Below are 72,089 nucleotides of genomic sequence, written 5' to 3'. Positions count from 1 at the left end.
ATTATGTGGAAAACGAACTTTACAACTTTGGTGGGGGGGAAGGGATAGGAAGGGGAAACAAAGGAGGAGGCAACAATGCTTGATAAGAAATGTACTCATTATCTTTCCCATGTAATTTTAACTCCTCTGTAGGGTATTTTCACAATAAAAAAAGAACTCTTTAAATAAAAAACTAATAATAATATTTGTAAAGGCTCTTCAGGGTCTCCTTTAGCAAGTTTCCACAAAGTTTTCCCATGCCAAGCTCTGTAACTGCTCACCCTCTTGCTCCCTTATGCTGCAGGACAGTCACATTATTGCTTCCTCTCCATCCCTCTCCGAAGGCACGATGGTATGGAATTTCCCTCGGGAGTTTTGCCCACACCTTAGTAAACAGTCTATTCAATTTCCTTGCCTCAAATTACCCAACTGGAGAGTACCATCTGTTTCCTACTGGGAACCTGACAAACTACAGTCCTTATCTGATTTGTTCTCCAACATCTGATACCAATGTCCAACACATTCTTATCTCTGACTACAACTCCTTAGTCTCCTTAATGAGCCTGTCTTAGAATGGTCAAGAAAAAGTGACAGGCATTCATCTTCCCTATAAATGTGTGGTCTGATCCAGGAAAAGCTCTGCTTCACAGCTTCTAGGCAAATTCCCTGCACAGCACCTTTCTTGCTGTAAACAAATATACAAGTGCATATGCACATGTTTTGGCCAATACTCAGCTAAATCCTCAAGAAAAGTTCTCTGCAATCTGGGTGTTTCTCTCTATGGGAAGTTCTCGTATCTTTAGCATTCTTGACTATAAATTCTAATGGCCTTTGTCTCCAGACTCCTACATCAGTATTCTCAACTCAGGGCATCTTCTAGGCTCCACCTAGATTTTCTTGTCCTGTCCAGTGGCGAGAAGGGACCACAAACTGGAACTGTCACATGTTTTCTCACTTGTTTTCCATGTCAGGACTCTGTCCTCCACTGCCTTACTCCCAGTGTGTTGAGAATCATAAATATTGCTCAGTTTTTGTTTGGTTTGGTTTAGGAGAGTTGGTTTTTCGTTTCTTCTTTGTTTTTCTTTCTTTAAATAGTTGTACATGCTTGGTAAGAAATGTACACATTATCCTGCCCATGTAATTGTAACCACTCTGTTCACAAATAAAATAAAATAAAATAATAAAATAATAACAATAAATAAATAGTTGTACAAAGGAGCTGCCACTTAGCAGAGCAGTTTATGAATACAATGCATCTTTATCAATGTCATCCCTTTCAACATTCTCACCCATCCCTCACAACCTATGCATCCCCTCACTTTTCTTAAATTTGCAGGCTATACATTGAGTTGTGACTGCAAATCATTTGATTTCTGTTTTGATTTTCTGTGGAGGAGGACTGCTTGGGTTTTCATTTTTTTAATATTGGATGGTTTGTTTTTTGTTTGTTTTTGTCAGTCAGCTAGCCTTATTTTGTCAAGGCTGGCTCTCTATCACTTGAGCTACAAAGCCCACTTCTGACTTTTCATGGTTAATTGGAGATAAGAGTCTCGTGGATTTTTATGCCTGGCCTAGCTTCAAACCATGATTCCCAGATTTCAGACTTATGAGTCATTAAGATTTCAGGCACAAGCCACTGGACCCAGTTTAGAGATTTCTTAATGCAGGTAGGATGGTAAATTCCTCAACTATTATTTCACTTTGGTCATAAATGAGTGTCTATAACCTTATCTGACCATTTTTGAGAGTTTTTAATATTACTTATGTCTATTATTACTATGGCTTAACTTTTTGGTATGCTCCTTTTCTGTTTATCCTATTTGAATTTTCAATGGCTAGATAACATTGTTATATATACTTCCTTATAAATGGGAAAACTGAATGAATTTAAGGAAATTTTTTTATTACTCAACTATTTATCCTGGGAGCCATATTTCAAACATGTCCAATTTGATTTTTAAGATAATATTAAATATACCACCATATATTATAAAACTAACCACAAAATATAAGATTTTTAATCATCCTATTGTGATTAAAAACATAAACCTAGTTTACACTACCATTCAATGCATATGTGCATGTACACATTCACACTCTCTCCTCTCTCTCTCTTTCACACACACACACACACACACACACACACACACACACACACACACAAAACACATACACACATATATAAGTAAACTAAAACCAAAATTTCATAGCAAAATATTTACTGTTGCTATAGATTCTTGGTGGGGGTAGGGTAGTCCTGGGGCTTGAACTGTCCTTGACCTTCTTTTGTTCACAGTTAGCACTCTACCACTTGAGCTTGAACTCTACTTCTGGCTTTTCCAGTGCTTAAATGGAGATAAGAGTCTCACAGACTTTCTTACGCAGGCTGGCTTCAAACCACAATCCTCAGAGCTCAGCTTCCTGACTATCTGGAACTACAAGGCATGAGCCAGCGGAATCTGGCTGTTGTTATAGATTCTTTTTTTATTTTATTTTTTAATAATTTTTGAGATTAAGTGATTACATAAATTTGACAAACTTCACAGTATTGTGGGGTAGTGATACTTAAAGTAACAAATACATTTTAATCTTCACAAGGCAAATTGTCATTATCATGGTCTATAAAGTTCATGAATTCTATAATCTTTGACAATACAACTATTTCTTCCAAATAGAATGATATGTACATTTCTTTCTTTTTGCTTAGTGTAAGCTGTTCCCTCTTTCCCTCTTATACCCTCCCTCCCATTGCTGCCCTTGAATTACTACTTAGTTCATTTTCATCATGTCCAATGCAGCTGATGGACCCCTCTGTTGTATTTTGCCCATTTTCTTCTGATTCTATGCCCTCCTCCTAGTTTCCCTCCAATGTGCATGTGTATATACCATATATGAAGTCAAGAACATGGAGTTGGGCTGGGATAGTAGCTCAGTGGTAGAGTGCTTGCTCGCATGAATGAGAACCTGAGTTCGATTCCTCAGCACCACATAAACATAAAAGGCTGGAAGTGGCGCTGTGGCTCAAGTGGTAGAGTGCTAGCCTTGAACTGAAGAGCTGAGGGACAGCACCCAGGCCCAGAGTTCAAGCCCCACAACTGACAAAAAAAAAAAAAAAGAACATGGAATCATCTAGAAATGATACAACAAATTAAGTAGAGGTCCTTTGTTTCTTGAGTCCTATTTACTTCGTCATATCCCCTTGCATTTTGAATTTAACATCCACATATCAGGGAGACCATAGGCTGTTTGTCTCTCAGATCTTGGCTTACCTCACCCAACATGATTTGTTCTAGTTCCATTCATTTCCCTTCAAATGTCATTATTTTGTCTTTTCTAATGGCTGCATAATATTCCATTGTATACAGGTACCACGATTTTTGGATCCATTCATCTATAGTAGGTATCTGGGTTATTTCTATATCTTGGCTATTGGGAACAGTGCAGCAATAAACATGGTGGTGCATGTGTCCTTGTGTCCTGGTTCCTGTTGGTCAAGGTAGATGCCTAAGAATGGTATGGCTTGGGTCATAGGCAACATTATAGATTCTTATGTCTGATCTTTCTCTGCTGTATTGTCAATACACATGTGAGTGAAATTAATTTTATTATCCATTAATCAGTTTGATTTTTTTTCCATTAGGAAAACAAAGTGTTGTTATGTTTCTTTGGGTCCATTTATTCTTAGACCTTCCTCTGAGATTGCTATTATTTATCCTTACTTTTGCTTTGACTTTATATGACTGAAATTTTACAGTAGTCAGGAAGATCCAATGGTTAGTTATGGGTTTGTCATATTGGTGCCAAGCCTTGATATTTTGTCTTTTTAGCATTACTATTTATTATTATTGTTATTACCATTTTTATTATCTGCTTAATTTCCTGAGTTTTATGATAAATACACATCCAATAGGGGTTATGAATTCACTTGCAATGTTCACTATCCTAGGAATACTCCCCATGCCAATGCTTAAGTCAGTTTCCTAGAAGCTTCATGTGATATTTCATAAACCAATTTCATCCTTCACAAAACAGATCCTTCTTCATATTGTTATTCATTTACCTAATTATAAGTATATGCAATGAAACTTACAAATATACTTTTTATTATTTTATTTTTCTATTTCTATAACAGAGTTAGATTTTATTGTTTCTCATTGCCTGGTATATCATTATCCTTATTTTGATAAATTGGTTTTTAGTAACCATCAACATTTAATTGAGATCCATTGATTGTTACAGCTATTTAGTTATCAACAAAGCAAAGAAAAATCGTTATTTAAAATTAATAAATAAAAAATATTATGAGTGGCAGGAAAATTAACTTTACAAATAAATAATATGCAATTTGATTTTTATTGATAAACTGTTTTCTGTGTAATAGTTTTCCACTTAATGGGCTATTTGTAGAAAGATTGGTATTAATTAATATATTAAATACTACCACTTTCAGAAGTGACCTCCCCTAATTATCTTGCTGTAGGCTGTCTTGATAAATGTGAATGAAATATCTAGCATCTGCACATTTATTATATAGTTAATATACCAAGACTTAAATTAGGCATTCCTTGCTTATGTAATTTTCATCTAATTATATACCCATAAGATATATCCCTCAAATATTCAATAATTTTTTTTACAATCAAGTGATGCTTAATTAAAAATCACTGACAAACTTGCAAACTCTGCATTAACTACTCAGTTGTTATATAAATTTAACAGCAGGTCTAAACTATTTTAGGTGATTTAAAGATTTCCAATATAATCTCTCAGTTTCTAAGTTGTTTGATTCAAACAAGCAGAAAGTAAAAACATTATGGAATTACTTATTTTCCTGTTATTAATTACAAGTTTCCATTTTTCCTTATTTTTATCTTGTAATAAAACATGGTAACACTAAATTCGTAAAATAAGTAAGCAGCATAAAATTGCTATAATTTATATAAAATTTACTCAGGGTTATTTATGGCAATGCATAGAATTTAAAATAAGCATAGTGTAGAAAGGAAGCCTTTTTGGCTCCATGTTTCTTCCAAAAAGGAAAAAAAGTCCCTCAGTGGAAGAGGTTGCTACACAATTTGCTGTCTTTCTGACTCAGGTTCTATGGCCATAGCTGATGGAACTTGGGAGGTCCTAGCTAACCTATGAGACAGTGTGGAACAATGGCATGATTCAACAGATACAACTGTATCTGTTGTGAGAAACACAGGGTACCCATTTGGAAAGAAAAGCAGAAACAATACCATTAGACCTCAACATGGAAAAATGTTCAATGGTTAGTAAAGCAAAACCTTTACCGAAGGAAAAGAATGAGAAGATCTAATCACTGGAATTGTCTTTATATCTTGAAAAACTTTCCTTTATTAAATTTAGCAACAAGATCCTGGATGCTTGGCTTTTCGCTTCCTCATAAAATCCTCCATCTATGAATAAATGTAGGTAAATATTTATTCTTTTTTTAATTAAGAAATTTATTATCTTCATGAAATAGTAAGCAGAAGTAAAGAAATATACAGCTTAAAATAATTGAGATAACCATACATTTTAATAACAATTACACGTTTAAAGGCCAAAGGAAAAATGAATTTTAAAAGAACTCACTGTAAAATTTTTGTTCAATAATTCACCTGAAATTAAAAATACAGGAAAAACTGGAATATGGGCACCATGTAAAACAAAATAATGCCACTCATTCCATCCCTCACAACAGAGCTGGGAGCTAGTGAAACAGTGGCTGGACTGCTCCCAACTCGGAGAGGCCATCTGTTCATTCGACCACTCTTAAGAGTGACAGCCATTGGTCTCTTCTGATTGGTAAGGATGCCAACTTTGGTTCCATTTAAAAATACTTCCTATAGGCACCCAAGCAATCTAACTGTTCTAGCCTTACTGGGAGAGGGGAGGACCAGCATCTTGGCAGACTGGTGGCCATGGCTTTCCCTTAGGGATCACTGAAGTCAACTCCCTCATGTTCTTATAAATGTTAAAAGACAAAATTACATCTGAACAGCATCCAAAAATTTATATACTTCTTTTCATTTGGGGGGGGGGGGAGGAGTCCGGTCGTGGGGCCTGAACTCTGGGCCTGGGCGCTGTCCCTCAGCTCTTCAGCTCAAGGCTAGTGCTTACCACTTGAGCCACAGCACCACTTCTGGCTTTTTTCTTTTTGCTTATGAAGTGCTGAGGAATCGAACCCAGGGCCTCATGCATACAAGGCAAGCGCTCTACCACTGAGCCACCTTCCCAGCCCCTATATACTTCTTATGTATTTACAACACTGTACGTATTTACATGACTGAATCAAATACTGAATTGTAGAAATAAGAGATCACGTACAAAGGTATTCATTTAATGCCCCAATGTTATCTTCTTGTGCAAACAAACTTTCCTCAAGTGTCACAGAAAGCTTTTAAAGACAGTCCACATTTCGTAGGCCACCATCCATCGTTAAACACCCAAACCTTTCTAAAATATGATTATTTTCAGCAAGTTCTTTAACCACTCCTTCTATTTCTTCCTTTAACTTCTTCATACCAAGAGTCATTTCCACTAATGTGTTTGAACTTGGGTAGATTGTGGTCATGGTATGTTTGATTCCACTGGAGGCTGCAAACATTTTCTGAGGCAGAGTTTCTTGTAACTCATTAGTGTAGTCTTGATACCTTGATACTTCTTCAATATCAAACACTGACTAGTTAGAGATAATAAGTGTTTCCTAAGATGAAGCATTTTTCTCATCCATTCTTCAGACTTATCCAAAAATGCTTCATTTTTTAACACATTCATCTGTAAAGTGGGTCATAGCTTTTGTTGCAAGTAAATATTTGTTCTTTCCAACCAAATTACTTCACCACAATCACACAGCCCTTTTTGGCCAGGATATTAACAAATATTAATGTAATTACATACAATGCTCAAGCATGATCATATATGTTACATAAGACTTTGTATGTTATCTCTGGAAATTAAAATTGTATGAAGTTCCTTCACAGAAATTTTACTTGTAATAATTTATTCAAAACTATACCAAAGATAGAGATTTTATTAAGTTTTTGCTAGAGGCTTCACAGATGGATGTAGAGGATATTATGTTTAGTGAAATTAGTCAGGCCCAGAAAGACAAACATGACATGATCTCACATGTGGAAGTTTTAAAAGTTGCTGTCACACAGGACTTAAGAAAAAAAGAACTTCCACTCATCTGGTCAAATCACTACTAAATAACCCCATGCTGCTGATCAAATGTATGGTATATATGTGTACACCGGAGGGGAACCAGGAAGACAACACAGAACTAAAGGGAATCAGGGAAAAACATATAACAGCGGGACCCATTAGCTGCACAGGACATTGACCAAAATGAACTGAGCAACTTAATGGCAGCGATGGGAGGGAGGGAACAAATGAGAAAGAGGGAACAGCTGATGCTATGCAAAACAAAAGAAATGTACATACCATTCAATGTGGAAGGAATAACTGTATTGCAAAGCTCATAGAACTCATAAATGTTAGCTGGGAAGGTGGCTCAGTGGTAGAGTGCTTGCCTCGCATGCAAGAGGCCCTGGGTTTGATTCCTCAGCACCACATAAACAGAAAAAGCTGGAAGTGGCACTGTGCTCAAGTGGTAGGCGCTAGCCTTGAGCTAAAGAGCTGAGGAACAGCACTCAGGTCCAGAGTTCAAGCCCCATGATTGGGACAAAAAGAGAAAAAAAAAAAAAGCAATCGACCAGAACTCATAAATGTTATAGACTGTGATAGACAAATTGCTCCAGGAAAGTTAGAATGTGTTTGTGACTTTAACTGAGCATCACTATCCCACAATACTGTGGAATTTGGGAAATTATGTAATCACTTAATCACAATAAAAAAATAAAAGTAAAAAAAAAAAGAAAAGAAAATGAACTATACAATTTGGGGGGGGGGGAATGGGAGGAAAAAACTGGGAGAGAAAGAGAGGGGGGTGACACTGCCCCAAAAGAAATGTACTCTTCACCTGACTTATGTAACTGTAACCCCTCTCCCTGTACATTACCTTTATAATAACAATTAAAACTTTAAAAAGCAAAAAAAAAAAAAAGTTGCTGTCACTCAAGTTGAAAATAGAATAGTAGTCACAAGAGGTGGAGAGAGTGCAGAGACGTAAGTACGGAGTAATGGTGATAAATGAGTCCTCAGTCACAGTTAGTTATAAGATTCTCTGATACTGCAAGAATAATTAATAATAATGCATTATGCCTCAAGATACTTAGAATAGAGAACTTAAAATGTACTCATCACAAAGAAATGATCAAAGTTAAAAGAGATGAATATGTTATATACACTGAATTGATCAATGCCCAAGATACACATGTATATTTTTAAAGCTTAAGTATAAATAATGTACAATGAAAGAGTAAGTTGATTACACAAGAGAGTTGATCAAGGTTACAAATCTGCTCATGCAAGATTCTTCACAGGAAGGATAACAATGCTCAACAAGAAATGTACTCATTACCTTACGCTCATAACTGTAACTCCTCTGTACAGAATCTTTACAATAAAATAAAATTTAAAATAAATAGATTTTTCACAAAACATGTGTAGCCAAACATGCTCTGTAGAAATAATTCTCCACCACCAACACCAACACCACCATCACAAAAATTAGTACAAATAGGTTTGTTTAGTGATGGGAATTTTCAATAAGGAACTGGCCTTTATGGCTCTGAGTATGCAAAGGAAATTTTCTTCTTCGTATATACAAAAAAAAATGCAGACTATGTTACAGCAAATCCACCGTTGTTGCCAAGAATTGTCATTTTCTACCCTCAAAAATTTATCCAAGTTGGATAAATCTTCCTTTACAGAAAACCAGACATTTTCTGACAATTGAATATTGTCAGTAATCTAGCTAAATCATCATTAGCACTCACAGAGAACAAATTTTTCTGCATAGCAATCTGCAATGTGAAAATACTCATCTAATAAACAAGAAAAAATAACTTTTCATGGCTACGAGAGTACTTTTAATGTACCAGAGCTTTCTAATAGATATATTTTACAGAATTTCTCATCCCCTTGGATGGTTTATACAGTCATAATTACTAGTTCTTCTGTAGGCATCAAAAAATCCCATCACTGAATCTATAATACTTCTTATTTTTCTGACCAAGTTTTGGGGATCTAATGTACAACATGGTAACTATTCCCAAAAGAACAGTCAACCGTACTGTTAATAGTACTGTTTTATATACTTGAAATGTAAAAAGATCTTAAGTATCCCCTCTCATCAAACATACACACATAAATGGTAACCATATCTGGAAAGGTATGATAATTAAATTGTGATAACCATTATATAATGTATGCACATTTCGAACATTGGCATCAAATACCTTGAATATCCAATATATTTACTTGCCAACTGTGCCTCAATAAGTCTAGAAAAAAATGATTTTCTCCATAGAACTCTACAGATTTACCTTATCACAATCTTCCATATATCCTATTTTCTCTCAGCTTATTTGATGTCTATGTTTGTTTAATTTTCCTTGAGGTAATTTCTCCAGAGCCAGGGATAGGTCTGAGGTATCGAAGCCAATTAGTACTGTTCTAATTTGAGGTCAATAGCCTGGGCTTCTATTTATGGCTATCCTTTTCACAAATGCTGGATCACAAACTAAGAAAAACAGTTTAGAGATGATGGGTGTAGAGGAGCACCTAGAGACAGAGTTAATAGTCTAGGAAATTTATGTAACAGGATCCTAGCAGAGAACTTCCCAAACATGCAAAAAGATAGGCCTACTCAGATATAAGAGGCTTTCAGAACCCCAAATAGAGCAGACCAGAACAGGACATCCCACCATCACATTATAATCCACACAGGATCAATTCAGACCAAAGAAAGGATCCTTAAAGCTGTCAAGGAGAAAAGATTAATCACCTATACAGGGAAACCAATTAGAATATCTTCAGATTTCTCAGCAGAGACAATTAAAGCAGGAAGAGCCTGGAATGATGTATGATATGCCCTAAAGACAAACAACTGTCAACCAAGAATACTGTACCCAGCTAAACTCTCTCATAACAGAAAGTCAAATAAAAATCTTCCATAGCAAAGAAAAACTGAAACAATATATCTCTCCAAAGAAGCCCTACAAAATATACTTAAAGACGTCCTACGCATAGAAAACCAACAAGACCGCACAATAAAGGCCAAGAAACCACACACAAACTGAGAATCCAAGAACCATAGGAAGAACCCAGCTTTTACAGTGCCTAAATAGGGATACAGGTGGACCCATTACAACAATGAGATGTACAAGACGTTATGTCAAAAAACAAACTTTACAACTTTCGCAGTGGGGGGGAGGGATGGAAGTGCATGTAGGGGAAACAAAGGAGGACGCAACAATGCTTGATAAGAAATGTACTTGGGAGTTCCAGGAAGATGGCAGAGGAGAAGCTGGAGGCTAAACAAGCTCTCCCATAGAAAGCAATTTTAGAGTTCCAGTGAACAGTCCTAAGCCAGAGAATCACAAGTGTTCCATCACAGGACAGAGAGTTAGGCCAGAGAGGGAAAATCCAGGCAAGGAGACAGATCTGAGCTCTTGCCAGCAGCCGCCACCACCTTGGCGGCAGTGGTGGGAGCAGTGGCCACAGTCGCCATACCTGAATCACAGAAAGTCCAGGACAAAGGAGCCAGATGCAGAGGGCAAGCAGATTCTACTCAAAACCAGCAAGAACCGACAAGGAGCAGACATCTTCATCCTGCAGTTCGCAAACCAGAGACAACCCAGGAACCAAGACTCGGCATGAGTAGAAGACTGATGTCCTCACTCCTTCTCAGGGAGCAGAGGAGGGAAGGCCACCCCTCCCTCCTCCCAGTACCAGAGATCTCCATCCTGGATACCGACAAAGCTTGGCGGAGCTGCTAGCTCCAACTCAGGCCTTGGAATAAAACAAGAATCATTTAGCAGGTCACAAGAGCCTAAACTGACCCACCAGACTCCGCTACACCTAGGGAAAAGTCACCCGGCTCGGGCGCCAGCCCTAGGAGTGGCTTTCTTCACAGGAGAATCAGAGCCAGAGGCTGCCCCTCCCTTTAGCAGCCTTGACAATCAATTGAAATTCAGTAAACAGAAACCCTGAGAATGGCTCCAGGCTGGGCTCTGTGATTTTCTCACAAACTAGCCCCCAGGAAAAGCTACTGTTTGCTGAAAGGCCTCAACTCTACCCAGAACCTAGCCTCATCACAGCATCTCCAAACTTGAGGAAAAAGCCATCTCCCTCTTTTGTGATACTCAAAGCAGATCTCCCTCCCATTGAACTGACGTGGGAGGAGGATCGCAAAATCCTGGGTAAAGCAGAGCATTTTTCTGCCTGTTCGAACAAACTGACTTAAGAAACCAACCAAGCCACAGGACCACAAGCAGACCAGAGACTCCAACAAGAAGTTGGTTATGGACAAAAGGAAAATACAGTATTTTTTCCACCCCTCCCAAAAAAATCAAAAAACTTTTTTTTTCTTCTTCTTTTTTATTTTTTTATTTTTTATTTTTTGGTACTTTTTATTTAAAAAATTATTTCTTTTCTAAAACTTTTTTTAATTTTTAATTTTTACCTTTTTTAAAAAAAATTGTTTTCTAGTAACTTTTTTTTCTCTTATACTTTTTATTTTAGGGATACATGTGTATGTGCATTTTTTTTTCTTTTTCTTTCTTTATTTTTTTTTAAATTCTTTTTGTTTTTTGTTTAGCTCTACTGAACTTCTGATCTTTTTTTTCTTCCTTTCTTATCCTTTTCACCTTTTCTTCTCTTTTGTTCTTCTTTATGTGACTTCATTGTTGTCCTGCACATCTTCAGATAAACCCGTGGTTGACTATTAGCCCCTATCCCCCATTGTGTACACACTTAATCCACAAATTTATTACTCAACTCAAAACCTCTGAGACTTAAATTCCTTAATAGGAGTACTACCTCTTTATACCTATATAATATTTTAAGTATTTTTATTTTTAAGTTTTTCACATCTCCTTTATATCCCTCCCTTCTCTCATTATATTCACGTTCTTCTCTGACTAGTTTGTTTTCAATCTGCATAATATTATTAATTTTTACTTTTCTATTTTTTCTGGTCTCTTTTCTTTTCCCTTTCTCTTTCTTCTTTTTTTTCTCTTTCACTACTTTCATCCTATCCAACCTATTTTCTGTTTTGAGATTAGGACTTAGTTAAGTTAACTCTCCCTGTGCCTTCCCACATCACTCTATTCCTATTTTTTACCCACATCTCTCCCTAACCCTAATAATTTCTGCTTTTCCAAATTCTTCTTTGCGGTTCGTACCCCATTAATATATAGTTGTTTGATGTTGAATAGATGTATCTGTTGAACTAGATTGTATCTGCAGACTATTGACTGTGCAAATTCAGACTTTGGTTGATGCTTGCCTTAAGATAGTGTTCTAGCACAAAACTGGTGCTATTTTCATCCCAAATGGGCAGAGTAAGCCGGAAAAACACAAGAAAAATGGCAAGTCCAGGTATCTCAACTCCCACTCATGTTAATCAGGGGACAGAACAGATAATGAATAATCCAGAGGAGAGTTCCCAAATAGCTCTACAAACACTGCTGGCAAATATGATAAATGAAAAGATTGAAAACATACAAAGGACCTGTATGAGCATGATAGGGAGAGAGAGGAGACAAACAAAAGGTCAATGCAGGAAAAGACTGAAAACCTACAAAGGACTCTGTATGAGCATGATAGGGAGAGAGAGGAGGCAATCCAAAGGTTTATACAGGAATATCATAAGCGTGAGGAAGCTACTCAAAAACTGATACAGGATTTGCGTGAGCAGCTTCAGAATACTCAAAGAGAAAGGCACGAATGGCGTAAACGGGCTGAGAACACTCAAAGAGAACTACAGGAATGGCATGAATGGGAGCGGGAGGAAGCTAAGCAAAAAGTAACACAAGAATTGAGAGAGCAGGATGAGAATACTCAAAGATCACTAAAGGCATTCGTGGGATCCATTAACAAAGAGCTGAAGGAAGTCAGGGAGACCACAAAGGGAATGCTGAATGGAATCCAACAGAAGGAATGGGAGTCTAAGGAAACCATAACCAATCAACTAAGTGATTTGAGAATAAACACTGAACACTAAATTAAGGAAGTAAAGAAGTTCATACAAGATCAAAAACAAAGCTTCAACAAAGAATTTTAAACCATCAAAGATTTCCAATTAGAAGGAAAAGAAATAAAAAACAAAGTAGAAAGTCTTGACAGCAGGTTAGACCATGCAGAAGATCGAATCTCAGGGATTGAAGACAGCCTAGATATTATAAAGAAAGAATATACAACCATCCAAGACAAGTCCAAGAAATATGATAGATGTATCCAACACTTGGAAGACACCATCAGAAGGCCTAATCTAAGGATAATGGGTGTAGAGGAGCACCTAGAAACAGAAGTTAATGGTATAGGAAATTTGTTTAACAGAATCCTAGCAGAGAACTTCCCAAACATGCAAAAAGATAGGCCTATTCAGATATAAGAAGCTTTTAGAACTCCAAATAGACCAGACCAGAATAGGACATTCCACCGTCACATTATAATCCACACAGGATCAACTCAGACCAAGGAAAAGATCCTTAAAGCTGTGAAAGAGAAAAGATTAATCACCTATAAAGGGAAACCAATTGGAATCACCTCAGATTTCTCAGCAGAGAAAATCAAAGCAAGAAGAGCCTGGAATGATGTATGCCATGCCCTAAAAACAAACAACTATCAACCAAGAATACTGTACCCAGCTAAACTCTCCTTCATAACTGAAGTCCAAATAAAAACCTTCCATAGCAAAGAAAAATTGAAACAATACATCTCCACCAAACCAGCCCTACAAAAGATTCTTAAAGATGTCCTACACACAGAAAACCAACAAGACCATAATAAAGGCCAAGAAACTGCACCCAAACTGAGAATCCAAGAACCATAGGAAGAACTCATGTTCGCAGCCCCCAAGACGGTGGATAACATGGCAGGAACTCCCAAATACCTCTCAGTCCTTTCTATCAACATTAACGGACTTAACTCTCCAATTAAGCAACATAGACTGTCTAGTTGGATTAAAAATCAAGATCCTTCTATCTGCTGCCTTCAGGAGTTACATCTTGCCCATAAAAACAAACACATTTTCAATGTCAAAGGCTGGAGCAAAATCTACCAAGCAAACGGCCCGCATAAACAGGCGGGAGTGGCAATCCTAATATCAGATAAAATAGACTTCAAATTAAAATTCGTGAGAAGAGATAAAGAAGGTCGCTACATACTAATTAAGGGATCTCTCCTTCAGGAGGATATTACCATTCTAAATATCTATTTGCCAAACAATGGAGCACCCAAACTTATCCAAGAAACACTACTCTCCCTCAAATCCCACATAGATTCAAAGACATTAATTGTTGGGGATTTTAACACACCACTCTCCCCACTAGATAGATCAACTCGGCAAAAACTCAACAGAGAAACCCCAGATCTAAACAGCTGCATAGATCAACTAGATTTAACAGACATCTACTGAATATTTCACCCAGCAGCATCAGAATACACGTTTTTCTCAGCAGCACATGGAACATTTTCTAAAATAGACCAAATTTTAGTCCACAAAGCAAACTTGTCCAAATTCAGAAACATTGAAGTTATGCCTTGCATTCTCTCTGACCACAAGGGAATAAAATTAGAACTCAAAACCAAAAGGCACCAAAGAAAGTCCGGTAACATATGGAGGCTGAACAACACACTGCTGAATCACGAGTGGGTCATGGAAGAGATTATGTTCATGATAGTCAACAAAAAGGAGCACACAAATTACCAGCTCTTCTGGGACACAGCAAAGGCAGTACTCAGAGGCAAGTTTATAGCTCTGAACTCCTACATCAACAAATTGGAGAGATCTGAAACCAACAATTTAATGACACATCTAAACCTCCTTGAAAAAGAGCAGCAAGATAAACCCCAATCCAGTAGACGGAAAGAAATAATTAAAATTAAATTAGAATTAAATGAATTAAAATCCAAAAACACTATAGAAAGAATCAACAAAACAAAGAGTTGGTTCTTCGAAAAAATTAACAAAATTGACATATCCTTACAAATCTTATCAGAAAAAGAAGAGAACACACCCAAATAAATAAACTCAGAGATGAGAATGGAAACATCACCACGGAAACAACTAAGATTCAGAACATTATAAGGGAATACTTCTCAAAACTATATGCTAATAAGTTTGAGAACCTGACAGAAATGGACCTTTTCCTAGCAAATATTGACATACCGAAACTAAACCAATATGAGTTAAACCATCTTAACAGGCCTATATCAAGCACTGACATAGAAACAGCAATAAGAGACCTTCTATCTAAGAAAAGCCCAGGACCAGATAGGTTTACAGCGGAATTCTACAAGGCCTTCAAAGCAGAGCTCACACCAATACTCCTTCAACTCTTTAATGAAATTGAAAGGGAAAGTTCACTACCAAACTCATTCTATGAAATCATCATAAACCTCATCCCAAAACCAGACAAGGATTCATCAAAGAAAGAGAACTATAGACCCATTTCTTTGATGAACATTGATGCAAAATTTCTCAACAAAATTTTGGCCAATCAACTTCAACAATTCATCCAAAAAATAATACACCACGATCAAACAGGATTCATTTCAGGGATGCAAAGCTGGTTCAATATACGCAAATCAATTAACATTATTCGTCACATCAACAGAAACAAGGATAAGACCCACATGGTTATCTCAATAGATGCAGAAAAAGCATTCGACAAGATCCAACACCCCTTTATGATGAAGGTTTTGGAAAAATTAGGAATCCATGGAACATTCCTCAATACAATAAAGGCTATATATGACAAACCAACAGCCAGCATTATACTTAATTGTGAAAAACGAAAGCCATTTCCTCTTAACTCAGGAACAAGACAAGGATGTCCACTCTCTCCTCTTCTCTTCAACCTAGTATTAGAATGCCTAGCTACAGCAATAAGACAAGATGCAGACATAAAGGGGATCCAAATAGGGAAAGAAGAAATAAAACTCTCCCTCTTTGCAGATGACATGACCTTGTATTTAAAGATCCCATAGACTCCACTCCCAAATTACTCAAGCTGATTCAAAACTTTGGCAAAGTAGCAGGGTATAAAACTAACCCTCAAAAATCAATGGCTTTTCTGTATGTCAACAATGAGAAAAGCATGGCTGAAATTAGGAAAGCAACTCCATTTGTAATAGCCCCACAAAAAAATAAAATACGTAGGAATTAACTTAAACAAAGAAGTGAAAGACCTCTATGATGAAAACTTTAAAATCTTGAAAAAGGAAATCAAAACAGAACTTAGAAAATGGCAAATCCTCCCATGCTCCTGGATTGGCAAGATTAACATCGTGAAAATGGCAATACTTCCCAAGGCTATCTACAAATTCAATGCGATACCTATCAAAATTCCAACCTCTTTCTTCAAGGAAATAGAAGAGGCAATCCAAAAATTCATATGGAGCAATAAAAGACCCGAATAGCAAAAACGCTCCTCAACGGAAAGAACACTGCTGGAGGAATATAAATACCAAATTTCAAACTCTACTATAAAGCCATAGTAATCAAAACAGCTTGGTACTGGCATAAGAACAGACCTCAGGACAAATGGAATAGAATTGAAAACCCAGAAATGACCCTACAGACCTATAGCCATCTAATCTTAGATAAGGGAGCTAAAAAAATAGAATGGAAGAAAGACAGCCTCTTCAGTAAATGGTGCTGGAAAAATTGGTTAACTACTTGTAGAAAACTAAAGCTAGATCCTTATATATCACCCTGCACCAGAATCAACTCCAAATGGATCAAAGACCTCAGGGTAAAAGCAGACACTCTGAAAACATTACAGGACGGAATAGGAGAAACCCTAGATCTCCTTGGCTCAGGCAGAAATTTTCTTAATAGAGACCCAGAAACACAACAAATCAAAGAAAGGTTGGACAAATGGGATTGCATGAAATTGCAGAGCTTCTACATGGCAAAGGACATAGCTACCAAGATCAATAGAAAGCCCATGGATTGGGAGAAGATCTTCACTAGCCATACAACGGACAAGGGTCTCATATCTAAAATATACCTGGAACTCAAAAAAAAATCCCTCAACAACAAATCCTCAAAGAAACAACTGCCCAATAAATAAGTGGGTTAAAGACTTAAAGAGAAACTTCTCTGAAGAAGAAAGAAGGATGGCCAATAGACATATGAAGAAATGCTCAACCTCCCTAGCCATAAAAGAAATGCAAATCAAAACAACATTAAGATACCACCTCACCCCAGTTAGAATGGCAAAAATCAAGAACTCTAACAACAACAGATGCTGGAGGGGATGCGGACAGAAGGGAACCTTACTTCATTGTTGGTAGGAGTGTAAACTTGTTCAACCACTTTGGAAAGCAGTATGGAGGTTCCTCAAAAGACTTCACATAGAGCTCCCCTATGACCCAGCAATCCCACTTTTGGGCATTTACCCAAATGTTTACAAACAAGACCACACTAAAGCTACAAGCACAACTATGTTTATTGCAGCATTATTTACCATAACTAAGATATGGAACCAACCCAGATGCTCCTCTGTAGATGAATGGATCAAGAAAATGGGGTATATATACATAATGGAATTCTATGCCTCCATCAGAAAGAATGACATTGTCCCATTTGTTAGGAAATGGAAAGGCTTGGAAAAAATTATATTAAGTGAAGTAAGCCAAGCCCAAAAAACATAGGTCCCTTGGTTTCCCTTATTTGCAATATCTAGTATATGTATACTCAAGCAGAAAAGGTCAGATAATGTGATATTAGGAAAATGAGCCCTTAGATATGTATTTAAATGTTTTTTTTCTTTCATGCATTTGTTTCTAACACATTTATAAGATTATTTCTTTGTTGCTTTGTATATCCCTCCCTCACAGTATAACTCCTGCTTTCACTATATTTGATGTCGGTATAATTTGTGGAGGAGATGGGGGAAAACAAGTCGTTTAAGGATACAGGTTGACCCATTGCAACAATGAGAAGTACAAGTTGTCATGTCGAAAACGAACTTTACAACTTTGGTGGGGGGGGGGGGGAGGCAGGGAGGGGAAGGGAGGAGGGAGAGGTTTGGAGGGGTGGGGGGGAGGCTGAGAAGGGATGTGAAGGGTAAACAAAGGAGGAGGCTGCAATGCTTGATAAGACATGTACTCATTATCTTGCCCATGTAATTGTAACCCCTCTGTACAGTATATTCACAAAAAATAAAAATTTTTTAAAAAGAAATGTACTCATTACCTTGTTCATGTAATTGTAACCCCTTTGTACAGTAATTTAACAATAAAAATATTAATAATTTTACAAATTAATTTTTTTAAAAAAGAAGGTGGATAACATGTCAGGAACTACCAAACACCTCTAAGTCCTAACTCTCAGTATTAATGGACTAAACTCTCCAATTATGCCACAAAGACCTTCTAGTTGGATTAAAAAGCAAGATCCTTCTGTCTGCTGCCTTCAAGAGGCACACTTGCCCATGAAAACAAACATATTCTGACAATGAAAGGCTGGAATAAAATCTACCAAACATATGGCCCCCATAAACAGGCAGGAGATGCAATCCTAATATCAGATAAAATAGACTTCATAATAAAATTAGTGAGAAGAGATAAAGAAGGCCGCTACATACTAATATTGGGATCTCTCCTTCAGGAAGATATTACAATTCTAAATATTTATTCGCCGAACAACAGACCACCCAAATTCATCCAAGAAACACCGCTTTCCCTCGAATCTCACATAGATCCAAAGATATTAATTGTTGAGGACTTTAACACACCACTTTCCCCACTAGATAGATCGAGTTGGAAAAAACTCAACAGAGAAACAGCAGATCTAAACAACTGCATAGATCAACTAGATTTAACAGACATCTACGGAATATTTCACCCAGCAGCATCAGAATACACGTTTTTCTCAGCAGCACATGGAACGTTTTCCAACAGAACAATTTAGTTCACAAAGCAAATTTGTCCAAATTCAGAAACACTGAAGTTATGCCTTGCATTCTCTCAGACCACAAGGGAATAAAATTAGAACTCAACACCAACAGCCACCAAAGAAATTCCTGTAACACATGGAGGCTGAACAACACACTGTTGAATCACGAGTGGGTCATGGAAGAGAGTAGAAAGAAAATTCAAATGTTCATGATATTCAACAAAAATGAACACATAAATGACCAGCTCCTCTGGGACACAGCAAAGGCAGTACTCAGAGGCAAGTTTATAGCTCTGAGCTCCTACATCAACAAATTGGAGAGATATGAAACCAACAATTTAATGACACATCTAAACCTCCTTGAAAAAGAGCAGCAAGATAAACCCCAATCCAGTAGACGGAAAGAAATAATTAAAATTAAATCAGAATTAAATGAATTAGAATCCAAAAAAAAACTATAGAAAGAATCAACAAAACAAAGAGTTGGTTCTTCAAAAAAATTAACAAAATTGACAGACTCCTAACAAATCTTATTAGAAAAAGAAGTGAACACACCCAAATAAACAAACTCAGAGATGAGAATGGAAACATCCCGGAAGAAACAATCAAGATTCAGAGCATTAAGGAATACTTCTCAAACTTTTATGCTAATAAGTTTGAGAACCTAGAAGAAATGGAAAATTTCCTAGCAAATATCCACATGCCAAAACTAAACCAAGACGAGTTAAACCATCTTAACAGACCCATATCAAGCACTGAAATAAAAACAGCAATAAGAGACCTCCCATCTAAGAAAAGCCCAGGACCAGATGGTTTTATAGTGGAATTCTACAAGGCCTTCAAAGCAGAGCTCACACCAATATTCCTTCAACTCTTCAATGAAATTGAAAGAGAAAGTTCACTACTGAACTCTTTCTATGAAGCCATCATAACCCTCACCCAAAACCAGGCAGGGACTCATCAAAGAAAGAGAACTATAGACCCATTTCTTTGGTGAACATCAATGCAAAACATCTCAACAAATTTTGGCCAAACGACCTCAACAATTCATCCAAAAAATTGTACACCACAACCAAACATGATTCATTTCAGGGATGTAAAGCTGGATCAATATATGCAAATCAATGAATATAACTCATCACATCAACAAGAGAAAGGATAAGAACCACATGGTTGTCTCAATAGATGCAGAAAAAGCATTTGACAAGATCCAACACCCCTTTATGGTGAAGACTCTGGAAAAATTAGGAATCCATGGACCATTCCTCAATACAATAAGGGCTGTATATGACAAACCTACAGCCAGCATTATTCTTTTTGTTTGTTTGTTTGTTTTGTTTTGTTTTGTTTTTTTCCAGTCGTGGGGCTTGAACTCTGGGCCTGGGCACTGTCCCTCAGCTCTTCAGCTCAAGGCGAGTGCTCTACCACTTGAGCTACAGCGCCACTTCCGGTTTTCTGGTGGTTTATTGGAGATAGGAGTCTCACGGTCTCTCCTGCCCGGGCTGGCTTTGAACCGCGATCCTCAGATCTCAGCCTCCTGAGTAGCTAGGATTACAGGCGTGAGCCACCAGCGCCCGGCGTAGCATTATTCTTAATGATGAAAAATTAAAGCTTTTTGCTCTAAACTCAGGAATGAGAGAAGGATGTCCACTCTCTCCACTTCTCTTATTGAAGAGAATGCCTAATAGAATGCCTATTAGAATGCCTAGCTACATCAATAAAACAAGATGCAAACATAAAGGGGATCCAAATAGGGAAAGAAAAAGTAAAACTCTCCCTCTTTGCAGATGACATGACCTTGTATTTAAAGAATCTCACGGACTCCACTCCCAAATTACTCAAGCTGATTCAAAATTTTGGCAGGGTATAAATTTAACCATCAAAAATCAATGGCTTTTCTGTATGCCAACAATGAGAAAAGCATGGCTGGAATTAGGAAAGCAACTCCATTCGTAATAGCCCCACAAAAAATAAAATACCTAGGAATTAACTTAACCAAAGAAGTGAAAGACCTCTATGATGAAAACTTTAAAAACTTGAAAAAGGAAATCAAAGCCGAACTTAGAAAGTGGCAAAACCTCCCATGCTCCTGGATTGGAAGGATCAACATTGTGAAAATGGCAATACTTCCCAAGGCTATCTACAAATTCAATGCGATACTTATCAATATTCCAACCTTATTCTTCAAGAAAATAGAGGAGACAATCCAAAGGAAGGAGAAAAAAATGGTGTGAGAAGAAGGCAGGAACCTAGGATCAATGTAGAAAAGTCACAGGCTATGAAAGAACTGTGGAAAGCTATTAAGGGGTCCGGCTGACATGCTTACAGGTGATTTCTGTCCAGTTCACTCAACAAGCTTTAACCTACAAGGCATGCATCCTACACTCATTTCCTCTTCATATCTCTGTATCGAAGCTGGCACGTACACTACAATTTGATAGTTTCATTTCTTTAGGGATTTTTTTCTGTTTTTGCAGTACCAAGATTGAACTCTGGCCTTGGTGATTGCTAGGCAAGTACCATACCCCAAGCCCTTTTGTTTGTTTTTGAAATAGAGTACGACACTAACTTTGCTTAGTCTGGCCCCAAGCTACTATCTAAGATCTCCCAAGTACCTAGGGTTACAAATGTGTATCAATACTCCAGTCTTTATTCAGTTCCTTGAAACAATACAAAATATATGGGCCTCTCATCCTAAAAAATAATGTGTTCAAAGATCCAATATATTACTATAATTTCAGAAATCCATTTATCTCCACTTTAAGAATCTCTGTATTTCTTACAGAAAGAAGGATTCAAATCACATTAAACTCCTTATCTATGATGTACAGTTCCAGGTACATAGGAGGATATCAATAAGATGTTAATTAAGAAATCTTTTTAACTAAATAAGTCCAACAAGGTTTGGAAAAGCAAAAATAAAGAAATAAGTAAGCGTCAAGAGGAAAATATTTTGGATGTGAAATAACAGATAAATGATGAAAAAGTAATGGTCTGAAGAAATTCTGAACATGCTAAGCATATGGGACTAGAGAGTGAAAGACTGGGGGCATTGTCAAAGTATCAGTCTGTAACTCTGGAGATATTCTGAGTTCTTGTTTCATGAGTATCATCAAGAAAAGTTTATTCTTTGTGCAGTGAATGAATTCGTCTTTGTATACAAATAGAAATATAGACTGAAGAAACCATTATAGACCCTTGATATATAATAAGTACATCAGCAGATCTTATTTAACGTATAAAGACTTCAAATGAAAGAATCTATAGGAAACAGAAAGCAATGCTTTACCATCCTATGATGATTTATCAATTTATTGCTACCAAGTTTCCATCTTAATTACTTTCTGCAGCTTTGAAAACTTTCCTCAGAATGACAACTATGTAATGGATCTTGCTCCTGTAAAATAATGGTGTAGCTTTCTAAAATATAGAAAACTAAGAGAATCCAGGATATACCCAAACCTCTTTCCAGCCATCTATCCATCATATATACATACATATATCTTGTTATTCATTAACAATCATTGTTTCCCAACAAAAACCAGAGTTTAGTAAATAAAATTGTATAAATCAACATTTATGAACTGAGTATTATGCTACTACTGTCTAAAAGTATTAACAAGTTCAAAGACAAACAAGTCACCGCTCAAAGCACTGCAGAGCTCCTTATTTAGAAAATTGGAAATGTAAATAAATCACTAGAGTGTATTTTCTGAAATGCATAGATACAGATGTGAAGGGGTGTAACTCTACCTTTTGTTTTTAATTGCTTTGTTTATTAAGATTATGTAAACTCAGATTTATTTGGAATAGATATGAAGAGACATTTGTAAGAAAAATAAATATTTGTAATTAAGAGAATAACAAAATTGGACCAAGTTTTACATTCTTACACCTATGTATGTCTAGGGACACCTTGAAAATCTGATCATCTTATCCATCATTGCTCAACTCTGACTTTTTCTAATAAGGCTAAAGAGGCCACATACTTCATTTCTTTCAAGATGTGCAACGATGTCTGAAGTTGGCACTTCAAATGTCAATCAAGATTTCCTATCAACCACAGCACTATCCACCCAGAATACATGGGTGACTGAGAATAAACCCTTCTAACAATTTGCAAGTCATCGCTTTTTCAAAGAAGATAGTAAAAGAGTAAAATAACTTAAATAAAATGAATTCATGACCTTGGTTTCCCAACTTTTATCACCACACTTCTTATTCAAAACATGTTCTTTGGGTATTTCTCTGCCCATAAAGAAATGTTTCCCTCCTCTGCTTGAATCAGATGCATACTTTTCTCCACACTCCCAGCCCTAGAAGGATGTTGACTTGAGACCACCATAGAAAACAGATCTAGAGAAGTGTGCCATTTATTTTCATAGTATCTGCTCCCATGCCTTTCACCTGGTCTGGAACAAAAGTTTTCATGACAGCCAAGCCACTAACCTTGACTCCTCACTAGCTGATGTGTTTCCCTCTCAATTGATCATCTGCATATTGGGTTAAAATTATTTCACAGATGCTATATAACCTTCAGGGATTATTTTCCTTTTGGTTTATTATTAACTGAATAGTTGACAGAAGCTTCTGAAATGGGCCTAAATTTCCCTTTGGTCCTTTGAAAGCATAATCTTAACTAAAGAGAAAAAAGTTTTAGGCAGTGGTAGTTGCCTCCAAGGAAATAAAATATGAACAGAATCTTCTTTGCCATGAAGGCAGATGTCCTGAAAATAAAAACTTTATCTTCCTTCCCTTCTCATGTGCCTACCACCCTATAGGTGGTGTAAACTCAGTAAATTTTGAGCATCCCACCATTCGAGCTTCTTCAAACAGTATTTATATTCAAGTTAATGTGTTACCGCAGAACCAATCTCCTACTTACGTAGTAAATCCTTTATTCTTAAATTATTCTCTATAAAAAAAAAAAGACAAGAAACTTGCAGTCGAATATTAGTCCATACATGGTAAGCTAATACTAAAATATTTATAATTATTATATTTAGTAGATAAATATATGGAATTATTTCTTCTGATTTTCCCCAATATAATCTATTTTTATGTCTGCTTTGTCTAACAATTTTTCTTCTGAACATTCACTATCTTCAAAATACTGGGTTAACCAAGATCAATAGAAAGCCCAAAGATTGGGAGAAGATCTTCACTAGCCATACAACAGACATGGATCTCATGTCTGGAGCTCAAAAAATTAAATCCCCCAACAACAAATCCTCAAAGAAACAACTGCCCAATAAATAAGTGGGCTAAAGACTTAAAGAGAAACTTCTCTGAAGAGGAAAGAAGGATGGCCAATAGACACATGAAGAAATGCTCAACCTCCCTAGCCATAAAAGAAATGCAAATCAAAACAACATTGAGATTCCACCTCACCCCAGTTAGAATGGCTAGAATCAAGAACTCTAATAACTACAGATGCTGGAGAGGATGTAGCCAGAAAGAAACCCTACTGCGTTGTTGGTGGAAGTGTAAACTTGTTCAACCACTTTGGAAAGTAGCATGGAGGTTCCTCAAAAGATTCCACATAGAGCTCCCCTATGACCCAACAATCCCACTCTTGGGCAAACAAACAAGACCATACTAAAGCTGCCAGCACAACTATGTTTACTGCAGCATTATTTACCATAGCTAAGAAATGGAACCAACCCAGATGCCCCTCAGTAGATGAATGGATCAACAAAATATGGTATATATACACAATGGAATTCTATGCCTCCATCAGAAAGAATGACATTGCCCCACTTGTTAGGAAATGGAAAGACTTGGAAAAAATTATATTAAGTGAAGTAAGCCAGGCCTCAAGAAACATAGGTCCCACAGTTTCCCTTGTTTGCAATAACTAGTATATGTCTGGAACAAGCAGAAAAACTCAGATAAGATGATGTTAAGCAAAATGAACCCCAAGATAGGGACACAAGTGGTTTTTTCTTTCTTGCTATTGTTTCTAAGGTATTTATAAGGTTCCATGTGATTTTTTTTGTTGCTTTGTATGTCCCTCTCCCATGGTATAACCCCTGTTTTCACTGTATTTGATGTTGGTATAATTTGTGGAGGGGAAGGGAAAAAACAAAATGTTTAAATAGGGATACAGATTGACCCATTGCAACAATGAGATGTACAAGACCTTATGTCGAAAAACGAACTTTACAATGTGGTGAGGGGAATTGGGGTGGGGGGTGTAGTTGTAGAGATGAGAGGGACAGGATGGTAGGGGAAAAGGCAACGATGCTGGATAAGAAAAGTACTCATTACCTTGCTCATGTAACTGTATTTTCACAATTAAAAAAAAACTTGTTTTAAAAAAAAGAAATATGGAAAATAGAATCCCTTTGAAAAATCTGTTCTCACAAAATGCTTAAATAAGGTTACAGGATGAGCCATTGTAACAATGAGATGTACAAGACAGTATGTTGAAAACAAATTTTACAATTTTAGGGGGGGAGAGAGAGGAATTGGGGAGGTGGGGAATAAAGGGATGGTAAGGGAAAAATAAAGGAGGAGGTAACAATGCTCAATAGGAAATGGACTCATTATCTTGCTCATGTAACTGTAACCCCTCTGTACAGTATTTTTTTTCTTTTTCCTTATGTGGTGCTGAGGAATCGAACCCAGGGCCTCAAGCATGCAAGGCAAGCACTCTACCACTGAGCCACCTTCCCAGCCCTCTGTATAGTATTTTTACAATAAAAATATATTAAGAAAAAACAATACTGGGCTAGCACTTAAGGTCAGAAAGATTAATAATCCTCTTTTATGTTCAGAACCTGAAAGGAGGGGTAAGCCAGACAGAAAACAACTTGCTAGTTACTTACTTACCTATCCTGATTTGCGTATCACCTGGTGTTACTACCATGCCTCACTGTGTGAAGAAAAGGTGAAGTGGTGAGAAATGGTAAAGAAAAACCCTCTTCCCAACTGTAGGCTGCAAGTTTATACATAAAATCCTAAGTACTCAGTAGGCTGACACCTGGAGGTTCATGATTTGAAGGCATCCTGAGCAGAAAAGTCCCTAAGACTCCACCTCCACTAGTAAAAAGCCAGACTGACTAGCCGGGAGCCAGTGGCTCAAGCCTATAATCCTAGCTACTCAAGAGGCTAAGATCTGAAGATCTCGGTTCAAAGCCAGCCCAGGTAGGAAAGTCCATGAGACTCTTATCTCCAATAAACCACCAGAAAACCGGAAGTGGCTTGTAGCTTAAGTGGTAGAGCGCTCACCTTGAGCTGAAGAGCTGAGGGACAGTGCCCAGGCCCAGAGTTCAAGCCCCATGACCAAAAAAAAAAAAAAGCCAGTCTAGAGGTGTTGCTATAGTGGTAGAGTACTAGCCCTTAGCAAGCAAGCAAAATAAGCATGAGTCATTAAGTTCAAGTCCTGGTACAATCAAAAGAGAGAGAGAAAGAGAAAGACAGAAAGAGATGGAGGAGAGAGAGAGCGCACGCCTTCTTCAGAGACAAATTTTACCTTAGGTTAAGTTTTTCATTCTTTCTCCTAAAAATTTAATATGAGTAGAATCTCAATTGTATTACCAGGTAACATTGTTTATGATTTAAAAGTTTATGTTATAATTTAAAAGACAGATGAAATGCATGTGGTCTCAAACAGTGGAAATGCCTAGCAAGAAGTCATAGCTTTAGTACTCTCTGAATAAAAAGTCACAACTGGATATATCCTTTTAGGTCTCAAGGACATGTTATCACTCAGCAGTTGTAAAATACTATGATATATTTAGGGAGAATAAGCTCTTGAGTCAGACAGATCTGAGCTTTTATCTCAAATCCACCTTCAGTATGCTAGAAACACCTCCACCAGTTACATATCTGAGCCTCACATTCCCCCATGAAAACTGGGAGTTCCAGTCAGAAGTTACATGTATTGTAGAACCATGCTCACAAAAGGCCTTCAATAATTCTTTTCTCTCACATTTCTTAGTAGCACAAATTAGTTGTAAAAGAGAAGGTTCTTTTTGACAGGTCCACATATTTATTCACTGTACCTTGATCATACTCAGACTCATCCCCTCCATCTCTCTTTCTTTCATCCCCTTCCTCATCTTCCCAAACCAATATCTACAAGCTTCATTGTTCCATTTTCATGCATGTACATAATGTATTTTGACCATATCCACCCACTGTGTTTGCCATTCTTCCTTCCTTAATAACCCCATCTCAGATAAAACCTGTATTACATATGTATCATTTATGAATTTTGAGTGTATGTTAATTATCAAAGGGGTTGAATACATGCCTATACAATATTTTAATCAGATTGACTCCCTCATTTGTTCTCACTTCCCCCATCCTCATTACCCCCTATTATTCAACAGCTTTCACCCAGCTCATATAATTTCTAATGACCTGGATATAGCCCTCAAAAAAACCTCCTGACTGGACTGGGAACGTGGCTTAGTGGTAGAGGGCTTGCCTAGCATGCATGAAGTCCTGGGTACAATTCCTCAGTACCACATAGGCAGAAAAGCCAGAAGTGGTACTGTGGCTCTCAAATGGTAGAGTGCTAGCCTGGACCAAAAAGAAACTCAGGGTCAGTGCCCAGGCATTGAGTTCAAGCCCCAAGACTAGCAAAAAAGGAAAAAAAAAACTCCTGACTGCAGTTTCCACTTTAAATTCATATTGTTAACGAAAGCATTATTTCACTTACTTGCTAGAGATAAAATCCAGCCTTTACCTTTGTGCAATGTCAGAATATGCATTTAGTTGTAATTCTTTCCCAATGTTGTTTACATCTAATTTACTAACTTACGTCCTTTCAGTTGAATGTTATCACAAGACATAAATTGTTCTTACTTCACCTTTATTGAAAATAGATAAGAATTATCTCCAATTGGCCCTCTTGGTTTTATCTCACTTCTTTCTCATTCCACAACTTTTTAATTATTTCATTTTATTGTTTATATAGATGTTTGAATAAATAGACAAAACAAATGTGCACTGTGCCTTTTCAAATATATTACCTCTGAAAACAAGCCAAGGTCCTTAAAGTTTGTTTTTATTGCAAAGTTCAATGACCATATCAAAATTTCTTGTCTGGAAATGACAAAAGATTTTGGTTGCCTTTTTACAGAGAGCTGAGTTAAGGGATCCTCCCAATCCAATGAACCAAGGCTCAACTGGTTCCAGAAGCCAGGGCTTCTTCATTAGAGGGGTTGCACAGGGTGACTGGAAAAGATGTGAGCAGACTATATCCAGAGAGAACAGTGGCCAAGTTATAAAATAAAAAGTAGCTATCTTACTCAAGAGAAAGGCCTAGGATGAGAATAGAAAAAGAACCAATACCTGGAAATTAGGAAAACATAAGCATAAATGTTCACAGAGCTCAAGTCTTAAACTGAACACTGGTAGCATCTAAAGTACCTTCTAAATAATGATGGTTAAATACCTGAAAATACTTAGTACAATCTAACAGATAAAAGCAGGTAATTTTTTTTCTCACCCTGGCTGGGCTCTATGATTCTCATCCAAGAAACTTAGACTAGAGCCCCACAACACTTTCTCCATTAGAGATGACCCCCATTTTGTCATTACATGACTCATATTTCACTGCCCTTTCATCTCATCCCTCCATTTCTATCTCTTAACTCTTCACTTAGGTTGCTACTTCCTATAACACAAGGAATCAATGTAGATTCCCTTTCTCTGCTCTTGATCACACTAGTTGGCTACAAATTTCCTCTATCTTCTCTTCAGTTGTGAATCCTCTATCTAAAGGCAGACGCAGCTTTTACCATAGGAAGAATCCCAGAACAGCAGAACTGAACAAGAAGAAAACAAATATTTCCTGGACATATCAGTCTCCAGCATTTAAAAATTTATGTTTCTCATTCACACCAAATACTCAAGATATTGTAGTTCTTATAGTTGAAGAAGCTAAAGCTCCTTAATCTAGCAGATGAAGAAACTGAAATTTAGACACTGGTCATTCATTTTTTATAAGTATTTATTTATACTTTTTTATGGACTTACAGGGTCACATTTTAATTCCTGAATTTTACAGTTCAGCATTAAAATCACATGTATACAAATGGTGTAAAACAAGTAACATGGTATTTTGAACACAAAATAAACATCTGTTTTACAGAGAAAACTACTACAGTTGACTTGTTCTAAAAATAAAAGCTCTTAACCATTTGCCTAAATTTATTATTTTAAATTCATTCACATACATGGAATGTGCTTTTATTCTTTAAAAAGCAACTTTCTTTGAAAAGCAACTTTTTATATATAGAAAAGCTTCATGTGCTGCTAGTGGTTATGACTTAAGTAACTTTTTGGATCAAAATGGCTGTTTGATGTTAAATGTCATTTGATTCAGCAGCATTCTTTATTAGTCTTTATACTTTAAAACTTGCCTGAAGCTCTGAAGAAAGACACAACTTTACTGACTGACAGAGCAGAAAGTGTCTTTATCTTCCACAAAATATTATACTGGTAAGTGGATAGAAACATCATCTTCTACCCTACTCAAGTTTTTAGGGGATCATTTGAAATACTGCTATACTGTTTCTTGACTGGGGTTATCCCCTAAAAGTGCTGATTTTCAAGTAATAATAGCCTATCCATTTTGAATCCAGCTTGGTTTTGTCAAAACACGTAGTGAAAATTCCTGATGTAGAGAACTCAACATGTACTGTTATATAGGGTGGACTTCCCTCCATTAATTTGTACTTTGATGTTCCAGTATTAATGATTTCTCTTCAATGAAATACAACTCTTTGTCTTGCTCATTTTTCCCATTGTGTCCATGTTTATTTTTGCCCATCAGAAACACAAGGTGAATAAGGAAATTTCTAGAAAGAAATAGCTCCTTAACCTTTTATTTTTAAGTTGAAATCTCTGGTATGCTTTGTTTTTCTCACACATACATTGAAATACAATATAGTTCATGATGTTAATACTGGAGTGGCATTTAGAGACTCAAAACCTGACACTCGGCTTTAAAATCTTATCATGAGATTAATATCACTCTTCTGCACCAAAAGGAAGAGAAATTAAAATGAAAAAGCAATACATTTAATAATCAACCAAATGAACAGGAATAAAAGGAATCACCATGACTGGTGTAGCCAACTCACCTCTGCCTTGTCTGGAGTTGACACTCCACTTCTGACTGCAGCAATATATTGAATCCAAGGGCTTCATTTCTGCTTGAAGATACATGCCATGGACTTCCAGTACCAGACATCTGAAATACATTATGGAATGGACTGCAGGCAAGCTTCTTAGTCTCCATAGGAATTTTGAGAAGTACAAAGAACTTCCTGTCATAGACTACAGGTTAGGTTATCTATGTGGGCTGAAAAGTCAGCGGTCCTCTTCTGGTAGATGCACCTCCTTAAACCTGAGGGCAAAGAACAGGGGGAAGACCTTTTGTAATTGTGATCTATTACAGGTGGGGCCTGAATGTCCTCAAAGGCTCATGTGCTAAAGGCCTAGTTATCTTTAGGAGGAGAAACCTAGAGAAAAGAAGTTAGGTCATCAGGAGTATGCCTTTGAAGGGATGTTGAGAACCCCATCCCTTCCCCTTTCTTTCTGCTTTCTAGCCACCATGATATTTTACATCACTACATACTCTCTGCATCATAGGCCCAAAAATAGAAGATCCAAGTGATCATGGACTGAAACTATAAAACAAAATAAACCTTCTTCCTTTAAAGTTGATTGTCTCAGGTTATTTCGCACAGCAATGGAAAGCTGTCTAAGAAATAACCCTTTCTGCAATCCAGGTATGCAAAAAATTATGAGCTTAGAATCAGAAAGACTTAGGTTTCAGTGTAAGGCATCTGCTATGCCTACAACTTTAGGCATAGTACTTAAATACTGCTTCCTATACAAGTAAGCAAGCACCAACCTAAAGGGGAAAACTGTTGGGGTAACTCAATGAAAGAATTTCTGAAAGTTGTCTCTTGGAACTACACAAAGTCCATGTGCAAGAACTGTTTAACCCCTTAAAAAGATATCACCTTGATCTTCCTAGCACCTTGGAGAGTAAAAAACATAGTATGTTATACATGTTGGTGAAACTGAGACAAGGGGAAGCTAAATATGACTCCTACCCTTCAGAACGTTAACATAAAACTTTTTATCTTGCCATGTCATCTGAATATGTTCCTCCAGCCCCAAGAATTTTTTTATTTACAAGTTTCACCCACGTACTTGACAAATACTAGGAATACATTAATATTCTTGAAAGACGTCTCCCATCTAAGTACTGGCCAGGCCTGATCTCACTTAGCATATCAGATCAGGTGTGTTCAAGATAGCACAGCCACAGAGTTGAAGTGAAATACTTGTCCACAGGGAGTTTGTTGCTTCTTTTGAAGAGGCTAAGTAAGGAGAGTGGAGAAAAAGTACCTATTATTTTTAATATTTAAAGTGATCCAACACTTTTTTAACAGTGAACTTAGATGCAGACATCTCTTAAAGCTATACATGGTTTAGTAAGGCCTGTTAAACTTCAACTTCATAATCACATTAGGCCATAGTGGCTCATTTCCTAAGCTCAAGATGATATGCCTTTTGATCAAGGAGAGCCAGGACCTGTGATTTATCAGCCTTCCAGAAAAACCACAGATCGCATTCAACTCTGACTCAATTAAATTTACAGCTTTTTTAGACTAAACATCAATTCCCTTGATGTTAAAAAAAAAACAGTTGATAATGAATAAAGAACAGGGTTCCCTTTCTAACTACAGTGTGTTTCTTTACAAATATTCCCCAAGGGCTCTTAATGACCTATAACTCATATTGTATTCAGATTGGGACACATTTTCCCTAAGGCCTACTCAATCTAGTAACACATTAGACACTGGGAACCTGAATTAATTCCCTTATACTATTCACTGCCTTCTATTTCCAAAGAGCAAGTAGCTCAGTGCTAATGAGGTCAAAGTCCCAGGTCTGATTCTCATGGGCACAAATGATTATCACTCTCTTGTTTAGACATATAAATATCGCTAAACCTTGTCAGTTCTGACTTTTTATCTTCTGGACAAATTCTTGTAGAATAAAAGAAGATATTTCCTTGGGTCTCAATGCCCTGCTCCATAAAATGAGAATAATAACAATAAACATATCTTGCTATGCACAAAGAAATATCCAAGAAAATAATTTACATAGATGTCTATGGTATCAATATAGGAAAGTGAGGGAGAGGAGGAGGAAAAATTGAATAAGATGTATTTACTACCAGTGTGCCTCTGTCATTTTTATAATAATGACACCCTAATATTTTTCTCAGTGAGCCACCTTTTTTCCATTTTGTGCTTTAAATGATTTCATCCTTTCCCTCTGTTCAGAGGTAACTCCAGGTCATAGGCTTCAACAATTAACTTCAGTACAGTTTGGGAAATGGTGATTATTTCAGGCTTGGTGTAAACTGATAGCAATCCAAAGCCAATCTCAGAACTTTCCTGAAGCAACTGGTCAAGAAGCCTTCTCCATCAACTTGGAAAGTGAAAAAGTATAACCAAAGTATTTTGAAAGCATCATTATTTTCAGCCTCCATTAAAAAAAGAAGCAAAATAAATATTGCACAATCTAGGTATGTACAGAACTAGCTCCTAACAGCATTGTCTCAGCACCTGGATCTAGCTACATCTGAAAGCAACATTTTTGTGGCCAGTCCATAAATTTTCCTTTTCTTTAAAGCCAACTTAGAGTTGAGCTTCTATCCCTGAGACTTGACTGTCCTTTTAGAAAGTAGGAAAAACAGATTATTTTGAGTGAAGTAAGCCAAGAACAAAGAGACAAACGGTATATGGTCTCCCTGATATGTGGATGCTAAAGCCAAAATACAAAAAGATCTGGCAAACAGGACTCAAGAAACAAAAGACAGCACCCATTTTGTCATATCATTGCTACATGACTCCATGTTCTGGACCATATATATGGTAGATATATGCAAGCAATAGAGGGAAGCCAGGAGGAGGAACAGAATTAAGTGGGAACCGCCCACACTAAGCAAAAGGAAAGAAATGTAAACATCACCTGATGTGGAAAAAATAACTTGTAATGTCAAAGCTCATAGAATTCATAAACTGTATAGACCATGATAATGACAATTTGCCTTGTGAAAATTAAAATGTGTTTGTGACTCTAAGTATCACTATTTCATAATACTGTAAAATATGTGAAATTTATGTAATCACCTAATCTCAAAGAAAAAAAAGTGAGAGAAGGGATGAGTTAAGAGAGATGGGTGACAATGTTGTCAGACACTTTGTACTCATATACTGTTTTGTAGAATGGGAACTTCTTTGTACAACTACTTACAGATAATAATAAAAACTAAAATAAAATATGCCCTGAGCTTCACAAAAAAGAAAAGAAAGAAAGTAGGAAAAAGACCAAAAGACCAAATCCAGCACAGTACATGGAAAAAAGACAGAATAAAAGTTTCACACAGGCAGAACACATTCAAATCTTTATCTTTCTAATAACTAGTATTATAATTAGTGTTGAGCAAGTTATTTCATTACTCTGAGCCTTATCGATGCATATGTCAAATGAGGAGACAGCTACCATGTAGAGTGGCATGAAGGATTAAATAAAATAAAAGGTACTAAGAGTGTAGCACATTGTATGCACTCCATATACTATTTGCTATTCCCAGTAACCTCATTCATACCCCAAAATGAAAGTGAATCAGACTTGCTCCCAATTATGGGGCCCTTGAGGCTGTCAGCCTACAAACTGAGTTCCAGGTTCACTTTTCCATTCATTTGAGTTCCTTCACAGTGTGACTAACTAGATTACTATCTCTAACCAGCTGCAGTTATTGTTTCATTCTCCATAAAACCCAGAATCTTGTTATCAGCATGAGCATTTTAAAATAATGAGACGGGATGGTGTTCTGCAGCAGACAGAATATCACAAGAGGTGGTGAAATACAGCAAAAGAAAATCCTGCAGGAGGTCTCCTTCTTCTGAGAGTTTTGTAAAGCATCCATCTATTAACAAGGGCACTGAATCTGCCTTTCCAAAAACAATTTATCCAAAAAACAAATAAACAAGGAAATTCTAGGGAATTCAGGGATGCAATGTTTAAAAGGAAAGAAAGACAATGGGGAGTCTTTAAATATTAAAAGAGAAACTGGACTTAGAGATGGTAGTTCTTTATTTCTGGGCTCCTGATGTTCACCCAGCCCCATGTGCACTTAATGAGCAACCCTCAATGTCCTATAAGGTGGATGGTAGAGGAAAAACAAAGGAGAGGGTAACAATGTTTGATAGGAAATGTACTCATTACCTCACTCGTATAACTGTAACCCCTCTGTACAGCATCTTTACAACAAAAATTATGTATTAAAAATAATATTTATCCAACAAACTAGGAAAATCTGGATAAGATCAATGTATTATATTGATGGCTGTTATGATGAATTACAATATTGCAAGATATAAACACTGGAGGTAACTAGGAATGAAGTGCACAGTATCTCTCTGGTTTATTTCTTTCAACTGCATGTCAATCCACAATTAACTCAAAATAACAAGCTTCATTTTAAAAAAACATCACCCAAATTTTTTTCATCATATTAAGTATAACATTACAAAGTTGAGCATGGTAGTTCATGGATATAATCTCAGCACTCAGAAGGATCCCAAGCTTGAGACTAGAATAGGTTATATAGTAAGACTCTGTCTCAAAAAGAAGAAAAAGAAAATAAAAATATTATGACTCATTAAAAACTCCTGACTCAAAAACCCCTACATGCCTGCAGAGTTCTCTCACTTCACTTTTCTGCACTGTCCCACCATACTTCTTTTTTTTTTTTTTTTTTTTTTTTTGTCAGTCATGGGGCTTGAACTCTGGGCCTGGACGCTGTCCCTCAGCTCTTCAGCTCAAGGCGAGCGCTCTACCACTTGAGCTACAGCGCCACTTCCGGTTTTCTGGTGGTTTATTGGAGATAGGAGTCTCACGGTCTTTCCTGCCCGGGCTGGCTTTGAACCGCGATCCTCAGATCTCAGCCTCCTGAGTAGCTAGGATTACAGGCGTGAGCCACCAGCGCCCGGCTCCACCATACTTCTTAAAGAGTTAGCAAGAACCAGGCACAACTATGTTGAAATACCCTTTCTCTGAACTCCTCAGGACCAGTCTTTCTTATCTATCAGTTCTTAGCTGGATATATTCTCCTACAGGCCTTTCCTGACCACATAAGTAGACACCCATTTACCATGTTACATCATCCTCTATTAATTAGAACCCTTCCAGGACTTTGTCTATTTCCAATGGGTTATAAATCTCCATTCAGATATTTACTTGGTGATTTCATGCAAGCCTCAATATTAGACCTGAAGGAGCTGAGAAAACAGAGTAGGCAGACTTCAGAGATAGATAGAATGGGAAGAACAGAAAAGTGGACCTTTCTATGCACCAGTGCAGAGATAAAGGATGAGAATTCTCTCAAAACTTTATGTGATTCCTCTTGACTCTACCTAAGAAGCCCATTGGTAGAACCTGATTGTAGAATGTGGGCAAAGTGGCCAGAGCGAAGAGCTGTCCATCTTAGAGATGATAATACCTATTCCTAGTGACTGTGTGGTCAGGAATCAATCCAACAGTCCCCCTTTCCTGCAACTGGAGCAAATCCACTTTTACCTATATCACTTTCTGGACTTATCTGATCATGATCCTGTAAAAGTCCAAAAAAAGTGTTTAAAACACTATATGTACGACAGGCAGGATCTCACAGTCATGAAAGTGTTTGAAACACTGTGTGTGAAGCAGACCCAAGTCTTGGGTTCATTTAACATAAAAGAAAGGGTTTTGAAAACATCTCTTCATTTCAAGACAATATTTGCTTTAAACCTTTTCTACTTCTGTCTTTAAAAAAATAAATAGAAGCAGTGTACTGACATTCTCATTTTCAAGTCCTCAGTGGGTTTCATTGTCACAATCACCCAGGGTTATCAAGATGCTTCCTTTACAATTGCCAGCCAGGTTAGGCCTAGCACAAGCTATCATATGCTTCACACATCCGACTACAATCAGAGTAGAGCTGTCTTATTCTTCAAACTAGAATGAAGGCCGAGTATTGATTTCTTCATGAGCAACAGTGTTTAACTCTTGTGCTTTCGGACTAAAGGCCTTGGAAGCTCCAGGGATTTTTCCAGAGTAAGGAAAATCATCTTCCCTTGTCGGAGGGTTTCTCAGAACTGCTGTGGGAAGTACTGTATATTGGTTCAAAGAATATAACATAAAAAAAAGCATGGTAAGCCGGGTACTGGTGGCTCATGCCTTTAACCCTAGATACTCAGGAGGCTGACTTTTGAGGATCAAGGTTCAAAGCCAGCCCGAGCAGGAAAGTCTGTGAGACTCTAATCTCCGATAAACCACTCAGGAAACTGGAAGTGGCGCCGTGGCTCAAGTGGTAGAGTGCTAGCCTTGAGCTGAAGCACTGAAGGACAATGCCCAGGCCCAGAGTTCAAGCCACATAACCGACCAAAAAAAAACAAAACAAAACATGGTACTATGCATATATCCAATCCCACACCCTCACCTATACACATTAGCACAATTAACCATGCTGATTCACTAATTGGCCAGATCAAATTCAAGGCATAAAAGTTTTCTACAAGATACACACAAGGTTCAAATGTTAACAAAGAACATGCCAGTCTTTATTTGATACAGTCTTCCTGGCAACCTATGGATTATCATACCCATTTTACAGATAAGAAAATTGACTCATTTAGGAATGACTTGCATTTTCTTTAGGGTTTTGCTCATTGCACTGCACACCCTGTACCTCACCTGCAGATCAAGTCCCAAGTCCCCCCTTGGCAGGACCATCTGCATGAGATAATGTCTGGCTGTCAGTTATTATTTCTTACATAATAATACTGTAGAACTTAATGTAAGATTCGTAGTAGCTCAGATTTTGTTACCTGTCTTTTAATAATGCAGATTTTTGTCAAATCAAATAAAGATCAATGAATGCTCTATTTAAAAAAAAAAAAAACACTTAGGAAGATGAAGTTCCATGTTCTTGAGGCTCTTTCCAGGCATCACCTGATTTTTTTCTCCCAAACTGAAGAATTATTTGAGTAAGACTAATCAAAAGTATTATTTCCTCTCATTAAAGCCAATTTAGCCCATACTTTTGTGTGAAATTTAGTAAAACTTAGGTGGAGAAAGGGCATAGTATTGGTATAAATTTCTATATGTCACCGGGCACCAGTGGCTCATGCCTATAAACTTAGCTACGTAGGAGGCTGAGATCTGAGGATCAAGGTTCAAAGCCAGCCTAGGCAGGAAAGAACCGTGAGACTTATCTCCAATAAACCACTCAGAAAACCGGAAGTGGTGCTGTAGCTCAAGTGGTAGAGCACTAGCCTTGAGCTAAAGAGCTGAGGGACACAGTGCCCAGGCCCAGAGTTCAAGCCCCCATGGCCAACAAAAAAAATTCTATTTGAAAAAAAAATTCTATTTGTCAAATTTGTCCTTTTCCATACATCAATCTGAACAATTTGTTCACTCATCCCAAAGGTCCTGATACAGAGGTTGCAAACACAGTTTGTTTATAATCTCACATGGTGACAAGTTTAATGATAAATCATTTTTAATATTTCTGAGCTGTATGTGCACATACTGCATCTTATAAGACTTTTCCACCACAGAAGTATTGGTAACTAAATTTACAGAATAGATGAAGACATTAAGGAGCCCAAAATAAGTTAAATTGCATGAAATAGCATATCTAAAGAAGGACAGATCTGGGTACCAGCAGATTTATTGGCCTCCGAAATCTATTCCCTTACCACCCCCAGCCCTATCATGCTGCTCAGGCAGAGAGGTGAGGAGGAAGTACTGCAAGTGTTATGCAGAAAGGAGCTAGATACATCTCCACGTATATTTTCTAAGTATCTGCTATATGCAAGTTACTGGACTAATCATGGGTGTCACAGCAGTAAACACAACAAAAACTCCAGCCTCCTGAAACTGACATCCTGAAACTGACTTATGTCGCTACCGCCTCGACCAGCAAGGAAGACGCGACACCGGACTCTTCTCTCTACAGTTTATTCAGGACCTTTTTGTAATCTTCTGACCCCAACCCCGGGGAGAATTCCCCACAGCCTTAAGTACCTGCTGGGTAGCCAACCCTGATATGCCACGTGGGAACCACCAATAGGTTCAGGTGCGCGGAAGCAAGCCAGATTCTTTGCCTTAGCCATATCAGGAGTTGTTTACCACAGAGAGCACTCGCCATCGGGAAGGCGGAGGGAGGAAGCCGGCGCCATCTTCCAGGTGCGGCCTCTCGCAGCTCTCTACAGTTCCCCCTTTTTTGTTTAAAGAACACAGATGAGAACAGAGGTCTGATCCCTGTTGTGCAATGCAAGGACTGCATACAAGCCTTCTCCCAGAGGGTACCTTCTCTAGGGATGACTCAGCCTGTCCATTGATTCGTTTTCACAAGGACGGGAAAAGGCGAATCGAACCCGTGTGCAATCAAACATGCTCTCCTCGAGGGCAAAACTCATGCCTCTCGACTGCAGTACTTTGGCTTTGCAATCTGTGTTCATTGTTTTAGGATGGCAAGCCACGCTTGGGGGGACTGACCTGCTCCAATGACTGTAAAGGCTTGGATAATCATGGCTGCACTGCGACGCTGAGAACCTCTAATTTGGCAAATGCACCACAGACATACCAAGGAGGCTAACACCAGGAGGCCTGTCAGGGCTCCCAAACCCTCCCATTCCTTAAGATGATTCATAGCAGCAGAGATCCATGAAGATAACCCCGCCGCCAATCCGGCATCCACTCAGGTTGAGTTCACCATGACATGGCAACCCTGAGCTGTTCCATCAGGCTGTCGAACTCCCCAGTTCAATTACCTAAAAGATAACTAGACAACTGTTTAGACAAATTTGCAGCGTTTTTTTGAATAGGTTTTTTCCTGGGCCTGAACTCTGGGCCTGGGCACTGTCCCTCAGCTCTTCAGCTCAAGGCCAGCACTCTACCACTTGAGTCACAGCATCACGTCTGGCTTTTTTCATTTTACTTATGTGGTACTGAGGAATTGAACCCAGGGCCTCAGGCATGCAAAGCAAGCACTCTACCACTGAGCCACCTTCCCAGCCCCCATTCTTCTGGGTTAATTGCACCACAGCAGCAGCTAATCCAGCATTAATTAGTGGTCCGCCCAGCTCTCTGCAAACTCTCATCCATGCTTCTAGTCCCCTATTCTTATATGAGGTTATGGCGGCTCTGCATTCCTTAGTGCACTGTTTAATTAATGGCATGGCTGCGTCTGGGTCACCAAAAATTCTGCCAGTGGCCTCGACCATACGGGCAACAAAGTCCGAAAACGGCTCCATAGAGCCCTGCAGGATTTTGGTGAGATTGCCACTCACCTCGCCTTTATTTGGTAAGGCCTTCCATGCCTTTATGCCAATTTTATTGATTTGTTCATAAACTTGAACCGGGTAGCCTATCTGCTGATTGGCGAATCTCCCCTGTCCAAGCAGCATATCTCTGTCCCAAGCTGGGTTTCCCCCAGCCTGATTGGCCGCAGCCTCTTCACTAGCAAATTCAATCAAAAAGGCCTTCCAATCTAAATACTGACCTGGGCTCAAACAAGCTCGTGCGAGCCCACTCCAATCACCGGGTGTCATGCAATGTCTGTTTAGGGCCTCCACCTGGGCTACAGTAAAGGAGGCTGTGATTCCGTATGTCCGCACAGACTCAGCTAAAGATTTTATAATCTTAAAATATAAGGGTTCATGATACCACTGTCCCTGTGGATCCTGAAATATTGGACAGGCTAGATGTAACTCGGTTCTGACCGCTTTCCACACGCCTGGGCTGAAAGAACAGCCGGGGCTGCCACTTCCGGGGTCCTCCGCATAGAGCAGATGGGCCGAAGGTGTGGGGCAGTGCACGGAGGGCGTGCATTCGTCTTTATCTGGGTCCTCTCTCTCCTTCCCTTTCCTCCTCTTTCTTATCTTTGTTTTTTCTATTTGTTCTATGAGTGATTGTAGTTCCTCTGAGTCTGTAGACTCAGAGGTCTCTAGTTCGGCAAAAATCGGGGTATAACCCCCCCCTCCCCCCCCCCGCTCTCCTCCTTTTCGCTGTCTGCCCTTTCCGATCTTTCTTCCTGCAGCATTTCTAGGGCGGCCTGACCATTCTCTACCGCCTCACTGCAACGCTGCTCCTCGAGACAGCCTCTTATCAGTTTCCATATTGGTCTCACTCCGCTCTTAAGCGTTCCTTGTTCAGAGGTAAAATCTAGGTCCCTCCCTAGTTTCTCCCAAGAGGCCACCGTGAGGCTTCCGGAGACAGCGAACCACGGGGCAACGATGTCACATTCATTCAAAAATCTCTCTAAAGTACTCTTTTTTATTTTTAACTTTTTTGAGTGCAGTAGCTCATTGAGAGCCAAAAAAATTGGGTGCGAGGAAGAAGCGCCCATGTTTTAAACATTTAAAGCTGGTAAACAAACTTTTACTTTCACTTTTGGCTACTCTACTGACTAGCCCCGGGTTCTCGCTCTTTCCCTATCTTACAGAGAAGAGCAAAAATCCCCCCCGCTTTTGTCGCAGATTCCCCTTTTACCTGGGGACTTAACCCCCTCTCTTGTCGCGGATTCCCCCTTTTACCTGGGGACTTACCCCCGCTTTTGTCGCGGATTCCCCTTTTACCTGGGGACTTACCGGTGCACCACCCTGACCGCAGAGAGTTCTGAGTCCTCGTTGGGGTTATGGCTGAGTCCCTGTACGGGCTACCACGTGTCGCTACCGCCTCGACCAGCAAGGAAGACGCGACACCGGACTCTTCTCTCTGCAGTTTATTCAGGACCTTTTTGTAATCTTCTGACCCCAACCCCGGGGAGAATTCCCCACAGCCTTAAGTACCCTCTGGGTAGCCAACCCTGATACGCCACGTGGGAACCACCAATAGGTTCAGGTGCGCGGAAGCAAGCCAGATTCTTTGCCTTAGCCATATCAGGAGTTGTTTACCACAGAGAGCACTCGCCATCGGGAAGGCGGAGGGAGGAAGCCGGCGCCATCTTCCAGGTGCGGCCTCTCGCAGCTCTCTACAGACTTAGTCCGATTTTTTTGGTGCGACAAATAACTGAGAAAAACAATTTAAGAGAGAAAATATTATTTTGGCTCATAGTTTCAGAGGTTTTTTAACTATCCTGGTCAGGAGGTCAAGGAGAAGCAAAGTTGGCTCATGATATGAAGGAAGCAGAGATTGAGAATGTCAGCACTCAGTGGCTTTTTCCTTTCTCCTTTTTCATTCCATCTGGGCCTACTATCTATGGGATGGTACCACACATGTTCATGGCAGATCTTCTCCCTCTTAATAATTTCTTGTTGAAATGCCCTCACAGACACACCTAAAGGTGTGCTTTACTAGTTTCCTAGACACTTCTCAATCTACTCAAGTTGATTGTCAAGCCCAACCATAACACAAACATTGATAGTTTATATACATTTTTAAAAAAAGAAAATAAAGGTTTCCCACATCACAAAATGAAAAACAATATTTGTTGTTACAATTAAATGTGGAGGTATTAGCTCTGGATCTTTTTATTCTACAGTGTTAGTTAAATACCTGACTCACTATTCCCATTCATTGTTGTGAATGAGTCATAGCAGACTGGGGTGTCTGTACAATTCCCTGCACGTAGCTGTATCTTAATTGCTTTTTCTCTTTCTCAGGAGAGCATAACAGAATGCAAGAAAGTGTTCTCTTGTTATAGAATAGCCATGAATCCATAGGTAATTATTTGCAAACTTCAATAGTTTAGAAATTGCAACAAATTTCTTGTGACACATCTCACAAGTGAGGAAGATACTGAAATACTATGTTCTGACAAAGTTATTATCACCAGAGATCTTATGAGATTTCTATTCTGAAGAAAGAAGTAACTTACTAATTCATCATAAACCATTTATAATGGATCATTGATCTATATATTGAGTTACAACTCTATAAATGTATATAGCCTTCAGTTTAGTTATTTTTTAATTCTACTTAGCACAGAGTAGTACAAGGTCAGAAAAAGCCTTCTCAATAAGAAAGGGGAAGAAGAGGTCAGGACACATGAAAAATCTTCACCTAAACCTGAAAACTTGTCTTCAGTAAGCCTCATATATGATTTAAACGAAGTAGGAACATAACAGCAATTAGTAAAGTTGTGGACTCAAACATCTTGGATAAGGTAAGAAAAGTATTATATTTATTAAACTTGAAGGATGTATCCTAGGTTGCAAAGTCCCTCCTTGAATGAAACAGAACTTATCCATATTGTTCCAATGAAGACAGTTTTATGTAGTGTACATGTACAGGATTACAAGCACAATTTAAGGAACAAATTTAAGATGGTGGACCAATAAGAAACTATAATAATATGAACTAATAATTAATACCCTTAAGCAAACTTGGAATGTTCCAGGAACCCAATAAGAAGTAGACCCACGGAAGAAAAGTTTCCAAAACGAAGTGACTGGATGCACTTTTTTTAAAAATCAGAGTTGCTATTTTTTGGTGGTTTTTTTTACTTTATTGTTTTAGAGACAATATACAGGGTTGCCTTTACATACATCAGATAGTAAATACATTTCCTTTTGCATAGATCCTTTACTCTTTCCCATTCCCTCTCTCCCATCTCCACCCATGAGATGCATGGTTCACTTTCACCAATGTACAATGTAGCCAGTAGGCTCCTTTTTTCACCCATTTTTCCACTGATTCTGTGCCCTCTCCCTGCTGCCACACCTTCCCCCAGATATGCACAAGTGTACCTTATATGAGGTAAAGAATACAGTCATCAGAATAAAAAATAAATTTAAAAAAAAATGTTCTTTGTAACAAGTCATTTAAGGATACAGGTGGACCTGTTGCAACAATGAGAAGTACAAGTTGTCATGTTGAAAACGAGCTTTACAACGTTGGTGCGGGGGGGGGGGGGATTGGGGGGGGGAGGGGGGAGGCTGGGAAGGGATGTGAAGGGTAAACAAAGGAGGAGGCTGCAATGCTTGATAAGAAATGTACGCATTATCCTGCCCATGTAATTGTAACCCCTCTGTACAGTATGTTCACAAAAAATAAAATAAAATAAAATTTTTTTTAAAATGTTCTTTGTTTCCATATCTTTGGAGTTTGTTTCAGTATGAATATTATTTTATATACATATGAAGAGGTGCTTGGGTATTGCAACTTGGTGATTTTCTCCTAAGACTATCCTCTTTTGGTCTCACTGTATGTGAGTCTAGAATCCTGTATAATTTGTCATGTCCTATTGAGTTTTAAATCTTACTTCTGCATATCAGGGAGATCATACACTGTTTGTCTTTCTGATCTTGGCTTACCTTACTTAACATGATTTGTTCTAGTTCCATCATTTCCTTGTGAATGACATTATTTTATCCTTTCTAATGGATATATAAAGTTCCATTGTATATAGGTACCACATTTTTTGGATCTATTCATCTATGGTGGGGCATCTGGGTTGTTTCCATATCTTGGCTATTGTGAGTAGTGTGACAATGAACATGGATATGCAGGCATCCTTGTCATATCCTGGTTCATGATATTTACAGTAGATACCTAGGAGTGGTATGAATGGGTTGTATGGAAGGTCTATGTTTAGTTTTTTGAGGAATCTCCAGACTGCTTTCCAGAATAGTTCTATTAATTTACATTCCCATCAGTAGTGCAGTAGGGTTCCTTTTTCTCCACATCGCTGCCCATTTGCCAGAGCTGTTTTTATTTGCATTTCCTTTATAGCCAGGGATAATGAATATTTCCTCATGTGTTTCTTTGCCATTCTTATCTCTTCTTCTGAGAAGTCTCACCTTAGCTCCCTTGACCATTTAGTGATTGGTTTATTAGGTTTGGGAGGGGTTCATTTCTTGAGTTCCTTGTATATATTGGATATTAGGCCTTTGTCTAATGTATTGCTGGTAAAGATCTTTTCCCAATTGGTTGGCTGCCTCTCTAGTTTAGTAGCTATGTCCTTAGCTGTGCAGAAACTTTTTATTTTAATATAGTTCCATTTGTACAGTTTCTGGATGCACTTTTTGTCTAAGCTAGCCTACCAAGCCAAGGAAGAAATCCAAAAGACATACTAAGCCTATCTTCATCACCATACTTTAATATATCATCATTGCATATTACTGGCCAAAACCATGGAGTCTGGGTAATGAGGCTGTGTGATGCAACCTTCAAGAGTCAGCTTTGCAAAGCATAAAATAGAACAAAAGGAAAAGGAAGAGAGGTGGGAATATAAATGCACAAAAAGAAGTGATGCTTTACCAATTCTTCTAGCCTATTCTCTAGCCAAATTCCTCTCTCAATTTTCCTTCCCTGAGCCATTGGCTTTTTATCAGCTGCACTTTTCTCAGAGGCCCTATATGTACATATCCTTCTTCCTCAAATTCTTTTAGCACCACCTCATGTGCAGAATTTCTCTTAAACAGCATTTCCAAGGGAAACTGCTAGAGACCTCAACATTCAAAATTGTAATCTATAAAGGGCACCAAAACATCCTCTAAAATGGAATGAGATAAAGACAAATTGGATTTGCTGAAGTCCTCTACTGTTATGTGGCACTGGTGGTATAGATAAAATTCAAAGTCACTGATCAGCTAAAACCACTAGATGCCATCTAAGAAACTGTATTTGGTTAACTGTAGGACTTCCATTATGCTGAATGGAGCATGGAGTTGAAGGCCCGAGCCTCAGGAAAGGAAAAGAAAGGCTCAAGATTCTATGTCTACCCATCTACTCAACACCTTGCAAGTACCTATAATGTTCTTACTGTTCTTACCTGGGGGCACTATGTTGAAGGCTTAGTCACATGATTAAGCCCAAGTGGGGGTTGACTACACTGTTTTTGGGTTTGTTTGGTTTTTTTTACTTCTATATGGTTAAAATGTATTACATCTTTAATGATGTATTTCCTAGTTCATTACTGTAAGATTCAGGCTTGTTAAGTGCTTGCATAGTAGTTAGCTTACTCTCAGGAACCTCCTAGGTAGATCTTCAAAACTTATATTGAATAAATAAAGGAATTAAGCAACACATTTGTGTGCACAAACAAGATCAAATAAGGTAGTGAAGTTTTATTTTATGAAACACTATATGGTTTTATGAGACACCATTTGAAATTTTTAGTTAAATTATAAATATATATATTTTTTGGTCAGTCATGGGGCTTGAACTCTGGGCTTGGGCGTTGTCCCTCAGCTCTTCAGCTCAAGGCTAGCACTCTACCACTTGAGCTACAGTGCCACTTCCGGTTTTCTGGTGGTTTATTGGAGGTAAGAGTTTCACGGACTTTCCTGCCCAGGCTGTCTTTGAACTGCGGTCCTCAGATCTCAGCCTCCTTAGTAGCTAGGATTACAGGCGTGAGCCACTGGTGCCCAGCATAAATTATAAATATATTTTAAGGGGACTTGACTAACCAGAGCACTCTTCTGAGTGGTATAAAGATTAAAAATCCTGACAACTAGTGCCACAGATCACTCCAAATTCTACTTTTGTCTAAAATGATCTCTAATGCATTTGCACAGAAGAGAAGTTTGCTTTTTTTAACAGTGATAGGTGACTTATTCATTTGCATATGTACCCTATGCAAACCACTTCTTATCCAAAACACAAGACTGATATTTTGTATGAATTGGCAGGAGAAAATAAAAGATAATTAAATTTATAACAAAACCAAACTGCTTACAATTTTACAAATCTATAAAAAAAATTCTAAAAGGAAAGTAATACATATACTCATCATAAAGGCACTGCTGAAAAACAATATACACTATTAAACCTTAAATAACCCCTCCCCCAAAAAGAGAATAAGAAAAAAAAATATGAGAAAGAGCTACCATATTGAATGACTTTATATGGTAGAATAAGGAACCTATAATTTCATTCTTCTCAAAAAAGAAGGTATTTCCCAAACTAAATTCAAAGAAATTCTAAGAAAAACATATCTAAATTTAAAGGCAGTTCCTCTTTTTTATTCTGGAAGTCTGTACTTTTCTAGCAAGTCTGCCTTTAAAAATATATGTGTGCATTGATACTTGCTAGAATTACGTGGCTACAGTTTTCATGAGCTCACTAACTGCAAAGGAGAAGGAAGAGGGAAGCCCTATTTTATGCTATAAATATGCTGCATTCTGAGGTTTAAGAGTCCCAGGAATGTCACACTGAAAAGTAGCCCCGCATGTCATTTCTTCTTCTATTTTGGCCTATAGTTAAGTCCATGCTAATATAATTTCCCATTTCCTCAAAAAGAAATTAAAAGTCAGAAACAATTTAAATTACTTGAATCCTCTCCCATGAGAGGAATTTGTATACCACAGAAATGAATACAATTCTTTGATGGGGAATGCTTATTCGCTGTTGACAGCTTTTTAGTGAAAAAGATAGAAATCAGATTGAATTTCAACAGTGAGAAATTGAGAGCTTGTTCTGCCAGCAGGAGTCTGAGGCCTCTAATTTTACCTCTGCAAAACAAAGATGAACCACGAATATAATCTACCTACTTTTCAAAAACAAAACATAAAAATTCTCCGTATAGCTGGCTTCAAAGTAAGAAAAATTGCACACAGCACCAGCTCTGTACTTTCCATCTTGGTACTAATATAACAGCTACACTATATTCAAAAGCAGATAGAATAGATTCCAAATTCCATTATACTCTCTATTCTGAACTTTTCATTTGAACAATGAAGTCCATAGTAACCCCATCAAACTTCCTTAAACCAAAGGTCTGACTATCCCTGAATACCAAGCTGTCTCTAACACACAAAATTAAATTATATTCAATACAAAATGTAGTGATTGTCAAAGATACGTTTTTTGCAACAGTGGTGATATACACTATTCATTAAATTCCAGTAACCTCCTAATTATATATAATAAATCTAAACAGATAAAACTTCTTTGTAATACAAATAAAATGTGGCTTTAGTAAGTATGTCAAATTTTTCAGACATGTATTTTTCTATCATCCAGATTTGAGACAGACAGTAATGCTTATAAATATCATGTGCCAAATGAAGCTGAGAGGGAGAACCAATGACAGTTTCCCAAGTTAGTATATTATGTCTGTGAAAGGGGCATTTGTTAACAGATATAGATACAAATATGTGTATGTGTATATATATATACATACACACACACTTTTTTTTTGGTCAGTCGTGGGGCTTGAACTCTGGGCCTGGGTGCTATTCCTGAGCTCTTCAGCTCGAGACAAGCACTCTACCACTTAACCCACAGTGCCACTTACGGTTTTCTGGTGGTTTATTGGAGATTTGAGTCTCATAGCTTTTCCTGTCTGAGCTGGCTTTGAACTGTGATCCTCAAATCTCAGCCTCCTGAGTAGCTAGTATTACATGCCTGAGCTACCAGCAACTGGCCAAATAGATATTTTTAATATCATGGGTATCCACAATCCTATGTGTATTATCCCAGGAAGAAACAGGAGAGATGTTACTATAGACTCAAAACAATAACGTCCTCAGAGTTCTCTGTTTCCTCATAACAGATCAAAGGGAAAAGAAAAATAATAATAATGCTACTACCAAGCTTTCAGACAAGAATGTGTTGTGATGTTTTAAGGAACAATACTAATCAAACACAAAACTTAACATAATTAATGAAAATGGCATGGTAAATTAAGCAAAAATGCAAAGCAGTTTACAAGACTGGGAAGAAAGAGCTGTGTAACTATACAGAAAAATAGATGTCACATTATATTTTAAAATGAAATATGTTAAGGCTGGGTTGTGGTTCAAGTGGTAAAATGTCTGTCTAGTAAGCACAAAGTCCTGAGTTCAAACACCAGTTACACCAAATTTTAAAAAAGAAAAGAAAATAACATATCACCTAGTATATTGTTTTAACAAAAAACTCAACTCATCATGGGTTTCAAATATTTTATTCCTCAAAATATTTAGGCATTAATATACATAATAATCTAGCTTTAAAGAAATAAATTGGGGCTGGGAAGGTGGCTCAGTGGTAGAGCACTTGTCTTGCATGCATGAGGCCCTGGGTTCGATTCTTCAGCACCACATAAGCAAAAAGAAAAAAGCCAGAAGTGGCGCTGTGGCTCAAGTGGTAGAGCACTAGCCTTGAGCTGAAGAGCTGAGGGACAGCGCCCAGGCCCAGAGTTCAGGTCCCACGACCGGACCCCCCCCCAAAAAAAAAAGAAAGAAATTAATTGAGTTTATGAGTTCAAATAATTTTTAACAAAGGAGGAGGCAACAATGCTCGATAAGAAATGCATTACCTTGCCCATGTAATTGTAACCCCTCTGTATGGTATTTTCACAATAAAAAAATAATAATTTTTAGCTGGGCCTCTGGTGGCTTACACTGTAATCCTGGCTACTTAGGAGGCTGAGATCTGAGGACATGGTTCAAAACCAGCCCCGGCAGAAAAGTCCCTGTGAGACTCTTATCTCCAATTAACCACTCAAAAACTGAAAGTAGAGCTGTGGCTCGAAGTGGTAGAGCACTAGCCTTGAGCAAAAGTGCTCAGAGACAGCACCCAAGCCCTGAGTTCAATCCCCATAACCAACAAAAAATAGTTAATGTAAATGCTCATTCAGTTTCAGAATTCTATAGCAGAGAAAGTCCAATTAAATTAAATAACTAATCACCACTCCTGGAAATAGAGTAAATTTTTCTAAAACATAGCCTATAAAACCAGAAAATATAGATAAAATTATGGGTAAAACATAATAAATATCCTTTGAAAGGATGCAGGTTAGTCAGATATAAAATTAGATAGAAACAGGAATACATGATGAATGAGCAAAAAAGGAACTTTAAAGCAAATTCAAGCAAATATTTATAGTGTAAAATAATCATAATAATAACTGTAGTGCTTAGTATATGTGGAAAGTGAAGGAAAATGACACACATAGAAAGAAAAATAAATAGAACTAAAGTCTTCTAAAGTGTTAGCATTTTAACAGAAGTGGTAGAAGTTCTAAATTATTTTATACTACAATAGATTAAGGATGCATGCTTTAGCTTATGGAGTAACTACAAAAGGAAAACTAAAATTAATAATTTAACAAGTGATAGAAATAAAATTTTAACTGATTAGATCAAGGCAAGAACTGTGAAAATATGTAGGGACACTACATTCGGCATAATTAAGAACAAACAGTAAATTAATTAATACCAACAATAAGTATAAATGGACTAGGTACTGTCCACACATTATTAAATTATTCCCAAAAATAAAATGTCAACCCACATGACTTCCAAATAGTAAAAGAAGAGAACAGTCTAACATTATATAACCCCTTCCACAGAAAAAAAAGTCCATCTCATTTTTAAAATGCCATAATTTGCTTACTGCCAAAACCTGTTTGTAAAAACAAACATAAAATCCTAAACTGGATAAAAGTCATCAACATATAGAAAACACGTTACCACCATAAAAAGGGAAATTGGTGAGTAAATAAAGGGCAGACATCAGCAACAGCTGGCAAATGCCTAGAGGTGAAGGGATAAAATGATGTTGCAAACTTACTGGAGACCAAGAGCTGAATATCAGATTAATACTATAATCACAGAAACTCCATTAACAGAAACTTAAACCATGAAGATTATGTTCCTGGTGCCAAAGACAAATTCATAAGTCAAAGAAAGGAAAAGTAACTTCCTTTGGGTTCTCCGGCTTCCTGGCATCTAGTTCTGTTATCCATGCTTCCACAAGCAAATCTTGCCCAGAAACCAAAAACAAACAAATGTGGGGAGGGCAAGGGGGGAGAATGGTTAAGCAGCAAGGAAGAACTGGTGGGGAAATTAATCTATGACAAATAGACAAATAACCAGTATCTTGTGTAACCCAAAATAAGGTAGTGAGTACCCAAGATAAATTTCCTCTCCTCAACTTTGCTGCCAGTCAGTCCCTTATATATATTCTCGCCTCCTGATCCTTTAGTGACAGATTTAGAGATTCTGCTCCCACAGAAAGGTTAATTTTAAAGGAAATCCACTTTCTCTACTAACCTCTCAAATAACTAGGTAATTCAGAAGCTTAATAGGAACATTGTCTTTACAGTTTAGACACATTTAAATATTTAGAGGTTTTATCTTTATTGCTGTTGTTTTTAATGTACTGCGTGATTTTTTTTGTTTCTTTTGTATGTTCTTTCCCCATTGTATAACCCCTGTTTTCACTATATTTGATTCCAGTGCCCTGCGTCTTATATTTACTTTTTTATAATTTGGGGAGGAGAAGGGAAATAACAAATTGCTGAAATAAGGATACAGGTTGACCCATTGTAACAATGAGATATACAAGACACTATGTTGAAAAAGAACTTTACAGCTTGGAGGTGGGGGGAGGGAAGGAGTTAGGGAGGTGGAGAGGGAAGGGATGATAGGGAAAAACCAAAGGAGGGGGTAACAATGCTCAATAGGAAATGTACTCATTACCTTACTCATGTAACTGTAACCCCTTTGTACAGTATCTTTACAATAAAAAAATACATATTAAAAAATTTAAGGTCGGGGCTGGGAAGGTGGCTCAGTGGTAGAGCGCTTGTCTTGCATGCCTCAGGCCCTGGGTTCGATTCCTCAGCACCACATAAGCAAAAAGAAAAAAGCTGGAAGTGGCGCTATGGCTCAAGTGGTAGAGCACTAGCCTTGAGCTGAAGAGCTGAGGGACAGCGCCCAGGCCCAGGCCCAGAGTTCAGGCTCCACAACCTAAAATCTTTTTCATCTCCTGAACTAACTTTCCCCAGAAAAAAATAATTCTCTTGTTGATATCAAGATCTTCAAATATCTGGAGTGTACCAAGAATGGGCTAATGCCAAAATCACAATTCCTACACAAAGAATAGGGTTCACCAACACTAAGGATGCTTTCAAAAATATCTGCTTCTAGAGAAAGGAAAAATCCATGGAAGTGACACTGAGGTTCAAGTGGTAGAGCACTTCCCTTGAGCTGAAGAGCACAGGGACAGCGCCCAAGCACAGAGTTCAAGTCCCACGACTAACCAAAAAAAAAAAAAAAGAGAGAGAGAGAAAATCCTTAAATCCCCCTCCAGCTCTTCTCTGCTTATTTGCAAAGATCATTTATGGACCTTGTCAACTTTAGAAAGCAAATTTTGGGCTAAAGACAGCTGCAGTGACTTGTGGCATGAAAAGGAAAAGCATGACAAAAGTGTTTCTATAAGAAAGTACATGGCATCCATGGATGTTTCTTTCTATCCTTGGAAATAAGAGTGAGGAAAAAAATGTCAGGCAGAAGACCACACTAGAGACTCTATGTATAACTGATTTCTAAAAAAGCAGCTAAACATCTAAAGCAGCTAAAAAGTAGCATGATGACTATGGGGATAGGAATAAATTTCTTCTCTAGTTTTCCTGCGTTGCATATTTTCCTACAAACCTGAAGAGAGGAAACCATCTGATGGAGAAATAAAATTAAAAGCATTCCTCCCCACTGTATTCTATTCATTCAGGAAGCAATTATCTGAATATGGATTTTAGAGACAGAGAAAAGTGGGTAGTTAGTGTAATTTAACTTTAGTTAGTAGGGTTTGTTTTGGGTTTTATTTCAATCAATTTTATTCAGGTTTGGAAATCAAATTTGGTTTAGAATAGGTACTATGTTTAATATGTAATTCAAAAACTATGTACATGTATACACACACAAATACTTACATATATGTGCAAATACTGAAGAATCGTATTTGTATGAGGAGAATTCAATGTATTTCCTTAGAAAAACTAACTCACAATCCAATATATACATATATATACTTACATATCATGCATGTGTATATGTGTATTATATATGCTATTTTAATGATTACTATAGCTGTACTTTTTATATATATTTGTATTGTAAAGATACTGTACAGAGGGGTTAGAGTTACATGAGTAAGGTAATGACTACATTTCCTATCAAGCATTGTTACCCCCTCCTTTGTTTTTCTCCTACATCCCTTCCCTCCCCGATTCCCCAGCTCCTCCCCACCACAAGTTGTAAAGTTGGTTTTCAACATAGTGTCTTGTACATCTATTTGTGCTTACAATGGGTCAACCTGTATCCTTGTTTCAGCATTTTGTTACTTCCCTTCCCCTCCCCAAATTATAAAAATGTATATACAAGATGCAGGGCATCAGAATCAAATATAGTGAAAATAGGGGTTATACAATAGGGGAAGAACACACAAAAGAAACAAAAAAATCACATAGTACATTATAAGTATATTAAAAACAACAGCAAGAAAGATAAAACCTCTTGTGTCCCTATCTTGGGTTCATTTTACTTAGCATCATTTATATGGTTATGTGTAAATAGCTTTTGACCTTTCTGACTATAGCTATACTTGAATGAAAGGATTCAGTGTTTTTGTCCACTTCTTCAACTGGTGATAAATAGAAACAAAAGTATTTTAAATCTAACTTTTTCTAGGAAGACAAGAATAAGCAAAATATTATTTTTTATTATTGTCAAGGTGATGTACAGAGTGGTTACAGTTACATAAGTAAGGTAACACGTACATTTCTTGTCAAACTTGTTACCCCCTTCCCTCATTTTTCTCCTACTTTCCCCTCCCCACCACCACTCCCCATCAAGTTGTACAGATCATTTCCAACATATTGTCTTGTGTATATTGCTGAGCAAAATATTATTTTTATTTATTTCTTTCATTTCCAGTTTATTTGGGGGGGAGGTTTGTGGGGGAAGGGACATGATGGGATGAAACAAAAAGCAAGATTCTTCACAGATTTCCCCATATTCTTTCACCTCAACCTTTAATTAAAATACTGTTAGTTGGGAATAAAATACAAAGACAATTATATATAGAAAACAAGCATATTTCACCAAAGCATAAGCTAATAGCGTCCTTGGCTATCTGATCACCTAAATTTAAAATCACTTGCTAAGCTCCTGTGAGATGCCAGACGACACTGCAAAGAGATGTCAAGGCCAAAGTAGGAAAAACGAACAGGATACTCTTTTTTTTCTTGTACTTTTTTAATTGTAAAAATACTGTACAGAGGGCTAACAGGATACTCTTGTGAGATAATAAAGACCAAATCTAAGGAGACAATGCCAACCAAATTGTATTAGATCCACATACACTTGAACCTCATCATGAAGGACACCAATAATTGCATACATAATAGTCCCTTTCAAAGTATACACACAATATCCATGAGTACTCAGGAGAGCAGAGGTCCTGACTTTGCACAAATGAGAAGGACACAGAATCCCCTTTGGTGAGTGAATTCAATGGCCACAGTGCATACTGTGTGGTTTGAATATCTCAATCCAAGTTTTAACAGGCTCAGTCCTAGCTACTCAGGAGGCTGAGATCTGAGAATCACCAGCCCAGCAGGAAAGCCCATGAAACTCTTATGTCCTATAAAACACCAGAAAACTGGAAGTGGCACTGTGGCTCAAGTAGTAGAGCACTAGCCTTGAGCTGAAGAACTAAGAATCAGTGACCAGATCCAGAGTTCAAGCCCCATGACAGACCAAAAATAATAAAAGAAGAGGAAGAAGAGGAAGAAGAAGAGGAAGAAGAAGAGGAAGAAGAGGAAGAGGAAGAAGAAGAAGAAGAAGGAGAAGAAGAAGGAGAAGAAGAAGGAGGAGGAGGAGGAGGAGGAGGAGAAGAAGAAGGAGAAGGAGAAGGAGAAGGAGAAGGAGAAGGAGAAGGAGAAGGAGAAGGAGAAGGAGAAGGAGAAGGAGAAGGAGAAGGAGAAGGAGGAGAAGGAGAAGGAGAAGGAGAAGGAGAAGAAGGAGAAGAAGGAGAAGAAGGAGAAGAAGGAGAAGGAGAAGAAGGAGAAGAAGGAGAAGAAGGAGAAGAAGAAGGAGAAGAAGAAGGAGAAGAAGAAGGAGAAGAAGAAGTTGTTGTTAAGATGGAGTGCAAGGCTTGCCTATCACTTATCACTTCCTCTCTTTGACAATTTCTGAGGCTTGCTAGAGAATCCTATAATTCTCAATAACCGCCTGAAAAGCAATGATCTGGAACATAATTGTTAACAGTTGCTTCTTTCTCCAACATTCCTGACAAATTTAACCCTCTATCCATCTTAAACAGACTCTACAAATGAGCATAGTGATTTCAATTGGCTGAAAAAGATTTATACCAGTTTTTAACCAACAAAATTATTGGCTTACTTGCACAATCATGTCCATTGCTCCACTGTTCACCATAGCCAAGGAATGGAAACAGCCTAGATGCCTTTTAATGCAGCACTGCTCCAAAATACCAACTTTAAGAAGTGATTGAAAAAGTACAGCAGTGGAGCACCCTGGACATGGATGAAAGTAGACTATACAACTCATAGGTGGAGGTAGAAGGGAGGTAAAAGGAGAGAATGAGGGAATAGATGACATTGTACAAATGGAAATGTACTTATTACCTGAGTAGTATAAATGTAACCTCTAAACTAACAATAAAGTAAACTTTTTACAAAAAGTGATTAGAAAAAGTGAGAGAAGGGATGGGTTAGGAGCAATGGGTGACAATGTTGTCAGACACCTTGTAGAATGGGAACTTCTTTGTACAACTACTTAAAGATATAATAATAAAAATGTTTAAAAAAGTGATTGGAGCAGGGTATATGATGGAAGGTATGAAATTGATTGGATTTAGCTTTGTGGGTTTTTGGGGGGAGTGGCACTTAAAAACCTCACCATTTGTTAGTCTAGTGCTCTAAATCACTTGAGCCATTCCCCCATCCCTGTTTTAAAATGTAATGGAGCCTGAAAATGTACACAATCTGATTATTAAGACCTGCATCAATCAGGATAGGACTGGTTCAAGAAGAGACAAATAGACTACAGCTACAGAAGAATAAGAAATAACACATATATATGGACATAGATGCCACTGTAGTTCTATCGGAGAAAATAGCCTTTCAATATGGACTATTATTATATGTTCTCATAGAAACAGAAAAAATAAACTTTGGCCCCCATTTTATACAATAGTCACTACTGCTTCTAGGAGAGTTATAGACCTAACCATAGAAGATAAAACTATAAAGTTTATAGAATAAAATATGGATGAAAACCAGCATGTAATTGGAAAAGCATTAAAGTTAGAGCACAAAAACCTAACCATAAAACAGCAAGCTAAAACTTATTAAAATAAGATGATATCAATACATTACTGATGTGATCAACACTGCTGCTGAAATGTCTCCTAGAACCAATGCCCAGCAAACTTTGGAAACGGCACAGATGCTGCTGCTGCCACTCTCATTACTGAAATGCATTCTGTGTGGTCCTTGTTTTTAACATTATGACTTATTTACATTCAAATCTAAAGCAGGTGTTACTGGTGTGCTGACTCGAGACCTAAGAAACATAAAACAATTAGGATTCTGATATTTTCAGCTTTTATAGCTGCTTTGGTTTGGATTTTACTGGCCCTCAAAAGCTCATTTTTTGGAAGGAAAAAAGAAAAGGTAAAAAATAGGAGTGGAGATGATAGAAAAAGAACATACTCTTTAGGAACTTTTGATAGAATTAGGAATTTGAAATAAATTAACTTAATTCATTAGAATAATTACCAATGATCATGTGGTGGAATGTTAAACTGTTTAAGGCTACACATACTCGGAGAGCACAAAAATAAGTGCAAAAAATGAATTCACCTGGGAGCATCCATTCAAGAACAAGAATGTAAATCCATCCTGTAGGATAAATCAAATAAGGATATGAAGATAGGAAAGTAAAGAAGTTGCTGCAAATCACAAATCTACCAGTTTTTTTTATTTGCAAGCAACAGGAACCAATTCTAATTTTTTTCCTTGCAGTCCTTGGGCTTGAACTCAGGGCCTACACCCTGTCCCTGAGCAATTTTGCTCAAAGCTATTATCCTACCATTTTTAGACCACAGCTCCACTTCTGATTTTTTTGTAGTTAATTGCAGATGAGTTTCACGGATTTTCTTGCCCAGGCTGGCAGATCTCTGTCTCCTGAGTAAGTAGGATTACAGGCATGAGCCACTAGTGTCTGGCTCTAAGTTACATTTTAAAAAAGAACTTCTCAGAAAGGTTTAAGACTTCTCACAAAATCAAGAGCAAGTAAAACATGAAGTTAAGAAGATGGAAAAGAAACAAAGAAGACTATTTATCAGTAAATATGAACAGGCTAAGAATAATCTAGTAGAAGAATATATGAAGAATAACCTAGTAAATATAATTTAGTGAATTATCTAGTGAAGTCTCCACAACTGATCTACTGTCAGAATAGTCCCCAGGGAGCTGGTGCCACTTAAAATGACTCTTAACACTGCTACTAATGACACTGAGTCTCTAAATTCTTCTTCTCTATTTAGATAACACAGTGTTAAATACAAAAGATGAAACAACTAGGTATCCACGTGCAGAAGAATGAGAGCAGACTCTTCTCACCATAGGCCATTATCAACTCAAAATGAATTAAAGACTTAAATGCAAGGCCTGAAGAGGGGCAAAACTTACTGACAGTGGTCTGGGCAATGAATTTGTAGCATGTGTACCAATAACAAATATATAAACAAGTCAGATATTACACTAGACAAGTGAGATTATATCCAACTAAAAAGCTTCTGCACATCCAAGAAACCAAACAAAACAAAAGGAAAAGGAAAAGGAAAAACAAAAGAAAAGGAAAAAATGCAAATGATACATCTAATAAGGAAATAACTTCCAAAACACATAAAGAAATCAAATAATAGCAAAAAAAAAAAAAACGCAGATGGTTGGTTGGTTGGTTGGTTAGCTTGCTTGCTTGATTGGTTTTGCCAGTCCTAGAGTTTGAAATCAGAGTCTTCTATTTGTTTGATTGGTTTGCTAAGTCATAATGGTGCTTTACTACTTAAATTACACTTACAGACAGACATTTTTCTGGATTATTTGGAAATAGAATCTCACAGATTTCTCTCCCCAGGCTTGCCTCTCACTGATATCAAGCTTTTTGAATAGGTAATATGTAATACATCAGCACCCAACTCAACCCAAATAGGCAAATGATCACTCCTGGTAGACATTTGAAAAGGAATTTATGAAAATAACATAATAAAATTCACCAAATACTGTTTGAGAAAGGCATATGGTACTTAAGGAAAAATAATAGAGGGGATGAATTTGTTGAAACTTCATCATACATATCTATGGAATTATCACAATGAAACCCCCTTGTATAATTAACATATGCTAATAATATAAAGAAGACACATAAATAACCAAATGAAACAATGCTCAACATCAGGGAAATACAAATCAAAATCACAATGAAACATCACTTCATCCCAGTAAGAATGGCTACTTACAAAAATGAAAAAGGATCAGGAGTACTGGTGAGGATGTAGAGAAAGAGAAATTCCTGCAAACTATTAGTGAGGATGTACATTAGTACAATCATTATGGAAAACAGTACAGAGGTTCCAAAAAAAACTGAAAACAACAATATGTTCCAGAAATGTCATTACTGGATACATATCTAAAGAAATGAAATTAGTAATAAGCAGAAGTTAGTGCTATCATGTTTGTTGCAACATTATTGTATTCACAATAGACAAGACATGATGTCAACTTAAGTGTCCATCGGTAGATAAATGGGTAAAGATATGGTTTATGTGCATGGGATATTATTCAGACTACCAAAAGGACAAAGTCCTATCATTTGCTACAATATGGTTGAATCTCAAAAACATAAATGAAACAAACCAGCATAGGAAGACAAATACAACATGTTCTCATTTATATGTGAAATATTTTAAAGTAAATTCCAAAAGGAAGGGATGTCATTGCCTAAAAAGAAATGCACTCATTATCTCACATATGAAATGGTAATCTCTCTGTACAACATCTTAATAATAACAATAAAATTTATGTTTTTTAAAAAATGAATGAGTGGGGCTAGGAAGGTGGTTCAGTAGTAGAGTGCTTGCCTTACATACATGGGGCTCTGGGTTCAATTCCTCAGCACCACATAAGCAGAAAAAGCCAGAAGTCGTGCTGTGGCTCAAGTGGTAGAGTGCTAGCCTTGAACTGAAGAACTGAGGGGCAGCGCCCAGGCCCAGAGTTCAGGCGCCATGATTGGCAAAAAAAAAAAAATTGAATGAATATAAATAGTGTAGTCTTATACAGTTATGCTTACACTACATTTCAACACAATTCAATTTTTCAACTTACAAAGTAACTGTTCTAATTTTTTAGAAAATTTTGAAAATATAGAAAGCTATAAAAAGAAAAAACTTTCAAAAATAAGTTAAACTCCCATCACAGCACTGTGAAGTATTGCTCAATTCTACAATCAAAAATGAAGCCAACTGGGGTGAAATTGTCCAAAAAGTTACCTGAGTTAGGTAACTGTAACCCCTCTGTAGCCCCTCTGTGGCCCCTCTATACCCCTTTATAATAACAATAAAAAATTTAAAAAGCCATTCTGAGCTGGCGCCAGTAGCTCATACCTGCAATTCTAGTTACTCAGTAGGCTGAGATCTGAGGATTGCAATTCCAACCCAGGTAGGAAAGTCTGTGAAACTCTTCTCTCCAATGAACCACCAGAAAGCCAGAAATGAAGCTGTGGCAAAAAGTGGTAGAGCACTAGCCGTGAGCACAAAACTCAAGAACAGTGCCCAAACCCTGAATTCGATCCCCAGGACTGGCATGCATACATGCACGCACACACACACACACACACACACACACACACACACACACACACACACACACACACACACACACACACACACCCCATTCTGAAAAAACTAAATGAGTAAAGCCAATGACAAACTGATATACAGCAAAGAAAAGGGTGACATTATCCAAAAAGAAATATACTCATTACTTGACTTATGAAGTGGTAACCCCCTTTAAAATAACAATAACAATACTGAGATACCACCTCACCCCAGTTAGAATGGCTATAATCAAGAACTCTTAATAACAACAGATTCTGGAGGAGGTGTGGACAGAAGGGAACCTTACTGCATTGTTGGTAGGAGTGTAAACTTGTTCAACCACTTTGGAAAGTAGTATGGAGGGTCTTCAAAAGACTCCACATAGAGCTCCCCTATGACCCAGCAATCCCACTTTTAGGCATTTACTCAAATGATCACAAATAACACCATACAAAAGCTACCAGCACAACAATGTTTATTGCAGCATTATTTACCATAGCTAAGATATGGAGCCAACCCAGATGCCCCTCAGTAGATGAATGGATCAACAAAATGTGGTATATATACACAATGAAATTCTATGCCTCCATCAGAAAGAATGACATTGCCCCATTTGTTAGGAAATGGAAAGACTTGGAAAAAATTATATGAAGTGAAGTAAGCCAGGCCCAAAGAAATATAGGCCCCATGATTTCCCTTGTTTGCAATAACTAGTATGTGTTCTGAGACAAAGAGAAACTGTCAGACAAGTTGATGTTAGGCGAAATGAACCCCAAGATAAGGATTCAAATGTTTTTTTTCTTTCTTGCAATTGTTTCCAACATATTTATAAGATGATTTCATTGTTGCTTTGTATGTATCTCCAGGGTATAAGCCCTGCTTTCACTGTATTTGATGTTGATATAATTTGTGGAGGGGAAGGGAAAAAACAAACTGTTTAAATAGGGTCACAGGTGGGCCCATTACAACAATGAGATGTACAAGACATTATGTCCAAAAACCAACTTTACAACATTGGGGGGTGGGGAGGGTGGGATTGGGGTGGTAGGGGGGTGTGGGGTGGTGGAGAGGGGAAGGGATAGGAAGGGGAAACAAAGGAGGAGGCAACAATGCTTGATAAGAAATGTACTATCGGGGCTGGAAAGGTGGCTCAGTGGCAGAGCACTTGCCTTGCATGCTTGAGGCCCTGGGTTCGATTCCTCAGCACCACATAAGAAAAAAAAGCCGGAAGTGGTGCTGTGGCTCAAGTGGTAGAGTGCTAGCCTTGAGCTGAAGAGCTGAGGGACAGCGTCCAGGCCCAGAGTTCAGGCCCCATGACCGGACCCAAAAAAAAAAAAAAAGAAAAGAAAAGAAATGTACTATCTTGCCCATGTAACTGTAACCCCTCTGTATGGTATTTTCACAATAATAATAATAAAATAAATACATAAAATAACAATAAAAGTATTTAATAAAAATAAGCAAACCAAATTAAGTTTGTTAAGCCTTAAAAAAGAGTTGAAATCAGAGTAAAGAATATGAAGGCCAGATGTTCATTGTAGCATTATTTACCATAGCTAAGATATGAAAACAACCCAGATGCCCTTCAGTAGATGAACAGATCAAGAAGATGTGGTATATATACACAGTGGAGTTCTGTGTTTCCATAAGAAAGAATGGCATTGCCCCATTCATAAGGAAATGGAAAGACCTCAGAAAAACTATAGTAAGCAAAGCAAACCAAGCCCAAAGAAATGTAAGTTGCATGATTTCTCTCATTTGTATTAATAAAAATTTCTATGATATTCTTAGCAAGGGATAACAATAGCCCAATCACAACGTGAATAGGAAAATATATAATGAAGCATATCAAAATGAACTCCAAGAATTGGAATCGAAGTCTTACTATATTCTGTTTACAGTTCTTTTTTTCTGCCTTTTTAAAAAAAATTTATTTTAATACATTTTATTGTAAAAATACTGTACAGAGGGGTTACAGTTACATGAGCAAGGTAATGAGTACATTTCCTATTAAGCATTGTTACCTCCTCCTTTGTTTTCCCCCTATCTTTGCTCTCGCCTCCACAACTACAACTACACTCCCCTTCCCCTGCCTAAATTGTAAAGTTCATCTTTTAACATAGTGTCTTGTATATCTCATTGTTACAATGGGTCAACCTGTACCCCTAGTTAAGCATTTTGTTTTTTCCCTTCCTCTCTCCAAATTAGAGAAGTGGATATACAAGATGTAGGGCACCAACATCAAATACTGTGAAAACAGGTTATACCATGAGGGAGGAACATACAAAGAAACAAAAAAAAATCACATGGTACATTATAAATACGTTAAAAACAATAGCAAGAAAGAAAGAAACAACTCGTGTCCCTATCTTGTGGTTCATTTCGCTTAACATCATTCTATCTGGTCATATGTACATAGCTCTTTACTTTTTCTGCTTGTCTCAGACATATACCAATTGTTGCAAATAAGGGAAACCATAAGACCTATGTTTCTTTGGGCCTGGCTTACTTCACTTCATATAATTTTTTCCAAGTCTTTCCATTTCCTAACAAATGGGACAATGTCATTCTTTCTGATGGAGGCACAGAATTCCATTGTGTATATATATATCACATTTTCTTGATCCATTCATCTTCTGAGGGACATCTCAGTTGGCTCCATATCTTAGCTATGGTAAATAATGCTGCACTAAACATAGTTGTGCTGGAAGCTTTAGTATGGTCTTGTTTGTGAACATTTGGGTAAATGCCCAAAAGTGGGATTGCTGGGTCATAGGGGAGCTCTATGTGGAGTCTTTTGAAGACCCTCCATACTACTTTCCAAAGTGGTTGAACAAGTTTACACTCCCACCAACAATGTTTGCAGTTATTTCTACTTTTTCTGTTTTAATTTTCTGTACCCTTTGTCTTTTATATATCTGATCCATGGAAGGGAAAAGGAATCTCAGAAACAGCAGGACAAAGGATGACCTCATGCAACAATGGTACTCACTAGATACTATGTTGGAAAGGAACTTTACAACTTGGGGTGGAGAGGTTTGAAGAGGGGTAAGCAGGATAAAATTAGGGAGGGGATAACAATGTTCAAAAAGAAATGTACTCCGGGCTGGGAAGTTGGCTCAGTGGTAGAACGCTTGCCTTGCATGCCTGAGGCCCTGGGTTCGATTCCTCAGCACCACATAAGCAAAAAGAAAAAAGTTGGAAGTGGCGCTGTGGCTCAAGTGGTAGAGCACTAGCCTTGAGCTGAAGAGCTGAGGGACAGCGCCCAGGCCCAGAGTTCAGGCCCCACAACCGGACCCAAAAAAAAAAAGAAAGAAATGTACTCCTTCCCTACTTATATAACTATAACCCCCCACACACCTATTCATCACCTTTACAATATTTTTTAAAGCAAATCATAAAAACAATAAAAAAAAAAAAAGAATGATTGAGCTGAGGAATGTTTATTAGGTACACATTGGTTAAAGGACACACCAGGTGCTGGTGGCTCACAACTGTAATCCTAACTTCTCAGTTAGCTGAGACCTAAAAATCGAGGTTCAAAGCCAGCCTGGGCAGGAAAGCCCATGAGATTCTTTTTTTTTTTTTTTTTTTTTTTTAAATTGTATTTTATTTTATTTGAGAACATACTGTACAGAGGGGCTACAATTACATGGGCAGGATAATGCATACATTTCTTACCAAGCATTGCAGCCTCCTCCTTTGTTTACCCTTCACTTCCCTTCCCCGCCTCCCCCCTCCCCCCACCCAATTTTACCCCCCTCCATCCCCCCAATTATACCCCCCTCCCCCCCCACACCAAAATTGTAAGGCTGGTTTTGACATGACATTTTGTACTTCTCATTGTTGCAACAGGTCCACCTGAATCCTTAAACGACTTGTTTGTCCCCATCTCCTCCACATGTTATACTGACATCAAATATAGTGAAAGCGGGGGTTACACTGTGGGGGAGGGACATACAAAGCAACAAAGAAATAATCTTATAAATGCATTAGAAACACATGCATGAAAGAAAGGAAAACCTTAAAATACATATTTAAGGGTTCATTTTCCTAACATCACATTATCTGGCCTTTTCCGCTTGACTCATACCTATACTAGATATTGCAAATAAGGGAAACCATGGGACCTATGCTTCTTTGGGCCTGGCTTACTTCACTTCATATAATTTTTTCCAAACCTTTCCATTTCCTAACAAATGGGGAAATGTCATTCTTTCTGATGGAGGCATAGAATTCCATTGTGTATATATACCACATTTTCTTGATCCATTCATCTACTGAGGGGCATCTGGGTTGGTTCCATATCTTAGCTATGGTAAATAATGCTGCAATAAACATAGTTGTGCTGGTAGCTTTAGTGTGGTCTTGTTTGTAAACATTTGGGTAAATGCCCAAAAGTGGGATTGCTGGATCATAGGGGAGATCTATGTGAAGTCTTTTGAGGAACCTCCATACTGCTTTCCAAAGTGGTTGAACAAGTTTACATTCCCACCAACAATGAAGTAAGGTTCCTTTCTGTCCACATCCCCTCCAGCATCTGTTGTTATTAGAGTTCTTGATTTTTGCTGTTCTAACTGGAGTGAGGTGATATCTCAATGTTGTTTTGATTTGCATTTCTTTTATGGCTAGGGATGTTGAACATTTCTTCATGTGTCTATTGGCCATCCTTCTTTCTTCTTCAGAGAAGCTTCTCTTTAAGTCTTTCGCCCACTTATTTATTGGGCAGTTGTTTCTTTGAGGATTTGTTGTTGGGTGGTTTAATTTTTTGAGTTCCAAGTATATTTTAGATATGAGACCCTTGTCCGTTGTATGGCTAGTAAAGATCTTCTCCCAATCGGTGGGCTTTCTATTGATCTTGCCAGCTATGTCATGCCCATGAGATTCTTATCTCCAATTACCCCCCAGAAAACCAGAGTGATATTGGCTCAAAATGGTAGAGTGCTAGTCTTGAACAAAAAAGCTCAGGGGCAGCACCTAAGCCCTGAGTTTAAGCCCCAAAACTAACCAAAAAAAAAAAAAAAAAAAAAAAAAAAAAGGACACAAAATTTCAACTAAACAGAAAGAATATCCAACAAATCTAATGTAAACCATGATGATTATAGCTATTAACTGCGTTGTATTCTTCCAAAAGCTGAAGGAGCTTGTAGTGAGACTTTAAATATCTCCACTAAAAAAAAAAAATTAAAAATGTGAGGTAATTGTGTTAAGTAACTTTAACCCCAGCCCATGGTAACGACTTCTTTACTCTTTTTTTTTTTTTTAGGTCGTGGGGCCTGAATTCTGGGCCTGGATGCTGTCCCTCAGATCTTCAGCTCAAGGTTAGTGCTCTACCACTTGAGTCATAGCGCATCTTCCAACTTTTTCTGCTTATGTGGTGCTGAGGAATCAAACCCAGAGCCTCATGCATGCGAGGCAAGCACTCTACCACTGAGCCACCTTCCCAGCCACGACCTCTTTATTCTTATGAGTTCAGATTCCACATGTAAGTGAAATAATGTAGTCTTTGTTTTTTTGTGCCTGGATTGTTTCACTTAGCATAGTGTCCTTCAGGTTCACCCATGTTGCAAATAGCAAGATTTCCTTCCTTTGAAAAGACTGAGTAGTATTCCATTAAACACATACACCACAATGCAAACGTATTTCAAAACCAATGTTTGGGAGGAAGAAAGAAGAAAAGGAAAGAGAAAAGAGGAGGAGGAAAAAGAGGGAGACAACCAATATGATGATGTCCTTGTTAAGAGTAGATTCCATAAAATGTTGCAGTGGTTTCTCAGATGGGGAAAGAAATGACCAACCCCAAATACTTTGTCAAGGACTATTAGCTTCCAAAAGAAATTCCAAATACATTGTTTCAATTCTGGGTGGCCTGGAGCTTTCAACGTCTATCTTCTTTCACTCAAAAAAAAAAAAAAAAAAACCAGGCCTCAGCCACACCATTCTCCTTTCTGGTCCCACCTCCTCCTGCCCCTCCCATACCCTAGATAAGGCATGGGGTGGGTGGGGGTGACAGATGCCCAGCCGTGTAAGAATGCCAACCTGGCCTGGTGCCAGCCAGAACGATGAATAAACCTACCCCTTACCTGAAAATTAAAAAAAAAAAAGGCCTCAGTACTTCAGCAATAGTTTAGCCAAGAAAATTATGGGTTTTTCTATAGTTAAATTATCTATTTTAAGAGTATGTATGGAGTTTAAATTATGTTAGCTTTCATTCCAGTGTTGGTTATATTCTGTATGGAGATTCTATAACATTTTCCAGACCTTTTATTTAATGCTTCAAGAACCAATATCATGATTCACAATGATTCAGATGTTGGAGGAGCACAGTGATACTAGACTCCTATTCCTTCATTATGTCACTTTTGTCTCTTCTAAGACAAATTACACAGGATTCTAGATAGCCACATGCAGGAGAAAAACACTAAGGTGCAATGCCTACATGCCTCTTTATATTTATATAAAATTATTTATACATATGAACTCCAAGATATGGAAACAAGAGATCTCTTTTTTTTATTTTTTGATTATTCTATCTTCTTTGTATATGGTGTATTCACATGTATATCTTCGGGAGGGTGAGGAGAGGCTACAGAACTTAAGGGGAAAAGGGTGAAAAAGTGTAGCAGTGGAGCTCACTGTACACTGATGAAATCAAACTATACAATTCACAGGTGGAGACAGGAGAGAGTAAGGGAAAAGAAGACACTGTACAAAAGGAAATGTACTCATTACCTGACTCATGTAATAATTGTAATCCTTCTGTACATCACCTCTATAATAATAATGAAGTAACTTAATCACCTAAAAATTCTTCTTTCACAATTACTTAAAATAAAAATAAAAGAATTTATGCCAGGGACTGGTGGCTTACACATGTAATCCTAGCTACTCAGGAGGCTGATCTCTGAGGATCATGGTTCAAAGCCAACCCCAGGCAGGAAAGTCTGTGAGACTCTTATCTCCAACAAACCACCAGAAAACCAGAAGTGGTGCTGTGGCTCAAGTGGTAGAGCACTTGCCTTGAACTGAAGAGCTGAGAGACAGCACCCAGGATGAGTTCAAGGCCTGCAACTGACCAAAAAAAAAAAATTTTTTTTTTCCTTTCAAGAACTGCTCCTTCTATAATATTTCCAAGGCAATGCTAGAAAACATTGAGGTGTTTGGAAAACAGTTTTTTTGAACATATTCCTAACATAAACAATTCTCAGCCAAAATTACCAAGAAAACCCAAACACCAACCAGAGACAGTGAAGTCTCTAAATACTGTGGTAGCTTAATAATTCGCATCTGTGTGTGTGTGTGTGTGTGTGTGTGTGTGCGTGTGTGTGTGTGTGTGTGTGTGTGTGTGTGTGTGTGTGTATGGTGGTCAATAGAATAAGGATATTAGAGACCAGAGAAAGATGGTGGAAGAGAAGCTGGAAGCTAAACAAGCTCTCGCATAGAAAGCAGTTCTAGTGAACAGTCCTAGGCTAGAGAATCACACCAAGTGTGTCATCACAGTACAGAGAGTTTGGTCAGAGAGGAGAAAATCCAGGCAGCTTGGTCAAGGAGACAAATCTGAGCACTTTCTAGTAGCCAAGGATGCAACACTGGTGGCGGAGGTTGCAGCCACCATAACAACAGAGAAAGTCCAGCACAAAGGCACCAGATACGGCGTGAGAACAGATTTTACTCACCACCAGCAAGAACTGACAAGGAACAGATATCTTCATCCTGCTGATTGCAGACCAGGGACAGCCCAGGAACCAAGAGTCTGGCGTGAGTAGAACTCTGACAGCCTCACTCCTTCTCACAGAGCCATAGCAGGAAGGCAGCTCCTTCCCTACCACTGGAGAAGATCTCCATCTTTGATACTGACAAAGGCCAGGAAGAGCAGCTAGCTCCAACTCAGGCCTTGGAAGAAAAAAATTAGAGCCATTAGCAGGTCACAGGAACCTGACCTGACCTGCCAGGCTCAGCTCCACCCAGGGGAAAGTCACCCTCCTAGGCAGAGATGGCTCTGCCGGAAGAGTGACTTTCTTCACGGGGTAAACAGAGCCAGAGGCTGCCCCTTGACACTGTAGCCTAGACAAACAATTGAAACTCAGTAACTTAAACCTTGAGAATGCCTCCAGGCTGGGCTCTGTGAGTGTCTCAGGAGCTAGCCCCTCAGGAAAAAGCTACTGGTTGCTGATAGGCCTCAACCTTACCCAGAAACTAGCCTCAACTCCAAACTACAGGAAAGAGCCATCTTCCTCTTTTGTGATACTCAAAGCAGATCTCCCTCCCACTGAACTAGCCTGGGAGAAGGATCACAAAATCCTGGGTAAGGCAGAGCTGTCTGCCTGCTCAAATAAATCGACTTAAGAAACCAATTAAGCCACAGGAAAACCAAAACACGACAAGCACACCAGAGAGTCCACCAAGAAACTGGTTACGGACTCAGGTGAGACACAAGATCTCCCCCATCTCCCCCCCCACACCCCCCACCCCCAAATCAAAGAACTCTTCTTATTACCTTTTATTTTTTTTGGGGGGGGGGAGTCCGGTCATGGGGCCTGAATTCTGGGCCTGGGCACTGTCCCTCAGCTCTTCAGCTCAAGGCTAACGCTCTACCACTTGAGCCACAGCGCCACTTCCGGCTTTTTTTTTTTTTTTGCTTATGTGGTGCTAAGGAATCGAACCCAGGGCCTCATGCATGCAAGGCAAGCACTCTACCACTGAGCCACCTTCCCAGCCCCGTATTATCTATTTTTTAATTGTTTTCTATTATTTTTTCTTACATAATTTTTATTTTTAGTAGAGTATGTATATGTGTGTGCTTTTTTTTTCTTAATCTCTTTTGACCTATTGGACCTATTTTTTGTTTTTCTTTATTTTCTTTTCTCTTTCTTTTTTGCATAACTTGATTGCTGTTCTGCTCATCCACAGATGTATACCCACCATTGATTATTAGACTTTATCCCTCATTGTGTACATACTTAATCTAGAAACTTATTACTCAATTCACAACCTCTTAAGCTTAACTTCTTTAATAGTAGTATTTTATTAGACCTTATCCCTCATTGTGTACATACTTAATCCAGAAACTTATTACTCAATTCACAACCTCTTAAGCTTAACTTCTTTAATAGTAGTATTATTTCTTTATACCTATATAACTTTCAAGTATTCCAATTTTAAGAATTTTTATTTTTTATTTTTTCCTTTTTCCTTTTTATCTTTCCTCTCCTCTCATCCTATTCTTTTATTCTCTACATATCATTTCTTTATACTTACATAGTTTTTAGTGTTTCAATTTTGTAATTTAAATTTTTGGTTTTCGATTTTTTTTCTTGTTTTTTTAATCTCTCTCCTATCACTCTGTCCTATGCATTTCCCTCTCTGAGATTAGGACTTAGTTAAATTCACTCTCCTTTTAATTCTCTACATACATCTAATCTGATTTTTCCCCGTAATTCTCCCTAAACCTAATAATTTTCAGGTTTGCTAAATCCCTCTTTGATGTTCTCAGCCCATTAATCCATAGTTGTTTGATGTTGAATAGATTGTATCTGTTGAACTAGATTGTACCTGCAGCTATTTTGACTGTGCAACTACTCTAGTTGATACTTGCCTTACTATAGAGTTCTAGCACTTTCATACCAAATGGACAGAACAAGTCAGAGAAACACAAGAAAAATGGCAAATCTGAGTATCTCAGCTCCCACTCAGAATAATCAGGTGACAAAACAGTTAATGAATAATCCAGAGGAAAGTTATCAAAAAGCTCTACAAACACTAATGGTAAACATGGTGAAAGAAAATACTGAACACCTGCAAGAAACTCAGTGTGAGTGTGATAGGGAGCAAGACTAGGCAAACCAAAGATTAATAAAGGAACTTCATGAGCATGATGAGGCTAACCAAAAATTACTGCAGGAATCTCATGAGTGTGAGGAAGCTACTGAAAGATTAATACAGGAATTGCATGAGCAGGCTGAGAACAGTCAAAGAGAAACACAGGAATTGTGTGAGCAGACTGAGAACAAAGAGAAAAACAGGATTTGCGTGAGCAGGATGAGAACAGTCAAAGAGAAAGACAGGAATTGTGTGATCGTGAGGAAACTAATCAAAGAATTGCGTGAATAATGCAGGAATTACATGAGTGGGATAAGAATAGACAAAGATCAATAGAGGCATTCATGGAATCCATAAACAGACAGCTGAAGGAATCCAAGGAGACCACAAAGGGAATGCTGAATGGAGCACATCAGAAGGAAAGGGAGTCCAAGGAAACTATAACCAATCAACTAAGGGATTTGAGAATAAACACTGTACACCAAATTAAGGAAGTAAAGAAGTTCATACAAGATCTAAAACAAAGGTCCAACAAAGAATTTGAAGCCATCAAAGCTGACCAATTAGAAAGAAAGGAAATAAAAAACAGAATAGAAAGTCTTCAGAGTAGATTAGACCATGCAGAAGATTGAATCTCAAGGATTGAAGACAGCCTAGATATTACAGAGAAAGAACATACAACTACCCAAGATGAATCTAAGAAATGTGATAGATCTATTCAACATTTGGAAGACACCATCAGAAGGCCTAATCTGAGGATAACAGGTGTGTAGGAGCACCTAGAGACAGAAGTTAACAGTCTAGAAAATTTATTTAACAGGATCCTAGCAGAGAACTTCCCAAATATGCAAAAAGATAGGCCTATTCAGATACAAGAAGCTTTTAGAACACCAAATAGACCAGACCAGAATATATGACATCCCACCATCACATTATAATCCACACAGGATCAATTCAGACCAAAGAAAGGATCCTTAAAGCTGTCAAGGAGAAAAGATCAATCACCTATACAGGGAAACCAATTAGAATATACTCAGATTTCTCAGCAGAAACAATTAAAGCAAAAAGGGCCTGGAATGATGCATGCCATGCCTTATAGACAAACAGCCATCAACCAAGAATATTGTACCCAGCAAAACTCTCCTTCATAACCAAAGGTCAAATAAAAATCTTCCATAGCAAAGAAAAACTGAAACAATGTATCACCACCAAACCAGCCCTACAAAAAATACTTAAAGATGTCCTACACATAGAAAACCAACAAGACCATAATAAAAGGCAAGAAACAGCACCAAAATTGAGAATCCAAGAACCCTAGGAAGAACCCAGTTGTCCCAGCTCCCAAGAAGGTGGATAACATGGCAGGAAGTACCAAACACCTCTCAATCCTAACACTCAACATTAATGGACTTAACTCTCCAATTAAGCAACATAGTCTGTCTAGTTGGATTAAAATGCAAGATCCTTCTATCTGCTGCCTTCAAGAGTCACACCTTGCCCATAAAAACAAACATATTCTGAAAGTGAAAGGCTGGAATAAAATCTACCAAGCAAATGGCCCCTATAAACAGGCAGGAGTTGCAATCCTAATAATAGATAAAATAGACTTCAAATTAAAATTAGTAAGAAGAGATAAAGAGTGGGCTGGGAAGGTAGCTCAGTGGTAGAGTGCTTGCCTTGCATGCCTGAGGCCCTGGGTTCGATTCCTCAGCACCACATAAGCAAAAAGAAAAAAGCTGGAAGTGGCGCTGTGGCTCAAGTGGTAGAGTGCTAGCCTTAAGCTGAAGAGCTGAGGGACAGCGCCCAGGCCCAGAGTTCAGGCCCCACGACCGGACCCAAAAAAAAAAAAAAAGAAGAGATAAAGAAAGTCACTACATACTAATTAAGGGATCTCTCCTTCAGGAAGATATTACAATTCTAAATATCTATTCACCAAACAATGGAGCACCCAAATTCATCCAAAAAACACCGCTTTCCCTCAAATCTTACATAGATCCAAAGACATTAACTGTTGGGACTTTAACACACCACTATCCCCACTAGATAGATCAACTTGGAAAAAACTCAACAGAGAAACCACAGATCTAAACAACTGCATAGATCAACTAGATTTAACAGACATCTACCAAATATTTCACCCAGCAGCATCAGAATACTTGTTTTTCTTGGCAACATATGGAACATTTTCCAAAATAGACTATATTTTAGGTCACAAAGCAAACTTGTCCAAATTCAGAAACATTGCAGTTATATCTTGCATTCTCTCAGACCACAAGGGAATAAAATTATAACTCAACATCAAAAGCCACAAAAGAAAGACTTGGGGTTTTTTTTGTTGTTTTATTTTTAATTGTGAAAATACTGTACAGAGGGGTTACAATTACATGGGCAAGATAGTGAGTACATTTCTTATCAAGCATTGTAGCCTCCTCCCAAAGACTTGTAACACATGCAGACTGAACAACACACTGTTGAATCACGAGTGGATCATGGAAGAGATTAGAAAGAAAATTCAAATGTTCATGATATTCAACAAAAATGAACACACAAATGACCAACTCCTCTGGGACACAGCAAAGGCAGTACTCAGAGGCAAGTTTATAGCTCTGAGCTCCTACATCAACAAATTGGAGAGATCTGAAACCAACAATTTAATGACACATCTAAACCTCCTTGAAAAAGAGCAGCAAGATAAACCCCAATCCAGTAGACGGAAAGAAATAATTAAAATTAAATCAGAATTAAATGAATTAGAATCCAAAAAAAAACTATAGAAAGAATCAACAAAACAAAGAGTTGGTTCTTCAAAAAAATTAACAAAATTGACAGACTCCTAACAAATCTTATTAGAAAAAGAAGTGAACACACCCAAATAAACAAACTCAGAGATGAGAATGGAAACATCCCGAAAGAAACAATCAAGATTCAGAGCATTAGGGAATACTTCTCAAACTTTTATGCTAATAAGTTTGAGAATCGGGAAGAAATGACAATTTCCTAGCAAATATCCACATGCCGAAACTAAACCAAGACGAGTTAAACCAATTTAACAGGCCCATATCAAGCATTGAAATAGAAACAGCAATAAGAGACCTCCCATCTAAGAAAAGCCCAGGACCAGATGGTTTTACAGTGGAATTCTACAAGGCCTTCAAAGCAGAGCTCACACCAATACTCCTCCAACTCTTCAATGAAATTGAAAGAGAACGTTCACTACCGAACACATTCTATGAAGTCATCATAACCCTCATCCCAAAACCAGGCAGGGACTCATCAAAGAAAGAGAATTATAGATCCATTTCTTTTTCTTTTCTTTTTTTTTTTTTTTTTTTGGTCCAGTCGTTGGGCCTGAACTCTGGGCCTGGGCACTGTCCCTCAGCTCTTCAGCTCAAGGCTAGCACACTACCAGTTGAGCCACAGCGCCACTTCCGGCTTTTTTCTCTTTTTCTTATGTGGTGCTAAGGAATTGAACCCAGGGCCTCAGGCATGCAAGGCAAGCTCCCTACCACTGAGCCACCTTCCCAGTCCTAGGTCCATTTCTTTGATGAACATTGATGCAAACCTTCTCAACAAAATTTTGGGCAAT

This window comes from Dipodomys merriami, unplaced genomic scaffold, assembly GCF_024711535.1.
Source record: "Dipodomys merriami isolate MVZ:Mamm:240054 unplaced genomic scaffold, mDipMer1.0.p SCAF_41, whole genome shotgun sequence".
Lineage (NCBI taxonomy): Eukaryota > Metazoa > Chordata > Mammalia > Rodentia > Heteromyidae > Dipodomys > Dipodomys merriami.
Note: the sequence above shows the minus strand (reverse complement) of the source record.